General features: G+C 44.0%; 1 protein-coding gene across 1 annotated transcript; it reads left to right on the top strand.

The window, feature by feature from the left end:
• The first annotated feature begins 37584 nt into the window (after positions 1-37584).
• On the top strand, positions 37585-50321 carry LOC103654663 (uncharacterized). The gene is made up of 14 exons (XM_008681502.4): positions 37585-37968; positions 38874-38983; positions 39626-39688; positions 39779-39959; positions 40048-40152; positions 40218-40345; positions 40505-41066; positions 42984-43049; positions 43204-43280; positions 46945-47226; positions 47763-48081; positions 48173-48322; positions 49169-49702; positions 49875-50321. Exons 1-14 carry the CDS (start codon positions 37678-37680, stop codon positions 50061-50063), a joined length of 3057 nt encoding a protein of 1018 aa, XP_008679724.1. The 5' UTR covers positions 37585-37677; the 3' UTR covers positions 50064-50321.
• The last annotated feature ends 21768 nt before the right edge of the window (positions 50322-72089 follow it).

Here is a 72089-nt window from a genome sequence, read left to right as displayed (position 1 = left end):
ATCCATCTTTTGAAGCAGCTTCTCCAGAGTCTGTGGAGGCTTTCTAGCGAAATACTGAGCAGTAGGTCCTGGACGAAGCCCCTTGATCATGGCATCAATGACAATTTCATTGGGCACTGTAGGTGCTTGTGCTCTCAGACGCAAGAACCTTCGAACATATGCCTGTAGATACTCCTCATGGTCTTGCGTGCATTGAAACAGGGCCTGGGCTGTGACCGGCTTCATCTGAAAACCTTGGAAACTTGTCAGTAGCATATCCTTGAGCTTCTGCCACGAAATAATAGTCCCTGGCCGAAGAGAAGAATACCATGTCTGGGCCACATTGCGAACTTCCATGACGAAGGACTTGGCCATGACAGCTGCATTGCCTCCATATGAAGATATAGTTGCTTCATAACTCATCAAAAACTGCTTCGGATCCAAATGCCCATCATACATAGGGAGCTGAGGTGGCTTGTATGATGGAGGCCATGGGATAGCTTGCAGTTCTGCTGCCAAGGGAGAAGCAGCATCAAAGGTAAAGGTATCATGATTAAAATCATCATACCATCCATCCTCGTTGAATAGGCCTTCTTGATGAAGCTCCCTGCGCTGGGGCCTTCGATCTTGTTCATCTTGAGCAAGATGGCGTACTTCTTCAGTGGTTTCGTCGATCTGCCTTTGAAGATCAGCCAGTCGGGCCATCTTCTCCTTCTTCTTTTGTACTTGCTGATGAATTATCTCCATATTTCTGATTTCTTGATCCAACTCTTCCTCCTGGAGTGTTGGACTAGTGGCCTTCCTCTTTTGGCTTTGGGCCTCTCGGAGAGAAAGGGTCTCTTGATTTGGGTCCAGTGGCTGTAGTGCGGCAGCCCCTGGCGCTGAAGTTTTCTTCGGCGGCATGATGAAGGTCGGTGCTTGCTGAAGGTGGTCGAAAAAAGGGTTCACCGGAGGTGGGCGCCAATGTTGGGGACTTGTTCTCAAATGCTATGAGTTAAGAACAAGGCAACACAAAAAAGGTTAATGGTTAATGCCCTTCGTCCTTCGAAGCATTATTTCCCTCAGGATATAATGATTCTTCAGACGAAGGTCATGAAGGACGAACCTTCATCATCACAGTACATATTAATGAAAGGAGAAGCATATGAGACATGAGAAATAATATAAATGATCATACGCTATCATTAATATTTCTTCATTATATCATCATGAATGAACGTGAACAATATTAAATTACATTTATACCTTTCGCTTGACAGAAGGCAAAAGTCCAAGTGTGACGTACGAGCAAATGCAAGTCAACATGAACAGTACGCATCTATTTATAGGCACAGGGCGCAGCCTGTGTAAAATTACATTTATGTCCTTCACATTTACTACTGTATTATGGACAACTCATCGAGGACTGGATGGCCTTTTCCCCTTTAAGTCGGTTCCTTTTTCCGCTGTTGAGCTGAAGCTATTCCGCCCGTAGCTTCGGAGCAGCATCATCCTTCGTTCTGACCATGCTTCTTACGTCGTGTATGACTTTGATCTATATCCGAAGGTACCTGTTTACATGTTACACTTGGAAAACATTGTTAAACCACGTTTTTGAGGACCTTCGGAGGACGAAGGCCCCCAACAGATACTATTATCTGGATGTTGTAATAAAGACTATTCTACTCTCTTTGCGCTTTTATTGCATTGTCTTTTGATATACTACACTTGTGACGTCAACATATGTGTGGAAATGGATCTTGGCACACATATGCTATGCATTCGATTTTGCCCCTAGAACCGGGTGTGACACCATCTCTTCTACCCCCCCCCCCCCCCCGACATTCCCTCGGCAGCCGAAGCAGTCTCCTTTGACTGCAATAGGCTAGTCAGATCTGATCTTAGAGGACTCAGCAGTGCAAACGGGATGGGTTGAGTCATTACCTTCAGAATTTCTAAAACATCAATAGAAGAAGGCGAAGCAGTGCCTACAGCTTTATCTGGCCCATCTTATACCTTCGTCTCTATAGGAGATATCTGTTGGTCACTTGTTCTCAAATGCTATGAGTTAAGAACAAGGCAACACAAAATGTTAATGATTAAAGACCTTCATCCTTCGAAGCATTATTTCCCTTAGGATATAATGATCTTTAGACGAAGGTTATGAAGGACATACCTTCATCATCTCAGTATAAAATAATGAAAGTGGAAGCATATGAAACATGGAAAATAACATGAATAATCATATGATATTATTAGCATATTTTTTATTATATCATTATGAATAAACATGAACAATATTGAATTACATTTATACCTTCGGCTTGATAGAAGGTGAGAATCCAAGTGTGACGTGCAAATGAATACAGGACCGCGTGAACAGTACTGTTGTATTGTTCACCTATTTATAGGCACAGGACATAGCTCGGACAAAATTACATTTGTGTCCTTAACAACTAATCATACTCATGACACAAAATATCAGGGACTAGGCGGTCCTTTCCTCTTTGAGTCAGTGCTGCCCTTCGTCTCAAGCGCGTCATTGTGCCAAAGCTTCCTTAATAATAGCTTTGGCATATCGTCTTGCCGAAGGTGTTTCTACTCAGAGGACCTTCGGTGGAGAAGAAGGCCCCCAACAATATCCTAGCGAACTTTCGTTTCTCGGGAGTCGAATCTTTCGGCTCCGCTACAATTTTCTGCTTCTTGATGGCCTTCTGATCTTCCTTGACTTACTAGATGGCCTATCTGTTCAGAATACTAACAACCCTTTTTCTTTTTTCTCCTTCAGCCCCTTCGTCAAGTCTCTTGTAATCAGGGTACTCAAAATTTAGAGCATCCATCACATGATTTAACCTTCATTTTTGACAGGTGCCGAAGGCAGCTGTCATCAGCTGATCTTCTATCTTAGTATAGTTCCCAAGAATTTCATTACACATCGTTTCTATCAGCTCTAGGCATTCAGTGCACAATTTACTAAATCTCTTTTGGAACTTGAACCGGTAAGGAAGCCAAACAAGTTCATACTTTTCATTCCTCCTTTTTCTTTGGCATTCCCCAACCACCAGAAGTTAGAAATGTCCTGTTTGCCAAGTATTCTTTCACCAAGTCCCTGGTGCTAATGTGCTCAGCTACAACTCTAAACTCCACCTCAGTCAGTCGGCACGGGGACCCCAGCTGCATATAGCACACGGGTCGAGTCATGCCGAAGTTCAGTCTCAAGGGACTCATTACCATGCTCATGAGCTTCTCTCTTTTCATCTCATCGGCCTTCATGTAAAACCACTCATTCGTCCACCCGGTCGGCCATTTAGTGCGGTAGCCAATCATGGGGGCCTGGTATCCTTTCGGTATGCGAAGTTGTAGCACCCGTGCAGACCATCGGCTCTTGCCTTCGTTTGTTAATGAAGCTCGTGCACTCGACATAACCCTTCGCATTAGCACTCTTTCCTTGGCTTCGAAGAGCCCAAATGTACACGCTAAGCCTAAAAATGGCATTGGGGGTTAGTTGGTGTAGGTAAATTTTGAACTTCTTCAAAACCTCACCGGTCATCTCATAAAGGGGGGAACCAAAGTCCAGCCCTGAAGAAGCTCTTAAAGAGTACAACTTCATCCTCTCTCGGCTCTGGAATTGTCTCCTCTCCAGCGAAACGAACCAGTTCATCATCATTCTCTACAAAGTATCCTAGTTTCTTCATTAAACTAAATCCTCTGCCTTAACTGTGGATCTCCCGAATTCAATGTGGTTGGGCTTATTCGAACATAGGATGATGTCATCATCTTCATCTTTGTTTTCGCTATCAACTTCAGCCACGGTTTGTTTAGCTTCGGCATCAGCAACACCTTCGACAATAGTTTCTTCCTGCACAACCAACCTAGAACGCCTCATCACTTCTGAGATGGGAGTTGTCTCAGTGGTTCCAGCCTCATCTCCCTCATGTGTCACCCTAGCAGTCGACCTTACTCGGGCCATTTCAGCATTCAGTCTCTAGCAGACGAAGTTACAATCAAATGATGGCATGCTTATCCGAAACGTAATGCAGAAAGCTTCAGCTTCAGTGAAAATTTTTAGCAGCACGATGGTGCAATAGCAATGAATGTTGTGGTAACTTCTCACAAACTTGTCTGTTTATATAGCCCTGCAGGAGAAGAAGGCGAACCGCCAAGACACTCATACTGACTCATCAGTGGACCGATAAGCGCTGTGAATTTTATATTCGTTTTTTAATAACAAGCTCAGGGAAGGTGTTTTTTGGACCTTCGGCATTCCGAAGCCTTTGTACTTTTCGTGGATCGAGCTCGTTATGAAAAAATGATCTAGCACCGTGAAGGGGCTACTGTTGGGGGTCTTCTTCTCTGACGAAGTCCTCAAGATAAAGGTATCATTGGCAAAGTGATTTTGAGGACTCTCTCTCTCTGCTGAAGGTCCTTGAGACGAAGATACTGTCTGGAAGCTATGATGACGAATACCGAAGCCACCACCGAAGAACGATAGCTTCAGCTTAAAACAATGCCGAAGATCATTATCAAACATGGAGCCAAGCCGAAGAGGAAAAGACTAGCTAGTCCCTAGTGATTTATGTTACAATTATGAATAAGTGTTAAGGTCATAAATATACTTTTACCTGGGCTGCGTCCCATGCCTATAAATAGGTGAATAGTACCCCTGTACTTTTCACGCTGAATTGTAATCGCTCTCGCATCAGCACATTCGGTCAAGCCGAAGGTATCAATGTAATGTAAATTATATTAATGTTCATGAATACATTACGAAATACATATGTGAATGAACTAAAGGGCTACATTCACTATTTTTATGTACTTTTATCATTATGAATGATGAAGGCATGTCCTTCATGACCTTCGTCTGAAGATCATTATATCCAAGAGGAGATAATGCTTCGGAGGATGAAGGTCCTCGACCTTTAACAATTGTGTTGTCTTGTTCTTGATTTACAACATTTAAGAACAAGTGACCAACAGTCGCTGCCAAAAAACGAAAGGTTTTAAGGGAGGTTGAAGTTTCTAAGTTGGGGCCAAAATCTTCAGGCCTTAAGAAACGGAAATCTTCAGAAGCAAGCTGTGTTGAGAAGAAGATGCCTGCTCCATCGAAGCAGGTCCTTGAAACCCCTTCGACTTCTTCTATCGTCGTGACAGAGATCCTGGAGGTAATGACTGAACCTTTGCCCTTTGCTATGCTAAGTCCTCTAGGGTCAAACTTGACTAGCTTATTAGCCAAAGGAGAAAAATACTGAGAAAGACGCTGAAGGAGAAACCAAAAAAGATCCTTCGGCAACCGGGGGAAGAAAATGTTTAGAAAAAGCGACGCATGATGGCTGTCATGAGGGCCATGCACAAAACTCGCCTAGTGGGAGCAAGGAAAAAGATTGCTCCTTCCATAGCTGACGAGGCTACCGAAGCAGCCCAAGAAGCCGAGAGCAGCGGAGGCCCGCTCGGGACCACCCTATCGAATATTGATAGAATTATAGCTGATGTGGTGCCCGAGAGGGAAATTGATGAAGTGGTTGCTACTGAGACTTTGGCCTCGAAGATGAAGAATACTAAATAAGCTTCTTTGGAAAGAAAGACCTTTGATTTATGGCACCTGGGTGGCCAACAGCTTTCCAAAGAAGATATTTCTGAATTAAGAGAATTCACCATAGCGGGTGGTTACCAGCCTTGGTCCGTGCTTTTCGGTGGTGTAGATGAAGAAATACTAGGATGCATCCTTTACCGCGTCGGGCGAAGATTGTTAATATTTAACGAAAAGCATTTGATTTCCAAAGCTTAAAAAAGATCTCAGCAGCTATCGGAAACAACACATCACTGGCAGCTTAGTGTATTCGAATTTTAAGGTACAAACTTTGTTACTTTTACCTAGTTTACTAGTTTTTAAATTTTAAGGGTTAAAATCTTATGTAGCTTTGGTCTTGTGACATAGCTTTTTGCTAAGCAAGGCTTTGAAAGTGCAACAAGAAAGCGAGGATAGGAATAATGAATTTATTAACAATGATTTAGAGAAGAAGGTTAAAACATTGAAGATTTGTTGAAGGAGAAAGACTCTAGACTCGATTCCGCCGAAGCAAGCGTTGCTGAAGCTTGCCTTCGAAGTGAGAAACAAGACATCTAGATTTTAGATCAAAACAAGAAAGTCAAAGAATTGAGCAGAGAACTTGAAAAAGCAAACTCAACTTTCCAAGATAATGTAAACAGTTTTAATTGTGAAGCTGAAAATTTAAAACTGAAGGTCAAAACCGAAGCCGAGAAGAATTCCAAACTATCCGAGGCTTTAAAAAACCTTCGAGATACTGGCTTTGGTTTTGTAACACGATGCTCTTCATGGTTGTGGGATATTTTTAACTCTATTGGGGCAGCTTTAGAAGAGGCCAAACACTCTCCTAATAACATTCCCAAGGCGCTTGAATGGATTGAGAACGAAGTTAATGATTTCAACGAAGTTATGGTGGGACGTGGCGATTTCTGTGCGCTAGTAGCTGCTCGAGGGACTGCTGCTATCTTCGCCAAAGCTGGGTGCAACCACTTGAAGACTGTTAACAAGCCGACCTTCAGCATTTCCCCATCTGACCTGGGCAACATACCTAGGGAAGCCAGAAGTGTGGGTAATGGATTTGTTACCCAGATTTGGACGAAAGGTGGACGGGAAGTTGCCAGAGACGAAGTTCGGGCGCTGCTTGATGAAGTATGAAAATTTTTGTCTACTTATCTCCCACTACCTTCTTCATGTTTGTTATTGCTTAATATTGATACAATGTTGTTTTCAGGCTGATGTCAGTGAGGAATGAAGAACCGAAGTTGAAGCTTTATAACAAAATCCTGAAACATGCTCCTACAGATCTTCATTATGTAAAACATTATACTTGATGGGAAAAATGATGAAAGATGACATGTAATTTTTTTTGTAAATGTGTACAAATACCTTGTAATATTACCTTCTGTTGTTTTCATTTGCTTTGTTGTGGACGAAACCATGTTATTCTTTTTTAGCCGAAAGGCGAAAAACACCTTCTCTTCTTTTCGTTCACAACGAAACATCATAAGCTTCTCATTAGTTTCTCATGCGAAATGTGATGATGCGATGAAGATAATAGTTCTTGGACAAAGGTGATAAGAAATATACATCTTTACTTTCAATCAACCCTTTCGAAGGGTTGATAGTTTACAAGTGAAATATTATAATATAATCAATATATTTATGTTAAGTAAACAATAAGAGATCAACTCTTCCTCTATTTTATTTTTATGCTTAAACAAGATTGTAATATGTGTAACGCAAGAACAAATGATTATATTTATACCTTCGGCTCCGTGCAAAGGGAAAATACGAGAATAACCTTCAGAGAGTGATTAGTTGAGACTACACTTTCGGGTTCTCTCTAATTGCTCTCCTCAATGAACCCATGAACAGTACAAGGGCACTGTTCATCTATTTATAGGCACGGGACGCATCATAAGCTAAAGTACAATTGTGCCCTTGATATATATACATTTGTTCTACGAATAATGAGGGCAAAGCTGTCTTTCTATCTTGACTTGATTTGTTGTAAACCCTTCGGAGCCAGCTTAAGCCGAAGTTGTGATCGTGTCTTTTGCCGAAGCTCTGCTTCACTGTTCTACCTTTGGCACTTGGTCCTGCAACATGTCTGTTAGGTGAATCAAAGCAATATGAGGACCTTTGACAGAAAAGGAGACCCCCAACAAAAAACTCGTTGGGTACCCAAAACCCGCATGGGCATAGGTTTAGGCAAAACTTTATACCCATCATGGGTATGGGTTTTTTTAACATGCGTATCTTTTTCTTCGTGGTTATGAGTTTGGGCAAGTAATACCCAACGTATTTTTACTCATTGTCATCTCTATATATCCCAGGTGCTTCACAAATGCTTCCATATCCCTGGATCAACCTACAACACAACAAAGAGTTATAGGTCTTAGAGTTCTAATTATTAATACACAACTAAATGAAACACAAATAATCACCGTTCAAGGCAACATTGGCAAAATATCATCAGTGGTAATGGCAGAATCCGCAATAATGGCTCTGACTGCAACAATTGCCCGTGCTTTGAATCTTTAAGAGGCAAACTTTTTAACAGATAATCAACTCCTGGTGAACTTCATCAACAACAATAGTCACTCTTGAATTCATGGGACATGAGAAAAAACCTCTCACTAAAACTTCATAAATCTCTATATTACATGGGTGTTTGGATCCACATTATTAAATTTTAGTTCCATCACATCTGATATTTAATTAGATGATATTTAGAAGTATTAAATATAATCTAATTAAATATATGATGACTAAACGGTAATACAAACCTATTAAACCTAATTAGTACATGATTCACATAGGTGATGATACAGTAAAGTGTAAACATTTGCTAATCATGGATTAATTAGACTTAATAAATTTGTCTTATTGTTTAGTCTTTATTTGCATAATTAGACTATATTTAATATTCTTATGTGCCATTTAAATATTTGATGTGACATAAACTAAACTTTAGCCAGGAGAACTAAACACCCCTACATCACACTCTGTAGCAAAACATTCTCGTAAACTCATCTCTCAGCCCTTCCAGAAAAGTTTACACTTACTTATGTAAATTTGCATCCTTTTATAGACTACACACAATTTAGTATGCTTAATGAAATGTGGTTTGTTATATATATCAAGTGCAAACCAAATATTTAGTGCAAATCGTGCAAGCCGTCATGATAATTTTTCAAAATAACCCTCCCAGCGTGTATCAGTTTTCAAAGCAACCATTCCACCTTCCTATTATATTTTCAAATACACCCTTTCATATCCATCAACGTGTTACACAGTTTGTACCAAATGGTTAGTTTGCACCTGATATGTTTTCTCTCCCATAGCACCAGTTCCCACCGTCATCGTGAGTCAACACTCTCCAAAAATTTGGGGCTAACCACCAGACAACACATACCTTAGTGTTTAGAAATAAACAATAATTTTATTTGTAGCCTAGGCGCCGTTCCTCACGCTCCCTCGCCTCGTGACAACGCACGAACATATATCTAGTCAACATTTAAGTTCTGATTGTTGACGTTTTTGTCGGTACCCTGAAACTAGGGTACCCCTTACTGCTATATAAAAACGCAGTACCCATGCGGCTATTTTTAGTTGCGTAGCAAAAGAGCTGTATGTGGGACCAGGCCATGACTCGCCCAAGCCTCGACCGACTACTCTGGGCTAGCAACAGCACCTGACCCCACCACGTGGGCGGGTCTGGTGCCGCCACGTGTCCAGAGAAAGTGACATACTCTGAGGCATCACCAGTGAGTCCGAACCCCATGGGAAGGTGCCAGACCCATGTATATACGGTCTGGGCCTCCAAGTTTGGTCCAGAACCTCCACGTGTGTGAACCGGACCCCTAGAATGGGATCCGGACCCCCTATATGGGGTCCGGGCCGCCCACAGTGGGGTCCTAGGATTCCAGGACAGAACATACCCGGGCCTTAATCAGGACCCAGGCGGGGGTCCGGTGCCGACACGTGTCCAGACCTGATCTGGTGGGATCTCGACCTTATCACATACACTCCTGCTCCCCGCCTAGGCGGAGACCCGATGCTGCCACGTGGCCTACTACGCGCGACGTAAGCCAACGGGCGGAACCTGGCATGAAGCCTCTAGGCTACGCGTGTCTTTGCATTCATTACAGATAAGACGTGCGCCTGTCCATTCCAGTGATAGGCGGCGTGCCCAGTCCAAGCTGCGTGGGCCGTGCTGTTACTCACACGTTACCATAGCAAGGACAATGACTCACCATTACTCGCACGTTTCCAAGAAAAGGGTCACTGCCTATCAATGCTGCATGGACTGCAGTCATCATGACTCCCACTGATTACTCATGCGTTACTAAGGCGGAGGGAATCTGAACGGCTCCGCCTATACGCCTCTACGCACAACAGGCGTACCAGGCTACTCTGTATTCTACTTCAACAAACCATCACCCACCTACGTGCACGGCAAGACGTGGCAGTAGCCAGTTGGAGAAGCAACACAACGTCCAGCAAAGATCTTTGTGTGCTGTCAGCATTAATTATTCACATAATGTATTCCTTCCATTATGCTCCTGGGCCCGCATGTCGGAGCTCAGCATCCTTGTATGTACCTCCCTTAAACTATAAAAGGGAGGGGACACAGCATTACAAGGGACATGGTCAATACAACTTACGGACAGTGGATGTAGGGTATTACGCTCCAGTGGCCTGAACCACTATAAACCCTCGAGTGTTCTTGTGTTCATCCAAAATTCACCAATCAGGCAAGCGCTTAGGCCTCCTCCTCATCTTAGGATTAGGGCGGGTGCATTCCGCCACCCGGTCGGAGGATTTTCCCACCGACATTTGGTGCGCCAGGTAGGGGGTTTGGCCTTGGGTTTTTCGCCTGTTTTCTTGCTCGACATGATGGTTCAGATCGTCGAGCACCACGACTTGTCTTCCGAGGACTTCCCGATGGAGGAAGGGGCAGCATCTTCAGTGCCACGAGGCTCTAACTGCCCTGCACCTGGTGCTGCTGCTATGCACGCTGCACAGCAGCACACGCCCGTGCAGACATCCAGGACTCCGTCGAGGGCTACTCCTGGTGGGGTGTTATCTTCAGCTAGGGAGTTGCTACGTAACCCTCCAAGTTCCACGCCCTCGCCGGGGGCCATGAGGCAGTGGCGCGAAGATGTCGACCGTCTCCTTGGCATGGCCCATCCTGGCTCGGCGTGGGCTGTGCCGCACTAGTGGATCATCTCTGCGCGGCGACCCGTCGGTGGGCCTGGTATCTGGCGGAGGAGGCATGGCCTTGGGAGCAGCGGAGAAAGAAGCCCTGGCAAACAGATGATGGGTTAAGACTTGTCGGCATGATGATTAGGCACGTGGAAAAAGGGACTACACTTACTTGGGGCCCTAGACTTTCCAGTGACCTTGGAAGCGAGGCGATCGCTGCTCCTGCTGCTGTTGTTGCACTGGCTGTGGCTGCTGCTGTTGTGGCTGCTGCTGCTGAGGTCGCTGCTGTTGCCCCTCCTGTTGCTGTTGCTGCTGCTGGTGCTCCTGGGGGTGATCACCCCCAGATGGTGGTGGTGGTGGCGGGATCGAGGGACTAACGCGCCTCTGCGCGTCATGGGCCTGGGAGCTGGCCTCCTCGGTCCCATCTGCAGCCTTCTGGCGCTTCTGGGCGGGCTCCGAAATGAGCGACCCGTCAGCGCAATGCAACCTGTGTCGCCTCTCCTCCTCCGACCCCCCGGAGCTACCTGGGGCGGAGGCACTGTTTGCAGCCCCTTTGCCCTTGTCCAAGGGGCTGGGGGCCATGGCAGGATTAGCACTGGGAGCCACACCGACGGGCTGGGTGAAAGGGAAATGTGCCCTTGGGCCATTTCTAAGTATTTTGGTGATTGAGTGCCAACACAAGTGCTTAAATGTGAATCTATGCCCACGGATGAACAAAGTGCAAATCAAGAGTAAAGGTATGTTTCTAAGCCTTAGTACATTGGTTTTGTGTACTAATATACTTGTCTAAGTGTTAGAAACAGAAAGAAGAAGAAAAGAAAAAGAGGTGAAAAAGGCTTGGCTGTGTACAGCCAAGACTCAGCTCAGTCTGGCACACCGGACTGTCCGGTGGTGCACCGGACAGTGTCCGGTGCGCCAGGCTGACTCGGCGTGAAGTGGCCGCTCTCGGGAATTTGCCGACGGCGTACGGCTAAAATTCACCGGACTGTCCGGTGTGCACCGGACTGTCCGGTGAGCCAACGGTCGGCCGGGCCAACGGTCGGCCGCGCGATCTGCGCGGGACACGTGGCCGAGCCAACGGTCGGAAGGGGGCACCGGACTGTCCGGTGTGCACCGGACATGTCCGGTGCGCCAACGGCTCCCGCATCAGCAACGGTCGGCTTCGCCATTTAAGGAAGGAAATCGGGCACCGGACAGTGTCCGGTGTGCATCGGACTGTCCGATGCGCCCGACGACAGAAGGCAAGGATGGCCTTCCAGATTTGTTCTCAACGGCTCCTAGCTGCCTTGGGGCTATAAAAGGGACCCCTAGGCGCATGGAGGAGTACACCAAGCAACCTTAGAGCATTCTTGATCATCCACACTCAGTCTTTGCGCATTCGTTTGTCATTCTCAGTGATTCGAGCTCCGTTCTAGTGAGAACTTTGAGATAGTCTTTTGAGCTCGATTCTTGGTCGTGTGTGTGCGCATTTTGCTGTGGATTTGTGTGTGTTGCTTCCCTCCCTTACTCCGTATTTCTTTGTGAATCTCAAGTGTAAGGGCGAGAGGCTCCAAGTTGTGGAGATTCCTCGCAAACGGGATATTGAAAGGCAAAGCAAAACACTGTGGTATTCAAGTTGGTCTTTGGACCGCTTGAGAGGGGTTGATTGCAACCTTCATCCGTTGGGACGCCACAACGTGGAGTAGGCAAGCGTTGGTCTTGGCCGAACCACGAGATAAACCACTGTGTCATCTCTGTGTTTGATCTCTTGTGGTATTGTGTTTTGTTGAGACTCCTCTCTAGCCACTTGGCATTAACTGTGCTAACGCTTAATCAAAGTTTTTGTGGCTATAAGTTTAAGTTTCACAGGATCACCTATTCACCCCCCCTCTAGGTGCTCTCAATTGGTATCAGAGCCGTTCTCTTCACAAAGGGACTAACCGCCCGAAGAGATGGATCCTAAAGGGAAGGGAATCGTGATCAACGACAAGGAGAAGGAGTCCTTCGTCAACGAGCCAAGGGATGACAAGTCCAACGACTCTGGCTCGGGCCACAGACGAAAAGATGGGAAGAAGAAGAAGACAAGACGCATCAAGGAGATCGTCTACTACGACAGCGATGAGTCTACTTCCTCCCAAAAGGACGACGATCACAACGAATACGAGAGAAAGAAACCGGTCAATTCGAACTTTTCTTTTGATTACTCTCGTATTCCTCAAAGTACTAATGCTCATTTATTATCTATTCCACTTGGTAAACCTCCTCATTTTGATGGAGAGGACTACGGATTTTGGAGTCACAAAATGCGTAGTCACTTGTTCTCTCTCCATCCTAGCATATGGGAGATTGTAGAAAGTGGAATGCACTTTGATAGTACAGATAGTCCCATGTTTATTAATGAACAGATTCATAAAAATGCACAAGCTACTACTGTGTTGCTAGCCTCTTTGTGCAGGGACGAGTACCATAAGGTGAGCGGCTTGGACAATGCCAAGCAGATCTGGGACACCCTCAAGATCTCTCATGAGGGGAATGATGTCACCTTGCTCACCAAAATGGAGTTGGTGGAGGGCGAGCTTGGACGGTTCGCGATGATAAGGGGCGAGGAGCCGACTCAAACATACAACCGGCTCAAGACCCTTATCTACAAAATAAGGAGCTACGGAAGCACGCGATGGACGGACCACGACGTCGTCCGCCTAATGCTAAGGTCCTTTACCGTTCTTGATCCTCACTTGGTGAACAATATTCGTGAAAATCCTAGGTACACCAAGATGTCGCCCGAAGAAGTTTTAGGGAAGTTTGTAAGCGGAAGAATGATGATCAAGGAGGCGAGATACGTGGACGACGCGTTGAACGGTCCTACTCATGAGCCTCAACCCATTGCTCTCAAGGCAACGAGGAGTAAGGAGGCACTACCAAGCAAGGTGGCGCAAGTTGAGGCGGCCGGGCTCAATAATGAGGAGATGGCCCTCATCATTAAGCGCTTCAAGACGGCGCTTAAAGGTCGCAAGGGACAGCCAAGCAAGACCAAGACAAAGGAGAAGCGCTCGTGCTTCAAATGTGGTAAGATTGGTCATTTCATTGCTAACTGTCCCGATAATGAAAGTGACCAGGAAAAGGGGAACAAAAGGGAGAAGAAGAAGCATTACAAGAAGGCCAAGGGCGAGGCACATATAGGAAAGGAGTGGGATTTGGATTGCTCCTCCTCCAACTCCGACAATGAAGGACTCGCCGCCACCGCCTTCAACAAGTCATCCCTCTTCCCCAACAAGCGTCACACTTGCCTCATGGCAAGGGAGAAGAAAGTAAGCACTCATGATACTAGTACTTATGCTTCTTCAAGTGAGGATGAGTCTAGTGATGATGATGATGAGATAGATTACTCATGCTTATTCAAGGGATTAGATAGATCTAAAATTAATAAGATTAATGAGTTGATTGATGCTTTGAATGACAAGAATAGATTACTAGAAAAACAAGAGGATCTTTTATATGAGGAGCATGATAAATTTGTTAGTGCACAAAATTCTCTTGCTCTAGAAATTAAAAGGAATGAGATGCTCTCTAGTGAATTATCCACTTGTCATGAATCCATCTCTAAATTAAAAAGTGTTAATACTGATTTGAATGCTAAGTTAGAAGTAGCTAGTAAATCAACATCTTGTGTGGAAATTGTTGAAACTTGTAATAGGTGTAAAGATTTTGACATTGATGCTTGTAGTGAACACCTAGTTTCAATTTCCAAACTTAATGATGAATTGACTAGTCTTAATGCTCAACTTAAGACTAGCAAAAGTGATTTTGATAAACTAAAATTTGCTAGGGATGCCTACACGATTGGTAGACACCCCTCAATTAAGGATGGGCTTGGCTTCAAGAGGGAAGCCAAGAACTTAACAAGCCATAAGGCTCCCATCTCCGCAAAGGAGAAAGGGAAGGCCCCTATGGCAAGTAGTGCTAAAAAGAACCATGCTTTTATGTACCATGATAGGAGACAAACTAGAAAGGCTTATAGGAGTTATAATGATGATTTTGATTCTCATGCCATGTTTGCTTCTAGTTCTTCCTATATGCATGATAGAAATGTTGGTAGGAGAAATGTTGTTCGTAATATGCCTAGAAGAAAGGTTGCTAATGTTCCTAGGAAAGTTAATGAACCTTCTACAATATATCATGCTTTGAATGCTTCCTTTGCAATTTGTAGAAAGGATAGAAAGGTGATTGCTAGGAAATTAGGGGCAAAATGCAAGGGTGATAAAACTTGCATTTGGGTCCCTAAGACAATTGTGACTAACCTTGTAGGACCCAACAAGAGTTGGGTACCTAAGTCCCAAGCCTAAATTTGCCTTGCAGGTTTATGCATCCGGGGGTTCAAGCTGGATTATTGACAGCGGATGCACAAACCATATGACGGGGGAGAAGAAGATGTTCACCTCCTACGTCAAGAATAAGGATTCCCAAGATTCAATTATATTCGGTGATGGGAATCAAGGCAAGGTAAAAGGGTTAGGTAAAATTGCAATTTCTAATGAGCACTCCATCTCTAATGTGTTTTTAGTTGAGTCTCTTGGTTACAATTTGCTATCCGTTAGTCAACTATGCAATATGGGATATAATTGTCTTTTTACAAATGTAGATGTGTCTGTCTTTAGAAGAAGTGATGGTTCACTAGCTTTTAAGGGTGTATTAGACGGCAAACTTTATTTAGTTGATTTTGCAAAAGAGGAGGCCGGTCTAGATGCATGCTTAATAGCTAAGACTAGCATGGGCTGGCTGTGGCATCGCCGCTTAGCACATGTAGGGATGAAGAACCTTCACAAGCTTCTAAAAGGAGAACATGTGGTAGGTTTGTCTAACGTGCAATTCGAAAAAGATAGACCTTGTGCAGCTTGTCAAGCAGGGAAACAGGTAGGAGGCTCTCATCACACCAAAAATGTGATGACAACATCAAGACCCCTAGAGCTGCTACATATGGACCTCTTCGGACCCGTCGCCTATCTAAGCATAGGAGGAAGTAAGTATGGTTTAGTTATTGTCGATGACTTTTCCCGCTTCACTTGGGTGTTCTTTTTGCAGGATAAGTCTGAAACCCAAGGAACCCTCAAGCGCTTCCTCAGGAGAGCTCAAAATGAGTTTGAGCTCAAGGTGAAGAAGATAAGGAGCGACAACGGGTCCGAGTTCAAGAACCTTCAAGTGGAGGAGTTCCTTGAGGAGGAAGGGATCAAGCACGAGTTCTCCGCTCCCTACACACCACAGCAAAATGGTGTGGTAGAGAGGAAGAACAGGACACTAATCGATATGGCGAGGACGATGCTTGGAGAATTCAAGACCCCCGAGTGTTTTTGGTCGGAAGCCGTGAACACGGCTTGCCACGCCATCAACAGGGTTTATCTTCATCGCCTCCTCAAGAAGACTTTGTATGAGCTACTAACCGGTAACAAACCCAATGTATCTTACTTTCGTGTATTTGGGAGCAGGTGCTACATTCTAGTGAAGAAGGGTAGAAATTCTAAATTTGCTCCCAAAGCTGTAGAAGGGTTTTTGTTAGGTTATGACTCAAATACAAAGGCGTATAGAGTCTTCAACAAAACATCAGGTTTGGTTGAAGTCTCTAGCGATGTTGTATTTGATGAGACTAATGGCTCTCCAAAAGAGCAAGTTGTTGATTGTGATGATGTAGATGAAGAAGATGTTCCGACGGCCGCTATACGAACCATGGCGATTGGAGAAGTGCGGCCACAGGAACAAGATGTACGAGATCAACCTTCTTCCTCAACAACGGTGCTTCCCCCACCTCAAGATGGTGAACAGGTTCATCAAAAGGAGGCGTGTGATCAAGGGGGAGCACAAGATGATCACGTGATGGAGGAAGAAGCGCAACCGGCACCTCCAACCCAAGTTCGAGCGATGATTCAAAGGGATCATCCCATCGACCAAATTTTGGGTGACATTAGCAAGGGAGTAACTACTCGATCTCGATTAGTTAATTTTTGTGAGCATTACTCCTTTGTCTCTTCTATTGAGCCTTTCAGGGTAGAGGAGGCCTTGCTAGATCCAGACTGGGTGTTGGCCATGCAAGAGGAGCTCAACAACTTCAAGAGGAATGAAGTTTGGACACTGGTGCCTCGTCCTAAGCAAAATGTTGTGGGAACCAAGTGGGTGTTCCGCAACAAACAGGACGAGCACGGGGTGGTGACAAGGAACAAGGCTCGACTTGTGGCAAAAGGTTATGCCCAAGTCGCAGGTTTGGACTTTGAGGAAACGTTTGCTCCTGTGGCGAGGCTAGAATCAATTCGTATCTTGCTAGCATATGCCGCTCACCATTCTTTCAGGTTGTACCAAATGGACGTGAAGAGCGCTTTCCTCAATGGGCCGATTAAGGAGGAGGTGTACGTGGAGCAACCCCCTGGCTTCGAGGATGAACGGTACCCCGACCATGTGTGTAAGCTCTCTAAGGCGCTCTATGGACTTAAGCAAGCCCCAAGAGCATGGTATGAATGCCTTAGAGACTTTCTAATTGTTAATGCTTTCAAGGTTGGGAAAGCCGATCCAACTCTTTTTACAAAGACATGTGATGGTGATTTATTTGTGTGCCAAATTTATGTCGATGACATAATATTTGGTTCTACTAACCAAAAGTCTTGTGAAGAGTTTAGCAGGGTGATGACGCAGAAATTCGAGATGTCAATGATGGGCGAGTTGAACTACTTCCTTGGGTTCCAAGTGAAGCAACTCAAAGATGGCACCTTCATCTCCCAAACGAAGTACACGCAAGATCTGCTAAAGCGGTTTGGGATGAAGGACGCCAAGCCCGCAAAGACTCCGATGGGGACCGACGGACACACCGACCTCAACAAAGGAGGTAAGTCCTTTGATCAAAAAGCATACCGGTCAATGATAGGGTCTTTACTTTATTTATGTGCTAGTAGACCGGATATTATGCTTAGCGTATGCATGTGTGCTAGATTTCAATCCGATCCTAAGGAGTGTCACTTAGTGGCGGTGAAGCGAATTCTTAGATATTTGGTTGCTACGCCCTGCTTCGGGCTCTGGTATCCAAAGGGGTCTACCTTTGACTTGGTTGGATACTCAGATTTCGACTATGCTGGATGTAAGGTCGATAGGAAGAGTACATCGGGGACGTGCCAATTCTTAGGAAGGTCCCTGGTGTCATGGAACTCTAAGAAACAAACCTCTGTTGCCCTATCCACCGCTGAGGCCGAGTACGTTGCCGCAGGACAGTGTTGCGCGCAACTACTTTGGATGAGGCAAACCCTCAGGGACTTTGGCTACAATCTGAGCAAAGTCCCACTCCTATGTGACAATGAGAGTGCTATCCGCATGGCGGAAAATCCTGTTGAACACAGCCGCACAAAGCACATAGACATCTGGCATCACTTTTTGAGAGACCACCAACAAAAGGGAGATATCGAAGTGTTTCATGTTAGCACCGAGAACCAGCTAGCCGATATCTTCACTAAGCCTCTAGATGAGAAGACCTTTTGCAGGTTGCGTAGTGAGCTAAATGTCTTAGATTCGCGGAACCTGGATTGATTTATAGCATACATGTGTTTATGCCTTTGATCATGTTCCTTTTTGCATTTTGTTGTTTAGTATGGTGCTCAAGTTGTACAAACACTCCCTGGACCTCACAAGTCCGTTGCAAAGTGATGCACAGTTTTAGGGGGAGATGTGTTACAACTTGACCCTTTGAGACTAACCATATGCTTGAGTTTGATTGTTTTAGTCTCAAAGAAGGTTTGAAAGGGAAAGGTGGACTTGAACCGTGAAAGACTTCCACTGCACTCCGATGAGAGGGTAACTTATTCCAAGTTCATCTTTAAACTCTCATTGCCTATTTGCTCTTAATTGAAGATTTTGGTGAGGCAATGGGGTTAAAGGGCCAAGATTGATCCCGTTTTGGTGCTTGATGCCAAAGGGGGAGAAAATAAAGGCCAAAGCGATAAATGGATCAGCTACCACTTGAGAGATTTTGAAAACAGTAGAATAGAGCTTTTTGTTTTGACAAAACTCTTTTATTGTCTCTCTTGTCAAAAGTTGGCTTCTTATGGGGAGAAGTGATGATTATGGGAAAAAGGGGGAGTTTTTGGAATCTTGAATCAAATTTCTTTGGAAAACCTCTCTTTATGTCTCTACAAGTGGATTTGACTTAGAGATAGGATTTTGAGTTTGATTTGCAAAAACAAACCAAGTGGTGGCAAAGGATGATCCATATATGCCAAATTGAATCAAAATAAATTTGAGTTTTATTTGAAGTGATATTGCACTTGTTCTAGTTGCTTTATGTTGTGTTGGCATAAATCACCAAAAAGGGGGAGATTGAAAGGGAAATGTGCCCTTGGGCCATTTCTAAGTATTTTGGTGATTGAGTGCCAACACAAGTGCTTAAATGTGAATCTATGCCCATGGATGAACAAAGTGCAAATCAAGAGTAAAGGTATGTTTCTAAGCCTTAGTACATTGGTTTTGTGTACTAATATACTTGTCTAAGTGTTAGAAACAGAAAGAAGAAGAAAAGAAAAAGAGGTGAAAAAGGCTTGGCTGTGTACAGCCAAGACTCAGCTCAGTCTGGCACACCGGACTGTCCGGTGGTGCACCGGACAGTGTCCGGTGCGCCAGGCTGACTCGGCGTGAAGTGGCCGCTCTCGGGAATTTGCCGACGGCGTACGGCTAAAATTCACCAGACTGTCCGGTGTGCACCGGACTGTCCGGTGAGCCAATGGTCGGCCGGGCCAACGGTCGGCCGCGCGATCTGCGCGGGACACGTGGCCGAGCCAACAGTCGGAAGGGGGCACCGGACATGTCCAGTGCGCCAACGGCTCCCGCATCTGCAACGGTCGGCTTCGCCATTTAAGGAAGGATATCGGGCACCGGACAGTGTCCGGTGTGCACCGGACTGTCCGGTGCGCCCGACGACAGAAGGCAAGGATGGCCTTCCAGATTTGTTCTCAACGGCTCCTAGCTGCCTTGGGGCTATAAAAGGGACCCCTAGGCGCATGGAGGAGTACACCAAGCAACCTTAGAGCATTCTTGATCATCCACACTCAGTCTTTGCGCATTCGTTTGTCATTCTCAGTGATTCGAGCTCCGTTCTAGTGAGAACTTTGAGATAGTCTTTTGAGCTCGATTCTTGGTCGTGTGTGTGCGCATTTTGCTGTGGATTTGTGTGTGTTGCTTCCCTCCCTTACTCCGTATTTCTTTGTGAATCTCAAGTGTAAGGGCGAGAGGCTCCAAGTTGTGGAAATTCCTCGCAAACGGGATATTGAAAGGCAAAGCAAAACACCGTGGTATTCAAGTTGGTCTTTGGACCGCTTGAGAGGGGTTGATTGCAACCCTCGTCCGTTGGGACGCCACAACGTGGAGTAGGCAAGCGTTGGTCTTGGCCGAACCACGGGATAAACCACTGTGTCATCTCTGTGTTTGATCTCTTGTGGTATTGTGTTTTGTTGAGACTCCTCTCTAGCCACTTGGCATTAACTGTGCTAACGCTTAATCAATGTTTTTGTGGCTATAAGTTTAAGTTTCACAGGATCACCTATTCACCCCCCCCCCCTCTAGGTGCTCTCACTGGGGACCCCCAGCCGGTGCACCAGAGATCTGGATCCCTGGCCGTCGGTCTGGTGAACCGCCACGCCGCTGTCATCGAGGGTCGGCAACTTGGCCAGGATCGCCGTCCTCAGGCCTGGGTCATCACAGAGCGTCGTGATGTCCTAGGGGAGTATCGGGGATTCAGGGACAAAAGTCTCCCAGTAATCCCCCCACAAGGAGTTCCAACTCATCGCAGGACAGATCGATACCTGGCCTGCGCTGGATCCTACAGATGTTGTTCGGGCCACCGGTAGGACAGGCGTGGCCTCTTCTGTAGTGGCGTGATCCAGCGCTTCAGGAGATCGCCGACCACGTGTATTGATGTCAGGTCGCCCATGGCCAAGACCTTGATCCTGTCCAATACGGGTAGGAACTCTGGCGAGAGGGATGGCTTGGTCCTCCATTGCTTGCGGTCGAGTGCTGGCCCATTGGTCGGTAGGATGAGGCGGTCGTTGGCCTCAGTGCTGGCGATCACCCAGTCGCTGCGCCAGTTTTCCCACCTCGCGCCACCAAAGGTGGGGATGTAGACTATGGCTGGATCTGGCCTCGTCTGAAAGTAGCAGGCACCGATGTGGTCCCTAGCCTTCCCGGACCTGACCAGCACGAAAAAATAGCAGAAGAGGGAAGTGCAGGGGGCCACACCTACAAACATCTCGTAGAGGTGGGCGAGGATCGCTGCCTGGAGGATGGAGTGGGGCGTGAGGTGTTGAAGCTGAAGCCCGAACTCCTCCAGCAGTAGCAAGAAGAAGGGCGAAATCGGCAGCGCCAACCCGCAAGAAATGTATGAGGTGAACAACACAAACTCCCCGACGGCGAGATCGCCAAGGGGGACAGCGCCGGCACGAATCCTTCCGGCGAGCCCTGACGCGCTCCACCCAAGCAGGTCACGCACCAGATTGAGCTCTTCCTAAGCCTGAAAGCGATCAGGATGACTGAGCGAAGCCATGGCGTGTGCAGCGGCGCGGGCGTGGAACAGAGGAGCACGAAGGCAAAGGGGCGCAGCCGATTGGGAGAGAACGCGAAAAGGTAACTGCTGCACGTGGGGTGAATCCTTTTCCAGGGAAACTCTCCCGCGCGCCCCTGAAACGCCGCAAGAAATCCCATTCGACGGGCACCTAGGACCCAGGCAGCCCAGTTTGTGACACGGGGGCCCGGGTCCACAAGTCATACAGTTTGTGTGCTGGATTTTGGGTGCGGAAAGAGCGGGGTGTGAACCGCCACACGCGATAGCGCGCCTCCTTGGGGCCGCTGCAGAAGACAAAAGGTTATTTTTAAAACCAATGCAGCGGCAACGAGGCGCCCCGCGCGTGGCCCGACGAAACCATCAGGCGTGGGGAGCCGTGGGTCAGTCAGCCGCGGGGATAGATATGGCAGTTGACGTGACCGAAGGTGGATTGACAGTGGGCGCGTTAGCAGACGTACTAAAACAGCGCGCCAATCACCGATTAGGCCATGTTGAGGCAAAGTACAAGCTTTGGCCCCACCTGCAGGCTCGCATCCTCCCCTGAGGTGGGCCCGGGGGCCACTGTCGGTACCCTGAAACTAGGGTACCCCTTACTGCTGTATAAAAACGTAGTACCCACGCGACTATTTTTAGTCGCGTGGTAAAAGAGCTATATGTGGGACCAGGCCATGACTCGCCCAAGCCTCGGGCGACTACTCTGGGCCAGCAACAGCACCTGACCCCACCACATGGGCGGGTCCGGTGCCGCCACGTGTCCAGATAAAGTGACATACTCTGAGGCATCACCAGTGAGTCCAGACCCCATGGGAAGGTGTCGGACCCCTGTATATACGGTCTGGGCCTCCAAGTTTGGTCCAGGACCTCCACGTGTGCGAACCGGACCCCTGGAATGGGATCCGGACCCCTGTATGGGGTCCGGGCCGCCCACAGTGGGGTCCCAGGGTTCTAGGACAGAACATACCCGGGCCTTAATCAGGACCCAAGCGGGGGTCCGGTGCCGACACATGTCTAGACCTGATCTGGTGGGATCCGGACCTTATCACATACACTCCTGCTCCCCGCCTAGGCGAAGACCCGATGCTGCCACGTGGTCTACTGCGCGCGGCGTAAGCCAACGGGTGGAACCTGGCATGAAGCCTCTAGGCTACGCGCGTCTTTGCATTCATTACGGATAAGACGTGCGCCTGTCCATTCCAGTGACAGGCGGCGTGCCCAGTCCACGCTGCGTGGGCCGTGCTGTTACTCACACGTTACCATAGCAAGGACAATGACTCACCATTACTCGTAGGTTTCCAAGAAAAGGGTCACTGCCTATCAATGCTGCATGGACTGCAGTCATCAGGACTCCCGCTGATTACTCATGCGTTACTAAGGCGGAGGGAATCTGAACAGCTCCGCCTATACGCCTCTACGCACAACAGGCGTACCAAGCTACTCCGTATTCTACTGCAACAAGCCATCACCCACCCGCGGGCACGACAAGACGTGGCAGTAGCCAGTCGGAGAAGCAACACAACGTCCAGCAAAGATCTTTGTGTGTTGTCAGCATTAATTATTCACATAATGTATTCCTGCATTATGCTCATGGGCCCACATGTCGGAGCTCAGCATCCTTGGATGTACCTCCCTTAAACTCTAAAAGGGAGGGGACACAACGTTACAAGGGACATGGTCAATACAACTTACGAACAGTGGATGTAGGGTATTACGCTCCAGCGACCTGAACCACTATAAACCTTCGAGTGTTCTTGTGTTCATCCAAAATTCACCAATCAGGCAAGCGCTTAGGCCCCCTTCTCATTTAGGATTAGGGCGGGTGCATTCCGCCACCCGGCCGGAGGATTTTCCCACCGACAGTTTTATTCAAAAGCCTCAGACTCATATATATATATATATATATATATATATATATATATATATATATATATATATATATATATATATATATATATATATATATATATATACCTGGGCTTCCAATAGTTAAAGGAAGCCCAGACCGAACACCTGTGTAACCTGGTTCAACCCAGCGCGCCGACTCAACCAGGTTGTCGAGTGCGCCACCCGCCTCACGTCTGTGCGCGCAAAAAAAGAATGCATACATGAGTAAAACACGTTCCCTTGCATGCGCGTAAATTTAGAAAAGATATGTGTGATGATTTCTAATTTTAAATAATTTATTTCCTCCATAAATTTAGAATCGCTGCAACAGCCATGCAGCTAGACTCGTAAGGACCATTTTATGGTATATACTGATACTAAATACGCTACACTGTGTAGATAATTATGCAATTTGGTATATGGCGTAAAAATCTGTTACCAGCTGCATGTGCATGAATTTATGATGGAAAGAATGTGTAATGAAAGGAAATAAATTAGCATGCATAGAAACAAAAAATCGTATTTAATGTTTTATTTCCTTCATAAATATAGGATCCCTCCAACAGTCATGTAGCTAAACACGTTAGAACTAATTTACGATATATACTGATACTAATTATACTACACAATGTATTTATTTATGCAATTCGGTACACTGCGTAAAAATTTGTTTCCTGCTGCATGCGCATAAATTTAGGATGGCAAGATTTGCGATGAAAGTAAATTGATTGGCATGCATGAAAACAAAAAATTATTTAAATGTTTTATTTCCTCTATAAATATAGTATCACTCCAACAGCCATGCAACTAGCCTCGTTAGATCAGTTTATGTTATATACTTATACAAATTATGCTACACGGTGTAAGTATTTATACAATGCGGTACACTGCGTAAAAAATCTAGCATGTTGTTTACTATGCATCTCCAGATTTGAGCATAAAAACCTTAAGTTTTGAGCATAAAACCTCTCAGTTATAAGCGTAAATACCGATCCAATGCGAGAGGTTGATAACTCTAGTAGGTTATTATTACGATCATATTTTTATGGCAGATCTGAAAACATGACAGTCGTATGCATGCGTTTTTATTTATATACAGATCCAAAAATTATGACAAATCGTGGGAGTTTCCATTGCATGCGCACAAATTTTGGATTATATTTTCCTTTCCAGTTCACGCGCGCAAAAAATTGGATGACATGAGTTACATAGAGTATAAATTCTTATACAACGTCGCACAAATACTTACACCGTTTAGCATAATTGATAAAAAAACCTAATATCGGTCCAACTAAGAACGCCATCGAAAATTAGGGACAATTTTATGGCAGTCGTAAAAATCTAGCATTTACGAACATAAGTGATTTGATTTTTTATGATAATTACGAACATGCGGGAATTAGGGATAGTTTTATGGCAGACGTACAAATCTGAGATTTACGAACGTAAATGATTTGATTTTTTATGGTAATTACGAACAACATAGATCAAGGAATTGCCTTTCCAATGTGCATGCAAAAAATATACATACAGTAAACTGATATACGAACTTCGTGTTCAAGCATAAAATCGTACAATTTTTAGCGTAAATAATATATGTGGTAGGCATAAAACACAATAATCGAAAAGAAAACACGAATCGAGGAGGTAGTCGCCGGAGGACGTCGTCGACGACACAAGCACATATGTAGGTCGTCATTCGGGCCGCCCGAACTGCGCCGGATCGGAGGATGTCATGCGCGACCGTCGCTGCGCACACCTCGTACCTTCCGTGACGCCGCTTGAACCTCGCTCCTCGTGTGTCGCCATCGCTACTCGCACATTGAGGGGCGCCGCTTGCTCGCCGGCCTTAGAAGTGCCGCCGCCTCGGGGCCCAGAGACGCCACCGCTTGCCCGCACAAGGACACTGTCGTCGCTCGCTCTCTGGATCGGGGAGCCGCCGCCACCGACCTGGGAACCGCCGCCTCTACTCCGGATCGAGGAACTGCCGCCACGGCACATCGAGGTCGGGGAGCCGCGGCCACTGCAGCCACTGGCCGGGGGTCCACCACCGCGCGCGCTCTCGGGCAACCGCCGTCATCGCACGTGCCGTCGCTAATGAATCGGGATGGGGCGTGTGAGAGCACCTAGAGGGGGGGTGAATAGGTGATCCTGTGAAACTTAAACTTATAGCCACAAAAACTTGTTAAGTGTTAGCACAATAATCGCCAAGTGGCTAGAGAGAAGGTCTTGCACAATACGATAATCACAAAGAATTCAACACAGAGAAGACACAGTGATTTATCCCGTGGTTCGGCCAAGTACAAAACTTGCCTACTCCACGTTGTGGCGTCCCAACGGACGATGCACTCAACTCCTCTCAAGTGATCCAATGATCAACTTGAATACCACAGTGTTATGCTTTTCTTTTCTTATCCCGTTCGCGAGGAATCTCCACAACTTGGAGCCTCTCGCCCTTACACTTTTGATGTTCACAAAGAATCACGGAGTAAGGAAGGGAGCAACACACACAAATCCACAGCAAAATGCGCACACACACGGCCAAGAATCGAGCTCAAAAGACTATCTCAAAGTTCTCACTAGAACGGAGCTCGAATCACTGAGAATGACAAACGAATGCGCAAAGACTGAGTGTGGATGATCAAGAATGCTCTAAGGTTGCTTGGTGTGTTCCTCCATGCGCCTAGGGGTCCCTTTTATAGCCCCAAGGCAGCTAGGAGCCGTTGAGAGCAATTCTGGAAGGCTGATCTTGCCTTCTGTCATCGGGCGCACCGGACAGTCCGGTGCACACCGGACACTGTCCGGTGCCCGATCTCCTTCCTAAAATGGTGCAGCCGACCGTTGCAGATCTGGAGCCGTTGGCGCACCGGACATGTCCGGTGCACACCGGACAGTCCGGTGCCCCCTTCCGACCGTTGGCCCGGCCACGTGTCGCGCGCAGATTCCGCGGCCGACCGTTGGCCCGGCCGACCGTTGGCTCACCGGACAGTCCGGTGAATTTTAGCCGTACGTCGTCGGCGAATTCCCGAGAGCGGCCACTTCGCTCGAGCCAGCCTGGCGCACCGGACACTGTCCGGTGCACCAGACCGAAACAGCCTCTTGGCTGTACACAACCAACTCTTCTCTTTTCTTCTTCTTTCTGTTTCTGATACTTAGACAAGTATATTAGTACACAAAACCAATGTACTAAGACTTAGAAACATACCTTTGCTCTTGATTTGCACTTTGTCCATCCATGGGCATAGATTCACATTTAAGCACTTGTGTTGGCACTCAATTACCAAAATACTTAGAAATGGCCCATGGGCACATTTCCCTTTCAATCTCCCCATTTTTGGTGATTTATGCCAACACAACATAAAGCAACTAGAACAAGTGCAATATTACTTCAAATAAAAACTCAAGTTTATTTTGATTCAATTTGGCATATATGGATCATCCTTTGCCACCACTTGGTTTGTTTTTGCAAATCAAACACAAAATCCTATCTCTAAGTCAAATCCACTTGTAGAGACATAAAGAGAGGTTTTCCAAAGAAAATTGATTCAAGATTCCAAAAACTCCCCCTTTTCCCATAATCAACACTTCTCCCCACAAGAGGCCAACTTTTGACAAAAGAGACAATGCAGGAGTTTTGACAAACCAAAAGCTCTATCCTACTATTTTCAAAGTTTCTTAAGTGGTAGCTGATCCATTTATTGCTTTGGCCTTTATTTTCTCCCCCTTTGGCATCAAGCACCAAAACGGGATCAACCTTGGCCCTTTGACCCCATTGCCTCACCAAAATCTTCAATTAAGAGCAAAATAGGCAATAAGAGTTTAAAGATGAACTTGGAATAAGTTACCCTCTCATCGGAGTGCAGTGGAAGTCTTTCACGGTCCAAGTCCACCTTTCCCTTTCAAACCTTCTTTGAGACTAAAACAATCAAACTCAAACAAACGGTTAGTCTCAAAGGGTCAAGTTGTAACACATCTCCCCCTAAATATGTGCATTACTGGCACAAGGACTTGTGAGGTCCGGGGAGTGCTTGTACAACTTGAGCACCATAATAAGCAACACAATGCAGAATGAACATGATTAAAGGCATAAACACATGTATGCTATAAATCAATCCAGGTTCCGCGAATCTAAGACATTTAGCTCACTACGCAACCTGCAAAAGGTCTTCTCATCTAGAGGCTTAGTGAAGATATCGGCTAGCTGGTTCTCGGTGCTAACATGAAACACTTCGATATCTCCCTTTTGCTGGTGGTCTCTCAAAAAGTGATGCCGGATGTCAATGTGCTTTGTGCGGCTGTGTTCAACAGGATTTTCCGCCAAGCGGATAGCACTCTCATTGTCACATAGGAGTGGGACTTTGCTCAGATTGTAGCCAAAGTCCCTGAGGGTTTGCCTCATCCAAAGTAGTTGCGCGCAACACTGTCCTGCGGCAACGTACTCGGCCTCAGCGGTGGATAGGGCAACGGAGGTTTGTTTCTTAGAGTTCCACGACACCAGGGACCTTCCTAAGAATTGGCACGTCCCTGATGTACTCTTCCTATCGACCTTACATCCAGCATAGTCGGAATCTGAGTATCCAACCAAGTCAAAGGTAGACCCCTTTGGATACCAGAGCCCGAAGCAAGGCGTAGCAACCAAATATCTAAGAATTCGCTTCACCGCCACTAAGTGACACTCCTTAGGATCGGATTGAAATCTAGCACACATGCATACGCTAAGCATAATATCCGGTCTACTAGCACATAAATAAAGTAAAGACCCTATCATTGACCGGTATGCTTTTTGATCAACGGACTTACCTCCTTTGTTGAGGTCGGTGTGTCCGTCGGTCCCCATCGGAGTCTTTGCGGGCTTGGCGTCCTTCATCCCAAACCGCTTTAGCAGATCTTGCGTGTACTTCGTTTGGGAGATGAAGGTGCCATCTTTGAGTTGCTTCACTTGGAACCCAAGGAAGTAGTTCAACTCGCCCATCATCGACATCTCGAATTTCTGCGTCATCACCCTGCTAAACTCTTCACAAGACTTTTGGTTAGTAGAACCAAATATTATGTCATCGACATAAATTTGGCACACAAACAAATCACCATCGCATGTCTTAGTAAAAAGAGTTGGATCGGCTTTCCCAACCTTGAAAGCATTAACAATTAGAAAGTCTCTAAGGCATTCATACCATGCTCTTGGGGCTTGCTTAAGTCCATAGAGCGCCTTAGAGAGCTTACACACGTGGTTGGGGTACCGTTCATCCTCGAAGCCAGGGGGTTGCTCCACGTACACCTCCTCCTTGATTGGCCCGTTGAGGAAAGCGCTCTTCACATCCATTTGGAACAACCTGAAAGAATGGTGAGCGGCATATGCTAGCAAGATACGAATTGATTCTAGCCTAGCCACAGGAGCAAACGTCTCCTCAAAGTCCAAACCAGCGACTTGGGCATAACCTTTTGCCACAAGTCGAGCCTTGTTCCTCGTCACCACCCCGTGCTTGTCCTGTTTGTTGCGGAATACCCACTTGGTTCCCACAACGTTTTGCTTGGGGCGGGGCACCAGTGTCCAAACTTCATTGCGCTTGAAGTTGTTGAGTTCCTCCTGCATGGCTAACACCCAGTCCGGATCTAGCAAGGCTTCTTCTACCCTGAAAGGCTCAATAGAAGAGACAAAGGAGTAATGCTCACAAAAATTAACTAATCGAGATCGAGTAGTTACTCCCTTGCTAATATCACCCAGAATTTGGTCGACGGGATGATCCCTTTGAATCATCGCTCAAACTTGGGTTGGAGGTGCCGGTTGTGCTTCTTCCTCCATCACATGATCATCTTGTGCTCTCCCTTGATCACACTCCTCTTGATGAACCTGTTCATCGTTTTGAGTTGGGGGATGCACCATTGTTGAGGAAGAAGGTTGATCTCGTTCATCTTGTTCCTGTGGCCGCACTTCTCCAATCGCCATGGTTCGTATAGCGGCTGTCGGAACATCTTCTTCATCTACATCATCACAATCAACAACTTGCTCTCTTGGAGAGCCATTAATCTCATCAAATACAACGTCGCTAGAGACTTCAACCAAACCCGATGATTTGTTGAAGACTCTATACGCCTTTGTATTTGAGTCATAACCTAACAAAAACCCTTCTACAGCTTTGGGAGCAAACTTAGAATTTCTACCCTTCTTTACTAGAATGTAGCACTTGCTCCCAAATACACGAAAGTAAGATACATTGGGTTTGTTACCGGTTAGTAGCTCATACGAAGTCTTCCTGAGGAGGCGATGAAGGTAGACCCTGTTGATGGCGTGGCAAGCCGTGTTCACGGCTTCCGACCAGAAACACTCGGGGGTCTTGAATTCTCCAAGCATCGTCCTCGCCATATCGATTAGTGTCCTGTTCTTCCTCTCTACCACACCATTTTGTTGTGGTGTGTAGGGAGCGGAGAACTCGTGCTTGATCCCTTCCTCCTCAAGGAACTCCTCCACTTGAAGGTTCTTGAATTCGGACCCGTTGTCGCTCCTTATCTTCTTCACCTTGAGCTCAAACTCATTTTGAGCTCTCCTGAGGAAGCGCTTGAGGGTCCCTTGGGTTTCAGACTTATCCTGCAAAAAGAACACCCAAGTGAAGCGGGAAAAGTCATCAACGATAACTAGACCATACTTACTTCCTCCTATGCTCAGATAGGCGACGGGTCCGAAGAGGTCCATATGTAGCAGCTCCAGGGGTCTTGATGTTGTCATCACATTTTTGGTGTGATGAGAGCCTCCCACCTGTTTCCCTGCTTGACAAGCTGCACAAGGTCTATCTTTTTCGAAATGAACATTGGTTAGACCTATCACGTGTTCTCCCTTTAGAAGCTTGTGGAGGTTCTTCATCCCCACATGCGCTAAGCGGCGATGCCACAGCCAGCCCATGCAAGTCTTAGCCATTAAGCATGCATCTAGACCGGCCTCTTCTTTTGCAAAATCAACTAAGTAAAGCTTGCCGTCTAGAATACCCTTAAAAGCTAGTGAACCATCACATCTTCTAAAGACAGACACATCTACATTTGTAAACAAACAGTTATATCCCATATTGCATAATTGACTAACAGATAGCAAATTATATCCAAGAGACTCTACTAAAAACACATTAGAGATAGAATGCTCATTTGAGATTGCAATTTTACCTAACCCTTTTACCTTGCCTTGATTCCCATCACCGAATATTATTGAATCTTGGGAATCCTTATTCTTGACGTAGGAGGTGAACATCTTCTTCTCCCCCGTCATATGGTTTGTGCATCCGCTGTCAATAATCCAGCTTGAACCCCCGGATGCATAAACCTGCAAGGCAAATTTAGGCTTGGGACTTAGGTACCCAACTCTTGTTGGGTCCTACAAGGTTAGTCACAATTTCCTTAGGGATCCAAATGCAAGGTTTATCACCCTTGCATTTTGCCCCTAACTTTCTAGCAATCACCTTTCTATCCTTTCTACAAATTGCAAAGGAAGCATTCAAAGCATGATATATTGTAGAAGGTTCATTGACTTTCCTAGGAACATTAACAACATTTCTCCTAGGCATATTATGAACAACATTTCTCCTACCAACATTCCTACCATGCACATAGAAAGAACTAGAAGCAAACATGTCATGAGAATCATAAACATATGAATCAAAAACATTATAACTTCTATTTGCATTTCTACTATGTCTCCTATCATGATACATAAAAGCATGGTTCTTTTTAGCACTACCAGCCATAGGGGCCTTCCCTTTCTCCTTGGCGGGAATGGGAGCCTTATGGCTTGTTAAGTTCTTGGCTTCCCTCTTGAAGCCAAGTCCATCCTTAATTGAGGGATGTCTACGAATCGTATAGGCATCCCTTGCAAATTTTAATTTATCAAATTCGCTTTTGCTAGTCTTAAGTTGGGCATTAAGACTAGCCACTTCATCATTCAATTTAGAAATTGAAACTAGGTGTTCACTACAAGTATCAACATTAAAATCTTTACACCTAGTGCAAACATGTTCTACACAAGAGTTAGATTTACTAGCCACTTCTAGTTTAGCATTTAAATCATTATTAACACCTTTTAAAGTAGCAATGGTTTCATGACAAGAATATAATTCACTAGAAAGCACTTCATTTCTTTTAACTTCTAAAGCATAAGATTTTTGTGCCTCTACAAATTTGTCATGTTCTTCATATAAAAGATCCTCTTGTTTTTCTAAGAGTCTATCCTTTTCATTCAAGGCATCAATCAATTCATTAATCTTATCTACTTTAGTTCTATCCAATCCCTTGAACAAACTAGAGTAATCTATTTCTTCATCACTAGACTCATCATCACTAGAAGAATCATAAGTGACATTGTTTTGATTACTTACCTTCTTCTCCCTTGCCATAAGGCATGTGTGACGCTCGTTGGGGAAGAGGGATGATTTGTTGAAGGCGGTGGCGGCGAGTCCTTCATTGTCAGAGTCGGAGGAGGAGCAATCTGAATCCCACTCCTTTCCGATATGTGCCTCGCCCTTGGCCTTCTTGTAATGCTTCTTCTTCTCCCTTTTGTTCCCCTTTTCCTGGTCACTTTCATTATCGGGACAGTTAGCAATGAAATGACCAATCTTACCACATTTGAAGCACGAGCGCTTCTCCTTTGTCTTGGTCTTGCTTGGCTGTCCCTTGCGACCTTTAAGCGCCGTCTTGAAGCGCTTAATGATGAGGGCCATCTCCTCATTATTTAGCCCGGCCGCCTCAACTTGCGCCACCTTGCTCGGTAGCGCCTCCTTGCTCCTCGTTGCCTTGAGAGCAATGGGTTGAGGCTCATGAATAGGACCGTTCAACGCGTCGTCCACATATCTTGCCTCCTTGATCATCATTCGCCCGCTTACGAACTTCCCCAGAACTTCTTCGGGCGACATCTTGGTGTACCTAGGATTTTCACGAATATTGTTCACCAAATGAGGATCAAGAACGGTAAAAGACCTTAGCATTAGGCGGACGACGTCGTGATCCGTCCATCGCGTGCTTCCGTAGCTCCTTATTTTGTTGATAAGGGTCTTGAGCCGGTTGTATGTTTGAGTTGGCTCCTCGCCCCTTATCATTGCGAACCGTCCAAGCTCGCCCTCCACCAACTCCATCTTGGTGAGTAAGGTGACATCGTTCCCCTCATGAGAGATCTTGAGGGTGTCCCAGATATGCTTGGCATTGTCCAAGCCGCTCACCTTATGGTACTCGTCCCTGCACAAAGAGGCTAGCAACACAGTAGTAGCTTGTGCATTTTTATGAATCTGTTCATTAATAAACATGGGATTATCCATACTATCAAAGTGCATTCCACTTTCTACAATCTCCCATATGCTAGGATGGAGAGAGAACAAGTGACTATGCATTTTGTGACTCCAAAATCTGTAGTCCTCTCCATCAAAATGAGGAGGTTTACCAAGTGGAATAGATAATAAATGAGCATTAGTACTTTGAGGAATACGAGAGTAATCAAAAGAAAAGTTCGAATTGACCGGTTTCTTTCTCTCGTATTCGTTGTGGTCGTCGTCCTTTTGGGAGGAAGTAGACTCATCGCTGTCGTAGTAGACGATCTCCTTGATGCATCTTGTCTTCTTCTTCTTCCCATCTTTGCGTCTGTGGCCCGAGCCCGAGTCGTTGGACTTGTCATCCCTTGGCTCGTTGACGAAGGCCCTCCTTCTCCTTGTCGTTGATCACGATTCCCTTCCCTTTAGGATCCATCTCTTCGGGCGGTTAGTCCCTTTGTGAAGAGAACAGCTCCGATACCAATTGAGAGCACCTAGAGGGGGGGGGTGAATAGGTGATCCTGTGAAACTTAAACTTATAGCCACAAAAACTTGTTAAGTGTTAGCACAATAATCGCCAAGTGGCTAGAGAGAAGGTCTTGCACAATACGATAATCACAAAGAATTCAACACAGAGAAGACACAGTGATTTATCCCGTGGTTCGGCCAAGTACAAAACTTGCCTACTCCACGTTGTGGCGTCCCAACGGACGAGAGTTGCACTCAACTCCTCTCAAGTGATCCAATGATCAACTTGAATACCACAGTGTTATGCTTTTCTTTTCTTATCCCGTTCGCGAGGAATCTCCACAACTTGGAGCCTCTCGCCCTTACACTTTTGATGTTCACAAAGAATCACGGAGTAAGGAAGGGAGCAACACACACAAATCCACAGCAAAATGCGCACACACACGGCCAAGAATCGAGCTCAAAAGACTATCTCAAAGTTCTCACTAGAACGGAGCTCGAATCACTGAGAATGACAAACGAATGCGCAAAGACTGAGTGTGGATGATCAAGAATGCTCTAAGGTTGCTTGGTGTGTTCCTCCATGCGCCTAGGGGTCCCTTTTATAGCCCCAAGGCAGCTAGGAGCCGTTGAGAGCAATTCTGGAAGGCTGATCTTGCCTTCTGTCATCGGGCGCACTGGACAGTCCGGTGCACATCGGACATTGTCCGGTGCCTGATCTCCTTCCTAAAATGGCGCAGCCGACCGTTGCAGATCTGGAGCCGTTGGCGCACTGGACATGTCCGGTGCACACCAGACAGTCCGGTGCCCCCTTCCGACCGTTGGCCCGGCCACGTGTCGCGCGCAGATTCCGCGGCCGACCGTTGGCCCGGCCGACCGTTGGCTCACCGGACAGTCCGGTGAATTTTAGCCGTACGTCGTCGGCGAATTCTCGAGAGCGGCCACTTCGCTCGAGCCAGCCTGGCGCACCGGACACTGTCCGGTGCACCACCGGACAGTCCGGTGCCCCAGACCGAAACAGCCTCTTGGCTGTACACAACCAACTCTTCTCTTTTCTTCTTCTTTCTGTTTCTGATACTTAGACAAGTATATTAGTACACAAAACCAATGTACTAAGACTTAGAAACATACTTTTGCTCTTGATTTGCACTTTGTCTATCCATGGGCATAGATTCACATTTAAGCACTTGTGTTGGCACTCAATTACCAAAATACTTAGAAATGACCCATGGGCACATTTCCCTTTCAGCGTGAAAAACTGAACCCTAACAACAACAACAACAACAACAACAAAGCCTTTTTGTCCCAAGCACGTTGGGGTAGGCTAGAGATGAAACCCCGTATGAAAACCTCAGAGCTCAACCCCCAAAGAACAGAAAAGGGAAACAAAGGCAAAGGAGAACCGAAAACAACGAAACGGGGAAACACATAAAAGAGATAAAACCCACAAGGACCAGCAAGATCTAAAATGGACACAAGAAAAAGGTCAAACGATTAAGGAGGAAAAGCGAAACTATCAATCAGGGTTCTGGCACGTGAATTGCACACTTCCACCCCTTCCTATCTGCGGCGAGCTCTTTGTCAATATTCCACTCCTTCAGGTCTCTCTTCACAGCCTCTGTCCACGTCAAAGTTGGTCGACCTCTACCTCTCTTCACATTTTCGGGACGCCTAATTATTCCGATATGCACTGGTGCCTCTTCAGGTCTTCGTTGGATATGTCCAAACCATCTCAAGCGATGTTGCATAAGCTTCTCCTCAATTGGCGCCACTCCTACTCTCTCTCGTATATCATCATTCCGGACTCGATCTCTCCTTGTGTGGCCACATATCCAGCGCAACATACGCATCTCTGCCACACTTAGTTGTTGGACATGTCGTCTTTTAGTGGGCCAACATTCTGCTCCATACAACATAGCCGGCCGGATTGCTGTCCTGTAGAATTTGCCTTTTAGTTTGCGTGGCACCCGGTGGTCGCATAAGACACCCGCAGCTTGTCGCCACTTCAACCATCCGGCTTTAATTCTATGACTGACATCCTCATCGATGTCTCCCTCCTTTTGAAGCATTGATCCTAAGTAACGAAAAGTGTCTTTCTTGGGTACCACTTGCCCATCAAGACTAACATCGCCATCCTCATACCCCATGGCACTGAAATCACACTTCATATACTCTGTTTTAGACCTACTAAGCCTAAAACCTTTTGCTTCCAGCGTCTGCCTCTACAATTCCAACTTTTGAGAAACACCACTCCTACTCTCCTCAATAAGTACCACATCATCGGCAAAAAGCATACACCACGGTAAAACTCCTTGTATGTCCCTTGTGACCTCATCTATCACCAAAGCGAAAAGATAAGGGCTCAAAGCCGACCCTTGATGTAGTCCTATGTTAATTGGAAAGTCATCGGTGTCTCCATCACTTGTTCGGACACTTGTCACAACATTAGTGTACATATCTTTAATAAGATTAATGTACTTTGTTGCTACTTTGTGTTTTTCCAAGGCCCACCACATTACACTCCTAGGTACTTTGTCATAAGCCTTCTCCAAGTCTATGAAGACCATATGCAGGTCTTTCTTTTGTTCTCTGAATCTCTCCATAAGTTGTCTTAGTAAGAAAATGGCCTCCATAGTTGATCTCCCGGGCATGAAACCAAACTGATTTTGGGTCACGCTCGTCATCTTTCGCAGGCGGTGTTCAATGACTCTCTCCCATAGCTTCATTGTATGGCTCATGAGCTTAATTCCACGGTAATTAGTACAACTTTGGACATCTCCTTTGTTCTTGAAGATTGGTACTAATGTACTCCGCCGCCACTCGTCGGGCATTCTGTTTGCCCGAAAGATGGTGTTGAAAAGCTTAGTCAGCCATACTATCGCTATGTCTCCAAGACATCTCCATACCTCGATAGGGATACCATCAGGGCCCATCGCCTTTCCTACCTTCATCCTTTTTAGCGCCTCCTTAACTTCATATTCTTGTATCCTTCGTACAAAACCCCTGTTGTTGTCATCGAATGGTTCGTACTGAACCCTAACACTCCATATTTTTTTTATAGACGTCTGGACCTGGTCCGGCTCGACCGGATTGTACTGTCTGGTCTGGGCTTCCTCTAGTTATTGGAAGCACAGGACTTATATATATATATATATATATATATATATATATATATATATATATATATATATATATATATATATATATATATATATATATATATATAAAGTAACTCGCTGATGTGACGATGCTTGGATTTTATCAATGGCAATTCCTAGTTTGCTGGGGTGGTGGGTTGGCTTTGCTTGGTTGGGGGAGGCAAATGGAAGGAAAGCTGGGAATAGAGCTTAGCAGGTGAGGCGAGTTGGGCTTGCTGGAAAGATGGATAAGGGAGTCGTGGAGATATTGTCGCTGTCGTAACGCACGAGTATTGTACTAGTGCGTATATATATATATTATTCGTCACTTTAGATAAAGCTTCACCAGAGTATAATTACTAAAGATTGCTCAATCAATCACTATAATAACTGAACGATCTTTGTCTATTACTGTGAACTAAGCGATCTTCACTAAGGCCATTTTCAGTGGCAATTTCATCAGAGTGTCATTCTTATTAAATAACATACTATACGAACAAATAGGATACATGACATGTAATTTAATGGGGAAATATAGGAGAGTTTCATGGAGATGAAAAATCGTTTCTTATACAAATGTTGACATGATAATCTTGAAAAAAGTGCCATGAAATTATGATTAAGGCATTCTCGGTTGGAGTTTCGTTCTCATTAAATGACATGTCACCTAAACAAACAAATGACATATCACCTAAACAAACAGGATGACATGATATACAATTTAATGAGAGATACGAGAGAGTTTTATGGGAGATTAGAGAGTTTCATGAGGATAAAACTCTAGATAAGCTGTTTTCTAGATAAATATTAACATAATAGTCTTGTAAACAGTGCGATAAAATTACCCATGGAGAATCTCTACTATATTAAATCATCAATTATTTTTGGTTCCACGGTTTCACCGTCGTCACTTTTTAAAAAGCTCCTTATCTTTTTTGTAATCAATTCGCCGTCCCCTGACTCAGAAGAATCCACATTTAAACATTTAATTGGTAAAAATATAAAATTATATACAAATAGAAATTCTCTAAAATCACATTATCACCTATCTAGCCCACAAAATATATATACCTTTGTGTTTTGTACTTTATACAATATTTAAGTATAAATAGAAATCGTAGTAACGTACGATTACTTTGCTAGTGACCTAATTAGGCCCTGTTTAGAAATAAAGTATTTAAAAACTTTAGTTTTGAAATACTACAATTTTAAAATGCCAAGACATATCCACAATTTTTTTACCATAATATTGAAAATTTTGGTCTAAAGCTAACTTTCCAAAACTGTGAAAAAATACAGCATAGCGAAAACTGCAATTTTGAAAACAGAAATTTTGAAGAGTCTACCAAACACTGTACTAGAAAAAAATAACACAATATCTCAAATACTACATTATTCTACAAAACTAAGAAAATAATTCACTTCCAAACATATCCTTATATATTATATGTGAGTGAAGCTTTCCTAGATTGCGTACCAAACCGACATGTCTCCAATTAACATTAACACTCGGACTTCGGATCTACTTGAGCCGCAAAATATACCGGGCATATCCCACACGCTTCCCCTCCGTCCTCCGTCCCCTCCGTCCCCTCTTGCCGCAACAGATCGCCAACCCCGACCTCACGTCCTCACCCCACGCCAATGGCGGCCGCTCTGGCGAGCCGCGTGGAGAGTTGGGTGCGGGACCAGGCGGCGCGGCTGCAGCCCTGGGCGGCGGCGCTGCCGCAGGCGCCGCGGTGGCCCTGGCCCCCGCCGCGGCCCGCCTGGCCGTGGCCCGGGGACCGCAGACGCCAGCGGGAACGCATGTTCCGGGAGGAGTACGAACGTCGTAGCAGACAGCTCCGCGAGCTCTGCCGCGCTGTCCGCGTCGACACCGTAGCCGAGCTCCAGGAGTTGCTCTGCGCCATGGTACTCGCCGAGTGCGTCTACAAGGTCCGTGCGTTGGCATCTCCTAAATTTCGTTGCCCGGCTCGTCCTGTACCTTACCGATCACGATTGACGGATCGCTAGATAGATCTGTGCAGCCATTTTCGGCTGGAGATTTGTCCGAATGGTGCATGCGGTAAAAGTAAGCATTAGCTGTTATGGTTATGTTGTACGAAAGTTTTTTTTTGGAAACTAGAATGTTTATTAGTTGCTGGACATAGAGTTTCCTGCCTCTTCTGGTGGGGGAAGCATAATGAAATCTGCATGTTTGTGTATTTTGTAATGATATGTAGTGTGCCATCCACCAAATGTAGGCACACCATCTTGGGACACTTCTGAGCAAAAACCATCTTGGTATAGTTGCATGTCTGATACTATTAATGTGACATTTCATGCTTTTACCATGAAGAAACATCACCTTATCTTCTGATGTCCTCGCTTGATCTAATTGATCTGGGTCTCAGCTTAATATAACAGTCACAAACCATATAGATTTTCCAGATACGTTGTTTTTATATTTTGTTTCAAGAATTTCTAGTGTCTATTTTCCGACTAGCCTACCTGATCAATATCCTAGGACTCACTATGCTGCCCAACTAGTTCCTTGCAAATGGATTGCATGAAATGCTTGAATGCCTATACTGGGCCTAGCTTCCCATTGTACTGACACATTGCATTATTTCGCTCATTCGTCCTCATTTACAAATGTCTGATCATCATCTCTCCCATGATGCAATTTCCTGAATGTTCTGACATATATGATTTGGTACTTATAACTTGCCACTGTATGGTTACAAAGTGACATCCGTTGTCAATCAGAAGAAAAAAAATATTTGCTAGGATAGTGACAACTAAAGCCTTTCCCAACTGGACAAGGCTTTGTTTTTGTTAATAGTTGTATGCTTTTGCAGAGACCTGTTTCTGAGATGATGAGATATATCAACAAGTTTAAGTCTGATTTTGGTGGAAATGTTGTGTCCCTGGAGCGTGTTCAACCATCCTTGGATCATGTACCACATCGGTAACCAAAAAGCTAAAGCCCACTTAGAGGTTCAATATTTGTTGTGGCCGTTCTTTGCAAAAAGTTTGTAATCAAGGACTACAATCAAATACAATTGAGCTATTTTTTATGCAACTCTAATCTCAAGTAGGTCAAGTAACCATGTACAATCCTTGCTTTATCTAAGCTCCCTTAGATAAAGACACAGAAGGGCAGACTTGGTGCAGTGGTGAGAGCTGTCTCACCGAGTCACCAGGTAGTGGTTTGAAGCAACCCCTCTGCATTTGCAGGGGAAAGGCTTCCCTCAGTTTATCCCTTTTCTAGATACCAGCCATGTGGGAGCTTCTGCCACTCGGTTTGCCTGCTCTTAGATAAAGACACAAAAAATAGTCCTTTCTGTAATTACTGTGAGTATGGGGCAAATTATGTTATGGGATGTCCTAAATGCGTGATCTTTGCTGGAAAGCAAATAGTCAATCTAAAAAATTACTTCTGCTCCTGGACAATCCTGTAGGTTGGATCTTTACACAATATCTATATATTTATGCTGATTATCCAATATCCATTCCATTCCTTATTTTAAGTAGTCCAAATAATGACAATCTGCACATGATTCTGCTGTATTTTTTTTATATAAATCCAATCACTGGTGAAATTATGTAGGTATCTGTTAGCAGAGGCTGGTGACACCCTATTTGCTACATTTATTGGCACAAAGCAGTACAAGTAAGAGTTTGATGGAACTTCAGACTCTCAAATGTCCATTATGTTTGCAGTAATACAATTGCATCAACTATTCGTTTTTTCCTCATACAGAGATATTATTGCTGATGTGAACATATTCCAAGGGACCTTATTTCATGAAGATACTGCTCATGATTTAGCTCCTGATGTTGACCCTGAACAAAATGATACCCAAAAGGGTGAGGAAAGCCATGGGAAATCTTACCGAGAAACATCAAAGAAGCTAAGAAAACCAAAACCTGCAGTGCACCGAGTATGCATCTTCATCCTGAATCAGTTCATCTTGTGTATACCATTGTGGTTAGGTTTTGGTGATTTGCCTAACTTAATATACCATACAGGGTTTCTTGGCTCGTGCTAATGGAATTCCAGCACTGGACCTATACAATCTTGCACAGAAAAGAAACAGGAAACTTGTTCTTTGTGGACACTCACTTGGTGGGGCGGTAGGTACCCGTAGATAATATACATTATCTCATTATTTGCTCATACATCTTCAATACAACTGCAGGTTGCTGCATTGGCTACTCTTGCAATTTTGAGAGTTATTGCTACCACTTCATCTGAAGAGGATAACAGGCTTCATGTGAAGTGCATCACCTTCTCTCAGCCACCTGTTGGGAATGCTGCTTTAAGAGAGTAAGTTTCTTTAGATGTAGCTAGAATGCTGAACTTGATTGAGCATACGACTATTAGAAAATACTATTAGCTAACGCTGCTTATCTGGAGAAAGGTAAGTGTAACAGGTTTGATGCTATCGAAATTGCTCCTTTATTCATTTGTTTTCCTTTTTGTTAGTTATGTTCACAAAAGAGGATGGCAGGACTACTTCAAATCCTATTGTATTCCAGAAGACTTGGTACCACGCATTCTATCTCCAGCTTATTTTCACCACTACAATGCCCAGACACCTGAAGCATCTTTTACAAATAAAACTGATGTGAAATCTGAAGAAGTTATGGAGGCAAGTGGGGAAAGGCCCAGAGGAAACAACAGGGAACACCTCGTTCTCGGTGTTGGTCCAGTGCAAAAGTCATTTTGGAGGCTTTCAAAACTTGTTCCCTTGGAAGGGGTGCGGAAAAGCTTAAGTGCAATTCAAAAACAAACAAATGTTTTTGGGAAGGCACCATCACAATTGGATAGCTATTTGCAATCAAAGGTTGATGAATCAGAAGAACCACCTCAATCTCTTGAGATTCAAGAAAGTTCACAAGGAATTGCTCTTACCCCTTTATCGGATAAAGATGGAGGGAACACTGAAGATAATAATAGGACTGAGAAAATAAATGCATCTGAAGCAGGGGGGTCTAAACGCTGGAGCAGGGTACCTTCTTTGCCTTCATATGTGCCATTTGGTGAGGTTAGTAACATATACTTTCATTACATATGGACTCACCCACCTTTTTTTGGGGAGGGGGTCTTGTTTGTAGCCCCCTTCTTTCGAACACAATAGAACTGTGTATCTTTGTATTAAAGAAGAGGAAAGGGTACAATCCCTGAGTAGTGGTTACATACCCACACCCTTAATTTTTAGGTTGTGTTTGGTTTGATGGATATCCGTGGATGGGAGATGATAGTCCATGGACCAGCGGTGTTTGGATGACAGTCGAGTTGAATATGGATATCCCAAACAGGAGAATATTCTCCAAGATGCTGGATATTCCTGCCACCAAAAAAATTCTCATCCATGTTTTCTAATCTTTGTCATTAGCAAATAATTAAGGATGTTAGTATGTTATATTATTGTTTAGTAATTATGATGGCAAGATTAATTTTAGTAAGTGCTAATATTTTGATTAGTGCATGTTTTGTGTGCCAATTAGGATAATAGTGGTGTTAGTTAATATATTTTATCTGTAATTAGTGATTATTATGACAAAATTAGTGTTAGTGCATATTTATTAGTGTATAATTAGTTTTATTTTTAAAACAATATAAAAAAATTATTCAAGTATTCTCATCTCATCTACTCTCATCTATCTAACCAAACAAAAAAGTGGCTCTCCTCATCTATCCAACCAAATAGACATCATAGAGATCCATACCCCAAGTTCATGGATGGCCATATCCCATATCCCATCCATCCTTGTCCTGATACTAAACACACCCTTAGTGTACATGTGTTCCTGTGATGAAACTAAAATCGACCACAACAAAGCTTAATCACTAAGTGCTAGAGCAAGAGGGAGAGCCCTTGACCCCCAACCATACCCCAGAGCTGTGTCTCTTCTTCTGCAAGCAGTAAGACATGCCATATTTCGGGCAGTGCCATCAAAGTCACAGCGATCCTGATGCTTCCAAAGAGTGAGTCCACTATCCAAGCCCCAAGACTTTTTTCTCGAAAATGCAGGAGAGCTGCGCTTTTTTGTATTAAGAAGAAGAGAGCAAGGTCCAAAATAGACCAAAGTCATACAACAAACACCTCATGGTGGTCAGCACCTTACATACATGAACTTATCCATCTAAACATGAACTACCAAAGGACACCTAAGGGAGGGGGCAGGGCCTGAAGATACAAGAGTTGAGGCCTTGTTGCAGCAGGCCATTTGTTGCCTCACTAGCTCTGCAACACCAGCCATCAAAGGACAAATCTCCAAGTGAAGGAGGCAAAACTTGAGGCCAACATGCTGCATGAGACTAAACCAAAATTGTTTCTCAAAGACAGTTTTCAGCTCCTATTTAACATGATATTCACTGCCCCTTTGTTGCAGTTTGGAATCCTCAATTTGGTAGGGGAGATTTACATATTTGCACATACCTTAACATGAAGCACAACTTCGCATGTAAACAAATCTGTTGGAACATAAAAATTTCCAGCCACAAGATGGAAGATCATACATGGCTTAGCACAAAAGAGCTACAATTTTATTGTAAAAATATTACCTGTGCCATTTATACATTTTCTCTAATTTGACTCATTATGTCACAATGCTCTGTCTCAAGATATTTGTTATTGGCTTGTTTGAGCTTTGAAAATGTGACAAGTCTGAAACTTGCTTGTTCCTAAGATTAGGTAATGGAAGTTTGACACATATATGTTATTTATTTATATAATCTTACTGTGCCATGCCTATTGATGCGCTTATTTTATGTTTGCTTATTGTCAAACTCTAGAAATTATCATACTTCGAAAAAAATAATGCAGCAAAAGATTAGTTTTGCTATGTGCTACCCATACACTCTTGTAAGGGGCCTAACTAATTACTCATGGTACATCTATATCTTCAATGTCTTTGAGCTTTAACTTCTGTCATGAAAATATTATTATTGTTTTCAGCTTTACCTATTGGGAGATTCATCAGTCAATACACTTTCAGATTCAGAATACTCCAAGATGACGTCGGTATGAGCTTCTTATTTTGGTGCTCATTCCGCTTATTCTAGAAAGCTAAAACATAGGGAGCATGCTTTATTTTTTCTTTGATTTTTGGTTTTGAGTTTATTACTATATTGGGTCCACTCATTTTCATGCTATATTTTGGCAAAGGCATGTGCAGGTGCAGTCTGTTATATCGGAGTTAAGAGAGCGTTTGCAGTCGCACTCAATGAAGTCCTATAGGGCTAGATTTCAAAAGTAAGACCCATTATCAGGTTATCTTGAACTACATTAGCTCTTTGCCAAAACCTTCATCTTCCATCTCACTGGGCCTTGTTATTCTGAAACTTTCATCTTCATACCAGACTTGACCCTGAAGTTATTATGTTCTCCAATCTCAAACTTTGCATGGATTCTTCATAAACAGCTACATCATGATAGAGAATAAAAGGAAAATTGTATTCTTTGTAATACTAACTCTTTCCTATTATTTGCTATGAAAGTTAGATAAGGTATCCTAAATGCTGCACTTAACGTGGGGAAAATGTGATTATCTTGTGTTAGTGTGACTCAATACCTGATTTCTTATATTAATCGCAAGGAAGCCTACGTTAACTCATAATTTTTGGAAAATAGCCGCAACTGGCTCTTTTTAAAAGTGCTAAATCTGATCCTTTCCTAGTTTGGCAGAGTTAAATACACTGGCGGTCCTTAAACTTGTGTCTCTATGCCACTTAGTCTCATGAACTTTCAAAACTGAAACCTAACCCCCTAGACTTGTTAAGTCGTGTATGCAGGTCCGTACCCCTTCAGGTGGTTACTGACTAGGATAAAACTTTATAAAAAGCACCCTGCTATAGTCACCTTCTGCCCAGAAGAGCGGTAAGATCAAAATGGTGGTGGTGGACTAGCTCGCCGAGGTGGAAAATTTGGTGAAGCAGGTGATGTGTTCGACACTAGTGAGATATTGGCATGTCTCACCTCCTCTCAGCTGTCCATGCTGCTGTGACATCATTGCTCTCTCTGCCTTCTACTTCAAAGAGGCTCTACGCCTAAAGCTCGATGCCTACAAGGCCATCTTCGAGGTCTGCCTCACACTCCAATTCGCGCACTTCACCTGCATCTAGGCCATGCTCGATGAGCTTGGTGGTGCCGCCTACATCTACATGCTCGACTTCAACATCGGCGTCGGCGAGTAATGAGCGCCACCGTTACTCATGCAGGAGCTGGCCCAACACAGACTGTGCATGGTGCTCAAGGTCACACCACATGGTGCCCAACACAGACTATGCATTGGTGTCGATGGCATCACACCACTTGCTTGAGTTGCATCTCGTCCACGAGAATCTATCCAACTTTGTGGCCAAGACCCCATGTCCCATTCCAGTTTGCCTTCAACCTTGACGCTATGGACCCCGCAGAGATCCTCACTATTGCTGCTGGTGACATGATCGTGTTCCACCTCCCACCTGGCTTAGTGCACGTCCACGCGGTGCCATCCATCCTTCACCTTGTCTAGCGCCTTGGTGCCAAACTTGTCTCTGTGGACCGCAAGGAGCTGCTCTTCGCCATGCATATGTTCCAGGCGTTGTAGTATTGTGTGTTCCTACTGGAATCTCTGGACGCCGTTTGTGCGCGAGCATGGCCACAAGTGCGTTGGACAATGTCAAGTTAGGATGCTGGAGGAGCGATGCAGTGAAGGAAGTAGATGGGATCGAATAGGGACTTGGGACTACGACGACACAACCATAGGTGCACAGACTCGGAGTGGAACTTGGCTCAGGCACACTAGAGGCTTTAGACCGACATTGTAGTCCTGTATTGGGCCTAGGCCCACCTACCACTATTATTAATACATCACCCAACCTTGGTTTAGGGTTAGGGTTTCACTTCCAATACGTCGGGGAGGGGAGTGGCTGCATCGCCGGGGAGGGAACGGGCGATGTTCGTGTCGCCAGGGAGAAGGGGAGGCGCGCTGCCAACCTCCGCGCTGCCAGGGTGAAGAGGGGCCATGGCCATGCCGCGCCTATGGATGACAATGTGCTCTAAATTTTACACTATAAGATTTAAGGATCAGATTGGATAAGGATCGAGACCTATTTCTATTCATTTTGAACTATCATTTATTTAGAGCCCTACCATTTTGTAAAGAAGCATTTGGATCGCGATCCATTACCACCCCTAGCCGCGCCAGGGGCACCAGCGTTAGTAGAGGGGACCAAGGATGCTGGCCGCACACACCGCTGGTAGATGTGGGTGGGATGGGAAGACGATTGAGGAGGTAGGTGGCCGTGTTCAGGGCCTCAACCTAGTAGCGGGCGGGAAGAGAAGCCTGAAAGAGGAGGCAACACAACATGTTGGTGGTGGTGTGAATCATGCGCTCGGCACGACCATTCTGAGGGGAGGTGTGATAATGGACGGGAATTTTATAACTCCACGTCTCACATCTTTTTTCTCTCTCACAGCATGCAACTGCGGTCTGCGGATGTCGTGCCCTCACAAACTTGCCCCTTGCTCTTCTCCTTGTATTTTCCTCGGGTACTCCCCTGATCACAAGGGATACCGGTGCCTCGATCTTCTCACCCACCGCATCATCATCTCTCGTCATGTTGTCTTTGATTGCTAACTCCTCCCCACCTTGCGACCTTGATTCCCTCTTCGATGACGCTTGCGTCGATGTTCCTCTTCCACTGCCCTCTTTCACGCCACATGCGGACACGTCAACTGTGCCCCACGCGACCGCGCCACGTTTGCCTGTGCCACACGTGGCCCCATCGCCATCACCTGCCCCACACGCGTCCTCGTCATCTCTGTCCGCGCCAGCGTGGCCCCGTCGACTCCGCCTGCGCCATGCGCCGCCCCATCACCCTCGTCTGTGCCTGGCGTGGCCCCATCGCCTACGCCCCTCGCGGCATGCTACACTGATCCCACCAGCTATTGGAGTCAGGCCGGGGCATTGCAGTATCTCGTTTTCACCCGGACTGACATCGCCTACACCGTCCAGCAAGTGTGCATCCATTTGCATGCCCCGCGGGAGCCACATCTCACCACTATGAAGCGGATCCTGCGGTACCTCCAGGGCATTACCGACTTTGGCCTCCTTTGACGACCTGTGACCACCGACCTCGTTGTCTACACCGACGCCGACTGGGCTGGTTGTCCTGACACGCGCCAGTCCACCTCCGGTTTCGCCGTGTTCCTTGGAGACAGTCTCCTGGTCCTCGAAGCGGCAGCCAGTCGTCTCCCGCTCCAGCGTCGAGGCTGAGTACCACGTTGTGGCTAACGATGCCGCCGAGGCGACGTGGCTACGTCAGCTGTTTCAGGAGCTGCACAATCCGCTGACGCGGAACACACTTGTCTGTTGTGAGTTTGTGACAACGCCAGTACCATGTACCTCTCCACCAACCCTATCCAACACCAGCGCACGAAGCATGTCGAGCTTGACATCCACTTTGTCTGCGAGCGTGTCGCCGTTGGGATGTGCGTGTACTTCATGTCCTGACTGCTTCTCAGTTCGCCGGCATCTTCACCAAGGGCCTCTCTATGTCGGTGTTTGAGGAATTTCGGTCTAGTCTTAACATCTGCCGTGGCTAGAGTTTCGACTGCGGGGGGTGTTAGTTGTGCTGTGTGCATACTGATGTGTGTTTGTCCTTGTATTGGGCCTAAGCCCACCTACCACTATTATTAATGCATCACCCAACCTTGGTTTAGGGTTAGGGTTTTACTTATGTCTCTCATGTACTATATATCCCTTAAGGCTATCTCCAGCAGCTTACTTATCCGCATCTCCTATTTCAAACTCCACCCTGTAAAGCCTAAGCGGTGGTTGACTTTTGCATTTAAGCATTTTTTAATTGTGTTATATCGTTCAGTCAGTCTCATTAAATAAATGGACTACAACTAATGTTGTTTCTTTTTGCAGAATATATGATTCATGCATGTGTGCAAATGCTCCCATTTTTACTGGCATTGAGCAATTGCCACAATTTTCACATCTACAAGAATTAATTGGTCTAACAGCTACTGATTCTGTTGAACTTGGAGATATCGTGGACCCTCCTGTTATCCGAACTGCTACTTCTATCCTTCCTCTTGGATGGACTGGACTCCCTGGTGGTAAAAATGCTGAGCCACTGAAAGTTGATATAATTGGGCATGACCTACAAATGTGCACTCTTTTCCAGGCACAAATAAATGGAAACTGGTATGAATTTAGATTGTGAAGTATTTTACAAATTTTGGGGAAAAAGTCCCAACAGAGTATTTTTTAATTAACAATGTAAATGGGTATTCACTATAAGTTTTTGGTAACATTTTAAAGAAAAATTGTTGCCTTCTATCTTGCGATACTCCAGTCTTTAGATCGTCTAGAACATTGAGGTCATGATGCTCAAGATCTAACTTTTTAAAAACTGTCATTCAAAAACAATTCTGTGTAGGCTAGTGCAATGCATATGAAGTTTGAAACTGCTTGTGGTGCAATGCATATGAAGTTTGAAACCATCAGTGAACTACATGCTTTGTGGACTTTGAAATCATTTATATTGAACATATAAATGGATCATATAATTGGTTATTTCATAATTAAGGCTGGTGTCAGTGTGGCTAGCAGTAGTATTACTGTAAAATACTTTTTATGTTTACTTATTGCATTTGATTGATTGGTTACTGTGTACAAGATTTACTCGAGTGTTATATCTGTAAGTATTCCACATTTTAATTAGTAGCCTTTGTATACAGGTATTCCACAGTAATAGAGACTCTACCATCAGCTACTTCATACTCACCAAATGGAGAACTGCAACCCACATTACAGAAAATGCGGATTCTTGTTGGACAACCACTAAAGCAGCCTCCAAATTACATTAGTGGGGATTTCATGATTCCTGTGATGGCAGGTGCTGATTCAACACCCGACTTTGGATTTGAATCATTTTTTGAAGATAAAGATTGCTGCAAGGGTTTGAGTGGATTTCTAATATATGGGACAAGTGATTTTGTAACTGTACGTAAAGAGGTCCACGTTAGGACTCGGAGAGTGCGATTGCTTGGATTAGAGGTATCTCCATGTATTTAGGTATTGTTATAATATGTCCCTTTACTTATGTTCTATGGAAATGCTACATATAGTATATATTTGTCTGATGCAGGGGGCTGGCAAAACATCCCTGCTTAAAGCAATGTTAGGACAAGTTAAAGAAAGAAATAGCACTGTTCTTGAATGCATACATGTCGATTTGCATGGCAAGGGAATATCAAATGGATTGTGCTACATAGATTCGACAACGGTAAACTTGCAGGTACTGTTGCTACCTTTTTTTTCTCGAAAGCGCAGGAGAGCTGCGCATCATTATATTAAGAAAGGAAAGGTCCAAAGTGGACCGAATTACAACACCAAGACCAAACCCTCAAGTCTCCCCCACAAGGGGGGAAGCCTGACGGGCCCTACGAGACCCTATTTAAAGCGACAATAATTCCCAAACTGTCTAAATGCTTCGCTCCCGCCTTACTCCAACTAATCAACCAACTGTTGCTACCTTTTGTTCTCTTAATCTGTTCTGTCAAGAATCTACCATTGGCTTTTGGTGCAGTATAAACCATTTTAAAATGGTGGCACTTGTTTTCAAGTTTCACAGTGGAGTTATGTGCTTTTGGTGCAGTATAAACCATTTTAAAATGGTGGCACTTCTTTTCAAGTTTCACAGTGGAGTTATGTACTGAAACAACTGAAACTGTATTATCCTCTAGATTTTACACAACTGCACTGTGCTTGCCTGCACCATTCAGGAGTGTTGTATGGAAAGTATACTAGAGTTGTGTGACATGAAATTATAGATGTGTGGATTCGAAAATCATCTGAAAATCAAAACTATGCTTTGCTCCATTTTTACCACTCAATGCCTATTTTTCCCCCTTACATCACTGATGGAGTCTTTTTATCTAGAATGCCTTCCATTACCTTTGAAATGTGTAATTGATCATTATTATTACTGGTTTTTATGGTTCATAGAAGAGCAGAGCAGCTACATGGTGAATAATTTGTTCCCGGTTCTTGTCCGGTGATTTACTTTATGGTCACTGAAGTTTTTTTTTTTGCTCTACCCTGAATAACCACTAATAGCTATTATGGACTTGTCTTCTATCAGGAGCTACCTTTGGAGGTTGGGCGGTTCAAAGAAGAACTGTTGTTAGGACTCCATGATATCAGCAGGAAGACTGACCTTGTTATTGCGGTGCATAACCTAGCACACCGAATTCCACAGTATCAACGGTCCAATACTTCTCAGCCTCAGCCTGCTCTTTCACTTCTCTTGGATGAAGCTAAGGCGCTAAGCATTCCTTGGATTCTTGCAATAACCAACAAATTCTCTGTTAGTGCGCATGAGCAGAACAGATTGATCAGCTCAGCTATGGAAGCATATCAAGTTTCTCCTGAGATGACAAAAGTTGTTAACTCTTCCCCATTTCTGATGCCAAGTGCTAGAAACAGTTTGCAGCAGATCAGATCAGCTACTGGGAAGTTGAAGAAGGATCCAGCAAATAGATCTGGTTATCTTCCTGTAAACTTTGGATTGTCATCATTTCAGAGGAAGGACATTGTTATGCATGTGGAGGGTGTTAGTTCCCTTCGTCAACTTGTACATCAAGTAGTCCTCAACAATGAAGAAACAGCATTTGAGGTACATTTTTTTTGTATTCATTATGTTTGTTTCGAGTGGAGCACAGGGAAAAAAAATCATAACTTCACATATGTGATATGATTGCAAGCGTCTTAGAAACTTTCACGCTTGACACTAACCCTGAACACATATGAAGGCTTTACACTAACCCTGAATACGGCATGATGAACAGGAACTTGCTCGTGAGAGATTGTTGAAGGAGCTAGCGTCAGAGAAAGCAGCGTCCCTGCAAGTGAAGCAGAAGCCCCGGAAAAGAGATGGCTCTGTTACAGCTGCTGCTGTAGGTGCATCTCTGGGCGCGGGCCTGGGAATTGTAATGGCTGTGATAATGGGGGCAGCATCAGCCCTTCGAAAGCCGTGATTCATGTATTCTTTTGATCCATTATTTACTTCTTGATTTAAGGATGTCTGAACAAAAGCACTAGTGTAGGCATGAAAAATGAAATTTTAGGGCAGAATAGTTAGCTGATACCGTAGTGCCACATTTTGGCTGTGTATAGAATGTAGGTTGAGCCTTTTTTTTGCTGATCTGAATTTTGTTGTGTTACTGGAGTATGGCTTGGATATGTTCTACATCATGTTTTAATTTAGTTATAAATCTGTATCATGTCTATGACCACTAGCCAATTTACTATCTTTTTTTATTATTTTATTCTTTTCTAACTTGGCTAAAAATTATATTAAAATTACAAAGCAGGTTTCTGAAGAATGCGTCTATATTGAGGGCAATAGAGGATAATGAGTTGAGGCGAGAGGCAAGACGATCAGGGTAGTAGGGGACAACGGTGATCGCGTCGCTGCTCCCCGGAGATTTTGGCAATTCCCATTTCGTCCCTTCCTGACGGCCCTTTTAACGCAAACACTATCTTCTTGATTCGGAGAGAGCTCGTAACAGAATAGAGTTACCCTGCTGGAGTAATTCCCACTCCATTCCTAATTTTCTAATTGCAATTATAAGAAGTTTTGCCTTTTCTAAAATTAATATATCTAGAAAAATTAAAACGTCTTACAATTTGAAAGAAAACGTCTTAGAATTTAAAAGAGAGAATATTTACATATAGTATAAAGTACCTTCTACTATCCGTACTCTCACGATAAAGACTTAGCTCATTTTCAACAAGAAGACCCCACGGTGAGATTGTGATGAGATCGATGGACCAATGTAGGAGTTCCGTTTGGCAGCCGTATGGACCTCACCATCATTTGCACCAGTGACCATCGCCATCTTGTTTCTACACCATCAACAACTAGCACCACTTTAAAGAAAATAGACCAAGGCACATTTAATAATAGATTTTGGTGTTCTGATCAATAAAACTAGTTGGACCAACATTATTTGCCAGTGTTTTAGTTAAAGTTTAAAGGCTGCAACATAGACTTGGATGAAGGCAAAGTGGTGGTCAAGATGATAAACACCACAAGGTCGATATTAAAAGACACATAGAAGATCTACAACAACATGCAAGACTACAAGACATGAGATGAAACTCAGCTGGACGCAAAAAAAAAAACAAAGAAAAGAAGGCATCACAGGGTGTCGGACCCTGGAGTCAAGGCGTCATACCATATTGTAGCACTATTCTTCTCACATAAGCATCAAACCTTGAACTGTTCACCAGAGAGCATATGACTGTAAGATAGATCCAACCAGCTGAGGACATAGTTTCAGACGTGACTGTCAGACCAGACGAACACTATGCACTAGAGGGCACACTGGTTAGTGTGAAAGAGGTGTTGAATCCTAGACTATTGTACGATGGTGGTTATCAGACCGGCCTGAAGGTGTTTGGTAGCTCTCGAGGAGCTGATTGAAGGGCGTCAAACCGTGTGACTATAGTCCAAGGATCATTGAACTAGAGAGTGATGGAGCGAATACAAAATAGTCATTATGTTGTACTGGACAGAATCAAATGGCTACTACATGTAGTACAGGTAGAGAGTGTCAAACCATGAGGAATGGTCCGATGATAGGACTATTAGACCGTTCGATAGTGCACAAATGGCTGAGTTGTTTTTCAAAGGCTAGTTCACTCCTTTGGGCTATTCTAAGGAAAATGGATAGAGGTCCATTTGATTATAGAGTTTTGGTGTTTGATGATCAACATAACCAATTGAATTAATATTATTTAATAGTGTTTATGAATATAGTTCAAAGGATGCAAAATGGACTTGGACGGAGGCAAAATGGTGATAAAGAAGATCAACACCTGAAGCAAGATATTAGAAGACTTAATGAAGATCTACAATGATCATGCAAGGGTCCAAGATACAAATGGATAAAGCCCGAACAAAAAACACAAATAAATAGGTGAAAAACACTCTAGTCAACAATATCAAACATGTTTGAAAAACTGTCTAAAGAGGATTAGGGGGAAGCTTGCAAACTTCTCCATACCTCAGTAAAAATATTGGCATATCAACAAGAATTTGTATCTCTATCGTACTTAAGCTTTCATATTTATATTTGTTAAGGATTTTAAGGAAGTGAATTTGTATGGGGGTAATCACGAGATCGATAACTGAAAGTAAAGGCACAAGGACGCAAGAATTTAGACTAGTCTGGGTATGTTGTGGCTATTGCTTATGATCTATTCTGCTCTGCCCTCCTTTTATAATCCAAGGATGGGGGCAGTTACAAGGAAGGAAAACCCACGACGTACCAAATAGGGACTCAAATCTAAGAGTCCTGGTCTATCTGGATTACAATGATTCCTATACTTATATCTACAAGGGAATCCCTCATAAATAGAGCCTTATTGTTATTATGAATATACAATCTGAATCTGCTATAAATCCTATAATCTGCCTTATTTATTCAGGCATGTAGACTTTAATCTGACATGTGGGCCAGGTTCCCCTGAGACCGACTCTAAGTTAGGCCTACAAGTTAGTATCTTCAGAATTGGTGTGTCTCAAGTACCTTGTATATATCCTTTACAGTATCCCTCGAGTCTGACATAGTAGGGTTACCAACTCAGCTAGTGTTGGGGGCCTCTATTGGCAAGGTCCTTAAGTGTCACATTGTACGATGAAACATGTTTGAGGTAGTACTCAAAAGTTGATGAAGCTAACCTTCGTCTATGCCGGAGGCGAAGCAGAGAAGCTTAACCTTCGAAGGGATCACTGGCAAATGAAGTCAGATACAAAGGTTTTGGCTTCATATCATCAGCATACGAAGTAGGCAATAGAGAAGAGGTTCCAAAAGCCTAGCTGGTACGACGGATGCAAGAAAAGATAGCTCTGCCCTCTCGACTGTTGTAGATCATGTAAATAGGGGTCAAGGGCATACTTATAATTTCATAAGAAGTTGTACCTCTCCACTATAAATAGAGAAACAATGTCATGCATTAGACACGTTGATAAGCAGGGTGCCATGAAATTGCTCCACCTTCGAAGGTGTTTTTCAACATATCCGAACCCTCCTTTATAAAGTTCGATGGTATCTTTGTAATCACTTATAAGAGAGAAGGAGAAGTTGAACTCATTTCCTTTTAATGCTTATTATATCATCTTCATACTTTGATTCATTGTATAATTGTTATATACATAGATGAAAACATAAATTTATCTCTTATACATAAATATTTCAACCACACCCTACCTTCTTTCATTAATTAACTCTCTTTGAAGATGAGATTTAATTAAGGGGAGAAGTCATGATCTTCTCATTTGTGTTGCCTTGTTTTTGGTTTCCCCTTAGGAGCCTAAAACAAGTGACCAACAGCTAGGTTGGACTCTATTGTTTTCCCTATGCCAGATGATGTAATCACCATAAGAATCTTTGAAATCTCTATCTAGATTCTTAGAAATCATGAACATGCACCTCTAATGCATCTGATAGATGTAGCCCCCGAGTCTTCCTTGGAAAAGTTACTAGCTTAGGTACGTTAGACTCTGCCAATTAAGAATCACTTGCCAGTTCCTCAGTGTATTGCTCCTGAATCATTATTTCTGGTAGTCGAGTTATCCGAGATAAAGTTTAGCTCTCAAGTCCTAGGACTCGGCTGTTTACTGTTCATAACTCAGAAAACACTAAACTAGAGCCTAAAAGGTGCATACCGCTTCAGCTCCTACGATGCCTCATACTTGCACTCAGGGTTATAAGTACCAGAACCTACACTTTCTAGGGTTATGCAAATCCTAGCCTTTAGCTCTTGCCTCCTTACTACCACCGTGATCTAAAAGCACTTGTTGGGGACTTGTTCTCAAATGCTATGAATTAAGAACAAGGCAACATAAAATGTTAAATAACAATGCCCTTCGTCCGCTGAAGCATTATCTCCCCAAGGATTTAATGAACTTCGGACGAAGGCCACAGACATAATATCACGAAGATCACACCTTCGTGATCAGACATAAAATAATGCGAAATAAAATATAAAGTATTAAACATTAGGGAAAGATCTATTAAAAACAAATGACATTATTCATATATTACATATATGAACTTAAATATTAAGATATTTAAATATTACATAATATTCAGGTACATTTATACCTTCGCCTTGGCAGAAAATAATTCCAGCGTAATGCGTTAGCGATTACAGGATTGCGTGAACAATGCAGGGGTACTGTTCACCTATTTATAGGCACAGGGCGCAGCCTGTGTAAAATTACATTTATGCCCTTTACAATCGACTACAATAATGACACAAAATATCATGGGTCTTTAAGTCAAACCATCTTTAAGTCGGTTCGCCCCTTCATCCTGAGATCTGTCACTATGCCGAAGCTCTATAGGTAATACCTTCGGCGCTGCTCCTGAGAGGATCTGCCGAAGGTATTCTCTTTCTTTAGGATCTTCGGCTACGAAGCATACCCCCAACAGTAGCCCCTTCATGGTGCTAGATCGTTTTTCGTAACGAGCTTGATCCGTGAAAAAGTCTTTTAGGCTTCGGGATGCCGAAGATCCGAAAAACACCTTCCCTGAGCTCGTTGGCGAGAAACGATTAAAATAATCCGCGTGCGCTGTGGCCCCATCTTGCAGCAGTTACGTGTGCCCCAACGATTCACCTTCTCGGACCCTGTGGCCCACCGTTCAACGAGTGCGGGTGACTATTTGTTCGGTGCGGGAGACCTTGACGATTCATCTTCCCACCTGCGGCACTATATAAACAGACGGGTAGATGTGAAGTTACCACAGCATTCATTGCTATTGCACTGTTTTGCTGCCAAAATTTTAGCCATAGCGGAAGTTTAATCGTCGTGCTCAAACGAAGCGTCGCTTTTGATTCTGCTTCGTCACAAGAGGAAGAGCTTCGGGAAAATCAAAAAAGTCAACAACAAAAATTTCAAGAAAGTCATAATCAAATGGCCAGAGTTCGCTCCATTGCCAGGGTTGATCGTGAGGGAGATGAGACCGAAGCTACTAAGTCTGTTCCGATTTCCGAAGCGATGAAGTGGTCTGGGCTGATAACATCGGAGGATGTCCCTATCGCTGAAGCAGAGCAAGCTGATGTTGAGAAGACCGAGTCTGAAGATGATTATAGCAGCACGGTGCCGAGCAAACCCAGCCATCTGGATTTCGGAAAATCCACCATCTCCGAAGATGACTTACCTAAGATGTTGAAGTTGGGCTATTTAATTGAAGAAAAGAAAGAGTTGGTTCGTTTTGGTGGGGAAGAAACTACTCCAAAGCCAGGAAAAGATGAAGTAGTGATCTTTAAAAGTTTCTTTAAAGCTGGTTTAAGATTCCCTTTGAATAAGATGATTGCTGATGTGCTGAAGAAGTTTGGGATCTACCTTCATCAGCTAACTCCTAACGCTATCGTTAGGCTTAGCGTTTACATTTGGGCTCTCCGAAGCCAAGGGGTGGAACCATTTGCCGAAGGTTTCTGCCGAGTGCATGATCTGCATTATCAGACCAAGGCTAGAGGAGATGGGCTACATGAAAACTTCGGCTGCTACAATTTTGCCTACCGCAAGACTACAAAATTTCCAGTGATTAGTTACCGAAGCAAGTGGCCAGCTGGTTGGAAATCTGAATGGTTCTACGTCAAAGTTGACGATGATAAGGAGAAGCTGGTCCAGAGTCCGTTAGAGTTGATCTTCGGAGAGACCAGACCCCGTGCAATATGACACCAGAGGGTCCAACCTAAATTGCGCTGACTGAATTTAGAGTTATCGCGGAGCACATTGGCACTAGGGACTTAGTGTAGGAATTCTTAGCTTTCAAAGTGTTTCCAACTATGAAAGAGTGGGCCATGCCGAAGCTTGAAGGAAAAAAGAAGGAAGGAGAACTTATCTGGTTGCCTTACCATTACAAATTCAAAAGACATTTCAAAGTGCCTTGCCAAGAATGGCTGGACACAATCGAAGTGATGTGCAATGAAATACTCGGGAATTATTCTAAAAAAAGACTAATTGATGACTGCGGCCTTCGGCACCCGTCCGAAGCGAAGGCTAAACCGAGTGATGGATGCCCTGGGTTTTGAATATCCTGATTATGAGCGGCTAGACAAGGGTGCCGAAGGCCAAAAGAGGAAAAGAGTAGCCAGTGCCTTGAATAAAGACGATGAAGATCAACCAAAGAAGAAAAAACTAGAGTTTGAGCCAAAAACAGGTGTTTCAAAGAAGAGAAAAACTTCAACTCCGAAGCAAAAAACAACTGACGAAGAAGAAGGAACTCCTACAACACCCTCTGCTACCGAAGTGGAGGAAATCTTAAAGGTAATGACTGAATCTTTGCCTGTCAAACTAAGTCCACTAGGGCCACATCTGACGAAGCTTTTTCAGAAGGAAAAGGAGCCCGCAAAAACGAAGGCATCTAGGCCAAAAAGGCAAAGAATCATTACTGTGACAGAAGTCATCGAAGCAACACCACCAGGAGCTTCAGCTCCGAAGGTGCCGACTATTGAAAGCATGACAGCTACTGAAGTTGCACCTTCGGAAGCTGCTGTAGAAGAGGCCAGAGCCGAAGATATTAATTTAGAAAGCATGGTTGCTGATATAGATAAAATATTACTGAACATGGCCGCGGAAGAAGCTGCCGCAGAAGAGGCTGCCGCAGCCACCGAAGAGACTACGGCCGCAAAGCCCGAGAAGAAAGAAATGACCGAAGACACTTCGGAAGACGAAGCTTTTAACTTTCAAAACTTAGTTGGTCAAGAGCTGACAAAAGCTGAAAAAGAAGAGCTAAAAGAATATGCTATATCTTGCGGGTATCGGCCGAGAGCACTTTTCTTCGGAGGCATTGATGACGAAAGATTGGGCTGCGTGCGTGACCAGACCGGCGTGAAGGTTATCGGTACTCTATCAAAGAGTATCGGTTTCCCGAAGCTCGAGACAGATATCAGCCGCTACCGACGACAACACATTGTCGGTAGTTTATTTTATTCCAATTTTAAGGTAAACAACTTTTCTCTAAATTTTATTGTTTTTAATAACATAGATGTTTTTAATGAAGGTTATTTGTTTGTAGAGTATGCTGCTGAGCAAAGCTTTAAAAATGCAGCAGGACTTGGAAGATAAAAAGCACGAGGTTATAATTGAAAATTTAGAGGGCAAAATAAAAGAGCAATCAGCTGCTATTAAAAAGAAAGGCTTTGAGCTTCAGACAACCGAAGGCTTACTAGCGGAAGCTGAAGCAAAAATAGCAGAATTGAATACGAAGCTTCTCTCTCAATCGAAAAACTTTGATCAAGAAAAGCAGAAGCTTAGTGCAAAACTTGAAGCCGAAATCCAAAACAGTTCAGACTTGAAAAAATCATTGACAAGCCTTCAGAATAAATGTCTAGAATTCAGCAATCGATGCGTTCAACGGCTGAAGCAGGTCTTCTATTCAGTTGGAGCCAGCAGCGAAAAATTTACTCCTTCGGCTGAAGACCTGCCGGGTGCCTTCGAACATATCGAAGGTGAAATTGATGATCTTGACGAAGTTATAGCTGGACATGGTGACTTCTGTGCCCTGGTAGCTTCTCGGGGCACAGCTGTTGCCTTCCTGAAGTCTGGCTGCGAACACGGAAAGGTCATCAATAGACCCAATTTCAGCTTATCACCAGCAGACTTGGATAACATTCCCAACCTTGCCCGAAGTATTGCAAATAGATTTATAAAATTAGTATGGACAAAGGGTGGACGAAGCAAAGCTGGTGACGAAGCTCGAAGCCATCTTAAGCCGGCAACAAAATCATACCTTATGCTTACCTTTTCCTTTGAATTTGAATTTTGCTCATAATACTTACATACAGGATGACGAAGCCGAAGCTGAAGCTACGGAGTAAAAAGATGAAGCTCCATGAATACTGACGAAGCTCGAGTAGTCTGTAGAAATAGCTCAAAAAACTCCTGTAATAACTTGTATAAAGAATGATGTAATTAAATTTCTCTTCGTGGACTTTATCCATACCTTGTAATATATTCTTACCTTTCCATCAATGTATAAAGTGCTTTGGTGTGGACAAATTTGAGCCGAAGGCGAAAAACACCTTCCCTTCTTTTCATACACAGCGAAGCATAAAATTTGTTTCTTTTTTCCGAAGCCTTCTCTTTAGAGCCGAAACATCTGTCTATGCTATGATGATGATGATCCTATGTATGTCTAAATGAATGTTTATGAATGCAAATGTATGATGTAATGTATCGTGTAAATGAATGTCCAAACCCACACATACGAAGCCACAACCAAAACCTTCGTCCCTTAGGAACAACCAAAGTTTCTGCCGTTTATTTTTCGGTGTATCAGCACTGACTTTTCGCTATAAGTTCTGCATTACCTTAGGAACGTCTTTTGAACTTCTTCGCCTTTTACTTTGGCGGTATCGCGTTGACTTTTCGCGCTTCGCCTTATACTTCGGCGGAATCAGCGTTGACTTTTCGCTGTAAGCTCTGCATTCCCTTTGGAACGACTTTTGAGCAGAAAACTTACGCTGCGCTCCCTTAGGAACGACTTTTTTGTAGCTTCGTCATGCTCCGCATCCCCTTAGGGACGTCTTTCAAGCTTCTCCCTGTTTTTTCTTTTCTCTTTGCACTCGATGGTGCATGCTCATCTTTTACATTTACATTTTTGGGGGATATTGCTCTTGTAGAGCTGAAATAAGAAAAAGAGAAATTACATGTTATGGCCCCATTAAAAACCTTTCTCCCCCTTTGGAAAGGAAAAGGGTGCCATAGGAAAAAAAGAATAAAAATGATTACATCAAACTACACATGATATCGCCGAAGCTCATCCGCATTCCAAGATCTAGGAATGTCGTTGCCGTCTATATCCTTCAATCTGTAGAACCGGGTCTTGACGAAGATATTACCAGAAAAGGTCCTTCCCACTTTAACTGCAACTTGCCTACTGTATCTGGGTTAGCAACTCTCCGAAGTACCAAGTGCCCTGGCTTGATATTTTTTAGCCGAACTTTTCTGTCACACCATTTAATTGTTTCAGCTTGATATTTATTGATGTTTTCCACAGCCTGAAGCCTGATCCCTTCTATAGCATCTTTTTCCACAGAATAGTCAGCTTCGTCCTCCGCTAAAGCCACTGTTCTTATTGACCCAGCTTTGGCTTCTTCTGGGGTTATTGCTTCGTCACCAAACAACAATTTGAATGGTGTAAAGCCTGTTGACCTTGACATAGTTGTATTGTGGCTCCACACCACTTTGATTAATTCATCTGGCCACTTTCCCCTGGGCTGGTTGAAGATTAACTTCATTATTCCTGTCATTATAATGCCATTGGCTCTTTCGACAAGTCCATTTGACTCCGAATGTCTAACCGATGCAAAATGAATCTTCGTGCCAATTTGTTCACAAAAATCTTTGAAAGCTTCGGCATCGAACTGTGTTTCGTTGTCCACAGTAATAGCTTTCGGCACTCCGAAGCGACAAACAATATTTTGCTAGAAGAATTTCTGAACGGTGACCGAAGTTATTGTGGCTAAAGGCTTCGCCTCGATCCACTTAGAAAAATATTCTACTGCCACCACAACATATTTTAAATTTCCTTGTGCTGGTGGAAGCAGGCCTAGCAAATCGAGGCCCTATCTTTGCAACGGCCATGTGGGCTGTATTAACTGAGTCAAAGACGAAGGCTGTTTTTGATCTCTTGCACATTTTTGACAGCCTTCGCATTTTTGGACTAGTTCTGCTGCATCCGAAGCTGCCTTCGGCCAATAAAATCCTTGTCGAAAAACTTTTCCCAGCAAGGGTCTAGATCCAATGTGAGATCCGCACAGGCCTGCATGTATTTCCTTCATCAATTCTATACCTTCAGCTCTGGATAAACATTTGAGTAATGGAGAACAGACTCCATGTTTGTATAATTCCCCCTCTATTATTACATATGGTCGGGCTCTTGCCTCTATTCTCTTATTATAAGCTTCGTCATCTGAAAGGAAATTGCCCTGGAGAAAAGACATGATCTCAGTTCTCCAATCTTCACTATAAACAGAAGATATATTGAGCACTGCTCTTTCAAGAAGTTCCGCCGAAGGTGCTTTTATTGTTTCAAAGAATACTTCCGAAGGCAAGGGCAGCCCCTGTGCCGCTGACTTGGCTAGCAGATCAGCGTGCTCATTTTCTCCTCGTGGAATATTCTTGACATAAAACCCTTCGAAGGAAGCTTCAAGCCTTCGAACTGTATCCAAATATTTCTCAAGTTTCGGATCTCTTGCTTTGCAACTCTTGTCAACATGACCAGAAATAACTTGGGAATCAGTTTTGAGAACCGCCCTTCTTATCCCCATTGCCTTCAACTTCCGAAGCCCCAAAAGCAAAGCTTCGTATTCAGCAATATTATTTGTGCAACTAAAATCAAGTTTCACTGCATAGCATGTTCTAACTTTGGAAGGTGCAATTAAAACAGCAGCTGCACCTGCCCCAAAGGTTCCCCAGGAACCATCGCAGAACACTGTCCAAGCTTCGGCATCTTTACTTGCTTCTTCCTCCTGAGCCCCTGGCGTCCAGTCAGCGATGAAGTCTGCTAGCGCATGGGACTGAATCAAAGATCTATGCAAATAATCAATGCTGAACTTGTTGAGTTCCGCAGCCCACTTTCCAATCCTTCCAGTAGCTTCTCTGTTTCTCATAATATCCTTCAAAGGCTGTGATGAAGGAACAATTATATGGTATGCTTGAAAATAATGTCGAAGCTTCCTGGAGGCCATTAAGACAGCATACAACACCTTCTCCAATTCTGTATAGTTTTTCTTTGATAAACTGAGAACTTCGGAGATGAAGTACACTGGAGCTTGCTTTTTCAATTGTCCTTCAAGCTTCTCCTGGACAAGCGCCACACTTACTGCAGAGTGCGAAGCTGCCACATACAGCAGCAGAGGAGCCCCTAGCGCAGGTGGAGTTAGGGTTGTTAAATCTATCAGATACTGCTTTAGCTCTTCGATGGCTTTTTGCTGAGCTGATCCCCATTGAAAGACTTCGGCCGACTTCAGCACTTCAAAGAATGGTAAATTTCTCTCTGCTGATCTAGATATAAATTGATTCAAAGATGCCAATCTTCCTGTCAGCCGCTGAGCCCCCTTTTTTGTGCTCGGTGGTTCCATCCGAAGAATGGCTTCAATTTTGTTTGGATTAGCTTCAATCCCTTTTGTTGAAACTAGACAACCAAGGAATTTGCCTTTCTTTACTCCGAAGACACATTTTTCTAGATTCAACTTCAAGCCAGATTGCGTAAAGTTAGCAAATGTTTCCTGTAGATCGACAATGTGATTTTCTTGCTTCGTGCTTTTTACTATGATACCATCGACATATGTTAGCACATTTCTGCCTATCTGAGAGTGAAGGACTTTCGCTGTCATTCTGCTGAAGCTTCCTCCAGCATTCTTGAGCCCCTCAGGCATCCGAAGGTAACAATATGTACCACTGGGGGTGATGAAGCTGGTTTTGGCTCATCTTCCTTCTTCATCCAAATTTGATGATAGCCTGAATAACAATCTAGTAGACTCATGAGCTCTGACGAAGCTGCTGCATCTACCAAAGAATTTATCCTTGGTAATGGAAATTCATCCTTCGGACAAGCCTTGTTGAGATCAGTAAAATCAATGCACATTCTCCATTTACCATTGACCTTCTTCACCATAACAGTGTTAGCTAGCCATTCTGGGTATTTTACTTCTCTGATGACTCAAGCGCTGAGAAGTCTTTTCACTTCATTCCGAGCACCTTCGGCTTGTCATCAGACATCTTCCAAAGCCTCTGCTTTCTGGGTCTGAAGGATGGATCAACATTGAGCGAGTGTTCAATAACATCCCTGTTGACACCATAGAGATCATTAGCTGACCATGCAAAGACATCCTTGTTGTTGAACAGAAACCTTATTAGGGTTTTCTCCTGCTCCTCAGACAATTGAGATCCCAGTAGCACCTTCTGTTCTGCTATATCTTCACATAAGAGCATGGGCTTCGACTGATCAACCGAAGCAGCCTTCTCCCTTCTGTACTTGTATTGCTCACAAGCTTCAATTCCATCTATATTATGGATTGCTTTTGAATCTGTCCAGTTTCCTTCGGCCTTTCTGGCAGCTTCCTGACTTCCATGAATAGCAATAGGCCCTTGGTCCGAAGGTATCTTCATGCAAAGATATGTTGGATGAAGAATTGCTTCAAAAGCATTGAGTGTCCCACGACCAATGATTGCATTGTAAGGGTATTCCATGTCGACAATATCAAACACAACTTGCTCAGTCCTTGTATTGTTGACAAATCCGAAGGTCACTGGCATCGTGATCTTGCCGAGCGCTACAATCTGCCTTCCTTCGAAGCCACAAAGAGGGTGCGTAGCATCATGAATCTTATCCTCTGGCTCTTGCATTTGTCTAAAGGCCTTGGCAAATATAATATCCGCTGCACTGCCTGTATCAACCAGAACATTGTGGACCAGAAATCCTTTGATAACACAAGAAATAACCATAGCATCATTGTGAGGGTAATCCTTGAGTTGAAGGTCCTCTTAGGAGAAGGTAATTGGGATGTGGGACCATCTTGACTTGATGAAGGGTCCTTGCACCCCAACATGCTGTACCCTTCTCTGTGCCTCCTTCTTCTGCTTCTTGTTGGCTGGCTCTGAGCATGAACCGCCTGTTATCGGGAGTATCAGCTTTGGAGCCGAAGCAGCTCTAGCTTGGTTGTTGAACGAAGCCATCAGCTCGAAAAAATGGAAGTGAGTTCACCGGAGGTGGGCGCCAATGTTGGGGACTTATTCTCAAATGCTATGAATTAAGAACAAGGCAACATAAAATGTTAAATAAAAATGCCCTTCGTCCGCTGAAGCATTATCTCCCCAAGGATTTAATGAACTTCGGACGAAGGCCACAGACATAATATCACGAAGATCACACCTTCGTGATCAGACATAAAACAATGCGAAATAAAATATAAAGTATTAAACATTAGGGAAAGATCTATTAAAAACATATGACATTATTCATATATTACATATATGAACTTAAATATTAAGATATTTAAATATTACATAATATTCAGGTACATTTATACCTTCTCCTTGGTAGAAAATAATTCCAGCGTAATGCGTTAGCGATTACAGGATTGCGTGAACAGTGCAGGGGTACTGTTCACCTATTTATAGGCACATGGCGCAGCCTGTGTAAAATTACATTTATGCCCTTTACAATCGACTATAATAATGACACAAAATATCATGGGTCTTTAAGTCAAACCATCTTTAAGTCGGTTCGCCCCTTTGTCATGAGATCTGTCACTATGCCGAAGCTCTATAGGTAATAGCTTTGGCGCTGCTCCTGAGAGGATCTGCCGAAGGTGTTCTCTTTCTTTAGGATCTTCGGCTACGAAGCATACCCCCAACAGTACTACTCCCACATCTGTTGCAAACCCCTCATCCAGGTGCAATCACACAACTATGGTTGCCTTCCATCCGCATGAGTTCAAAAATTCAACCATCGAGGTGAAGAATTTGACACTTCTTATGCCTATGAAACTTTTACCAGAGAAATACATCATCTAATGAAAGCTTTTAGGCAACAATGAATCATTTCCTATGTTTAATGTTGATCAGATAGTAGTTTTATATCAACACTTTCTCCATGGATTGGGGATCCTACCATCTGACTTCTTAAGGAAACTCTTAGAGTATTATAAGATAGAGCTGATTCATCTGAACCTCAATTCCATATTCCACATCGTGATATTTTCCTATCTATTTGAGACCTTGTTGGGAATTCTCGCATTGTTTCCCTTATTCCATTATTTGTTCTTTCTCTGTCCCCGTCCTAACAAAGAAAAACCAGTTGTGGTAGGTGGCGTTGGTGTTCAATTGAGAGCCACTTGCCTGTACCTCGATTGCCCCTTCAAAACCTCATGGAAAACATGGCACATGAAATGGTTCTACATTGATAACCACACCCCAAACTCCTAGAGTTCCTTGGTTAGCATCCTCCCCATTATATTGAGTGGATGAGTGATCCAACATCTAAATTTATTGATGTTGTGGTTGTTGCCTCAAAAAGAATTGTTGAGATGAATGATTTGGGACTTTCGAGTGTCCATGTGGCAGCTGATTGGATTTGATGTCAAGTCCCCCCTTTGAAGTAAAAAAAGCAAATTACATCTAGGAATACGATGGACCAACTGACCCTTCTCGGTCATCTACGGTAGATATCTCAAAAGTCGATGTGAAGGGCTACTTGAAACAAATCTTCTTGAACATTGGTGAGTATCTAGAAGGATGTTTCGTGTAATCTTACCTTCTCACAGTTCCTTGCCCATTGGTACATACAATCTCCTAGTTATTGAATGTTTTTTTCTGAATTATCCAACTCTATAGCTTGTTGGACTCCAATATAGATGTTGGAATATAATTGGCCAACATAGGAACTAGAATGGGCCCCAAAGAACTATGATGAATCAAGACCCAACCACTTCCCTAAGTAGTAGGGTGAGAGAGCTTCCACGGGCCCCCTGCATCCAACCAAGCTAAAGCTTCAAGGGCATCCAAGAAGAGGAAGAAATTAGAATCCACTAGGAAAGCCCATGAAAAAGCCCTAAGCCCTAGTAATTATTGAAGTCAAAGATTCTCCTGCTCATCGATCAAGGAGTGTAAGAGGTCTAAAACCTCTGAGCTACCAAGAAGACAACTGGGAAAAGGAGGAGGACAAAACCACTGAACCCTCAAATCGTCCAATGACTCCTCACTCGGCCCTAGAGGCTAAAGTCCATGAGGAAACATCCCTTGCACCTAAGAAAAGAACAAAGATATCTACAAGGTACAATTCTTTCATAGCCATTATTATGAATAAAGGAATGTATACAAAAGAAAATAATGTAAATGTTACTGTGTTAGGGCATTGACAACTCTGCCCAAAGAACATGTGGCTCCACCACCACCGATGGCTCAAGCATCTAAACAAATTTCCATCAAAACGACTCCTTCAGTCGGTGAGGGAGAGTCATCGGCAAAGGTCCCACCAATGAGAGAGCCCGCCGATCCCCCAACCAAAGAGCCCACGAGGGCTGAATCCTCAAGTGCCCCAGAGAGCACCCCTTCCAACACACCAATGTCAACCCTAGCTCCAAGGACGTCTCTAACTGAGGCAGATTGAGGAGCTAAGGGTCACGGATCAAACTCATCCCAAAGAGCCCTCGAGTTTATCAACTGAGGCCCCTGCAGGTCCGAGAACTATCCTAGCCCTTGATACACCATGAGGTAAACTAATGGGATCTTGTCTTAGTTAACTTAGAGCCCTTCTAGTTCCACACTTGTCATAATTTTGATATTCCATACACTATCATTGAGGAAGTTGCCTGTGATTGGCGTAACCTAGTGCCTGATGAAGACTACCAAGTTATTGCTATTTCCTGTGAGTAGTATTTGATTGATGGTATTCACATTAGGAAGGATCGCCACAATCTTGATAAGCCTAGGGCCCAAGCAGAAGAGTTTTATAAGCACTACAAGGTACTTTTTTCCATCTTGTCCATCTAAGTTTTCAGACACATGCTAACGCTTTGATTACTAGGCAATCATAGACGAGTCAGCAGAGAAGCCTCTTCTTCTCATATTGACTCATTAGAAATGTCAAATAGCAAGGTCCCTGGAGCAGGACATGGCTAGGGAAAACAAACAACCATCGAGCTGGCCGAGTTAGTGCAGAAGCTCAAGATCAACCTTGATTTGAGCAGTCATGATCTTGAAGTTATGACTTCCTTCTTAGCTAATTTTAATTTTTATATCACCGTTCATTGCTCTAGCAACTTCTACATAGCTTACAAATCCCTTGGCCTTTCTCCTGAAGTGGGTAAGGATTCAACCGAGAGGTTAAGCTCAACTATCAAGGCCTAGTACTCGACTATCCAGGCCAAGGATTTGACCTTGGCCAAGAATAACGAATTGATCAAGTATAATGAAGATCTAAAAAGAACCTGGTCGAATTTAAAATGACCTTGAGATGGAGAGGGACACCAATTCGGTGATGTCAGAGAAATTGAATTTAGCTAGAAAGGACAAGGACATGGCTGAGGAAGAGTTGTCTAGTAAGTACATCTTTAGTCCTTGTTTCGATAATTCAGAACACCAATTATAACTCTGTAATCCTTGTAGACACTAAGGAAAGTTTTCCCTTAGTAAAATCTTATCAATTTGTGCTGGTAGACCAGCTATACAAGTCGGAGTCTAGGGCCAAAAATTGGTCCGTTCCACAAAAGTTGGTTGGGCTCCTAGAGCGGATAAAGATATTCACTCAAGTTAGCATGGAGAAGGCTAGTGCTTTAACCTTGGCCCTCACCAGGTCACATTATCCAACAATAGATATCACTCGAGTTCAAGAAGCGGTTGCCACAGACTTCTCGGATGAGAGACTGGAGGATTTTTTTCAACGAGAGCAATTCAGTCGTGACCGAAATCATAGAAGACATTGAGCTTTCCATTTAATAGTAGGAATTTTACAAACACTATTTGGAAGGACCATGTAATATATACTCGGCTTGATGATATTTATTTGTCGTTCGTCTTCTTGTATTTCTTTATATATCCCTTTGTTTGTGAATTGTCCATATAAAGGACCCTATTGAATGACCAAGTCCTTGGAATCGATATCATTGTGCATAGGGATATCGCGACTTTAGCAATTGCGATGATATCATCAATGCAGTGCCCGAGTGAGTGTCACACCTTGTTTTAGCAAATACAAACCACGTATGTGCACAATGATATCATCAATGCAGTGCCCGAGTGAGTGTCACACCTTTGTCACACCTTGTTTTAGCAAATACAAACCACATATGTGCCAGGATCAAAATCAGATACACAATGATTACATATATGTCACATCAGTGCATAATGCTCGAATAATAATAAAGAGTATGCAATATTAATACATGTCATACTCATTGACATCACAATGTTCAAAAGTGCTCAAGCGAAATGTAAACTAAAATAAAGGGAAGACGAGGAGTACCACAAACCAAACTTTGGAGTGAAACATAGGTACCTCATAATCTGCTTGATAGCCTGCATGTGGAAAGTGTGTGGCAAAGCCTAGAAGCGAGCGCACAGACACACGACAAAATGTATGTTCGACCTCGTCGGTGTTAGGTACTCAGGTACATGAGCGAGCCGATCATGATCTTGTACTCCTTCTGGTCCATGGGCTCGCTGTCCTCATCGGCATCAAGCTCTGTTGTGGTGGACATGGGCGTCGAAAGAGGCTTGGCCACGCCCATGTCAAACTTATTCTAGACATCCTTTGTGTATTTGTCTTGGTGCACAAAAGTCCCATCTTTGGTCTGCTTGATTTGCAGCTCGAGGAAGAAGTTGAGTTCTCCCATTATGCTCATCTCGAACTCCCTGCTCGTAGTATTTGAAAACTTGGAAACAAGAGTATGAAAAGAACCACCAAAGATGGTATCATCCACATATATCTAAACTAAAAGGGTATCATTTCCATGCTTGAGGAGAAAAAATATTTTTATTCACAATGCCCATTTTAAAACCCTTTGCAAGCAAGATAAATTTCAAACACTCATACCAGGCTCTAGGGGCTTGTTTCAAACCATACAGAGCATTTTGGAGTTTAAAAACATGGTTTGGAAACTTGGAACTCTCAAAACCAGGGGGCTACCTCACATAAACCTCTTCCTCTATATATCCATTCAGAAAAGCACTTTTGACATTCATTTGAAAAAGTTTAAAAACCTTTAAAGCAGCAAAAGCAAGAAGGATCCTAATGGCTTCTAAACGGGCAACAAGGGCAAATGTTTCCTCATAACCAATACCCTCTTTCTAGCAAAACCTTTGGGCAACCAACCTTGCCTTGTTTGTCACTACCAATCCATTCTCACTTTGCTTGTTTTTGAAAACCCATTTTGTACTGATGGGATGGCAGTTCAAGGAGGTGGCACCAAAACCCAAACCTAGTTTCTTTCAAAATTTTCAAGCTCCTAATGTATAACATTGACCCAGTTAGGATCAGACAAAGCATGTCCAACATCCTAGGGCTCAAAAGAAGCAACAAAAGCTGAGTGAGCAAAGTGGGACATCTCATGATACCTGGAGCGAGTGACTCGCTCATGAAGCTCACCAATCATCTACTAATGAGGTTTATCACGTTGGTATGGTGTGGACCCTATCTCATAGAGGTAGCCTCCCCCTCAGTAGTAGACTGAACTCCTCTAGGCTCAGTACCCTCTAGCTCGAGCTAACCACAAATGGTGGAAGTAGACATGTTGGGTCTGTCGTTTGAGGTCGTGGACGCAGGTTCAACTTGGGAAGCCTGTGGAGTCGGCTTGGGATCACCCCAGTTAGCATCGCCATGCTCCTCCTCCACAAATATGGTCTTCCCCATCTGATTTGGACCTACAGGCTCAAAGATAGAGGATGGAGTAGGCCGTAGGCGAAGTCTCATCAAAGGTCATTGTAAGGAAAATGGACCCTGACCCATTTGATTAAGGGATTTTGGTGTTTGATGAACAACATAACTAGTAAACTAATGATTTCTAGAAATTTGTGTTTTGAAGTTCGCAAGATGAGAAGTGGATTGGACTTAGGCACTAAGGATGCAACACCTCAAAAGAAGACCTAAAAGACTCTAAGAACTATAAATATTCAGCATAAGTCCAAGACACAAGACCAAAAGAGCCCAAGTGAAAAGACTGAAGAAATCCAAGAAAGGGCTGTCAACTGGCGCACCGGTGGCTCACCGAACTGGTCTAGTGTGCACCAGACCGGTTATGCAGAGAGCTCTACAAATGGCTCTCGAGATGCTAGCGCACCGGACCAGTCCGGTGGTGCACTAGACTGTCCTAAAGATTTGCAGCAATGTTAAAGATGAAATTTTGAGGATAACTGATGAACATTTGTTATAAATAGAAACTTTGTAAATGCATTTGTGTAATTTGTTCATTTGTATAATATGAAAGATCTGTGGGTTCATTAAGATATACTTTGTGATGCGTGAAACCAAATGAGTGATTTTTGAGCCGAAGGCAAAAAACACCTTCCCTTCTTTTCATGCATAACAAAGTGATAAACTTGTTGTGTTCTTGGCCATAAACTGAAAGTAAAAATACTTTAATAATAAGGAGAAACCCTTTTAGCCCTTGATCATACACGATAGTAAAAATAAGAAATTTGCTTTTATATGATCAAAATGAGACCTATAACAAATGTTTTATACACATTCATCATTACTGACTTCAGAAATAGTTTGGCAATCTTACTAAATAACTGGCCTTGTTTGTTATGCAATTCAGAGATAAAAAGGGGTACCTTCCCTTCTTTTGCAAATTGAACCCACAAGCATGAAGGATGTTATGCATGATGGCATGATGAAATGATTCATGATGCAGGACATATGATGTTGACAGTGTAATGACGAAGATACATCAAAATTAAAGAATAAATGATCCTGCCTTGATCCGAAGGTCTTCGGGATCTGACTCTATAATGCATTGGAACAATTTTGGAGTGTTGTCACCTTTACTAGGTGTTTTTTGTCTGGCTTTGCCTTCCACTTGAAGGACTTTGGAGTATTTTTCACCTTCACTAGGTTTTTTTGACTTTGCCTTCAACTTGAAGGACTTTAGAGCCTTTTCACCTTCACTAGGTGTTTTTCTTTTTGACTCTGCCTTCCACTTGAAGGACTTTGGAGTCTTTTCACCTTCACTAGGTGTTTTATCCTTCCTTCATCCGTAGGTCTTCTGGATATTTTTTTCTTTCTATTACACTCAAAGGTGTAACCTCAGAGTTACATTTACAAATTTACAAAGGGTACTAGCATTTATGGTTCATTGCAACAAAGGTAGTTTAGAAACAAATATGAAAACAACAAAATATAAGAGATTTCTGTCTTCCTTGCATAGCTATGGTTCCTTAGGTTAGCCCCTCAAGCCCTAGTAAATGTGCTAGACTCGGGGACCACACTGTTCACCGTGCGAGCTTCGAAGGGCTCCCTTTTGTCCTAATGAAGCATATCCTATACTAGAAACTGAGGGTGGCTTGCAGGAACTTTCTCATATGGTGGGGGTCCTGGGATGAATGGTAGTGGAATTGCCCGATGACTAGGTGAGGGACTAGTTGAAGCAATGGAACCCAAAGGTTGTGGCTTCGGCTCTTGTTGAATTTGTTGTGGGATGCATGTGGAATAGTATGAAGATGTATGAAAAACTTCCTCCGGTTGACATGCTTGTGTAGCGGCAAGCTCTTTCTACTTCTGTATGGTTATTTGGCAAGTCTTCATAGTGTGGCCTTTGTTTTCTCCACAAAAGACACATTATAGTTTTGTTGGTTGAGTATTATTGTTGAACCTTCCATCGAAGCTTTGGACCCCTCTCCCTCCTCTTGGGACCGGTGGGTGAAAGTTGCCATGCGAAGATTGTTGTTGTGCTCCTGGTGCTTGAGATGGATCTTATTGATGGTTTTGTTGTCCATGAGATTGTCCATATTTATCTTCAATTTGGCCTAGGTTCTGATACTTCGGACATGCCTAGAGTGAAATCTCCCTCCTAAGCCCCTAGCGGTCTCTGCATACCTCTTTGCTTCTTCCCTTCTTTAACGAAAATTGTTGTTCGCCCTAATGTACTAATCTATTTTTTATAATAGCTTCTCTAGAGAATGGCGGAGGTTTCCTGGTAAAGTATTGGGCTGCTAGACCTGAATGAATCCCTTTGATCAATGCTTCAATGGAGATATCATTTGGTACTCTTAATTGGTGCTTGAGCCTACAGTCGAAGAAACCTTCGGACATAAGTCTGAAGATATTCATCGTGCTCTTATGTACACTGGATCAGGGCTTGCACCATAATGGGCTTCATCTGAAAACCCTAAAAGGTTGTAGGAGCATTTCTTTAAGCTTCTGCCAAAATGTGACACTACTTGGCTAAAGAGAAGACCAAGTTTGGTACACACTTATGACTGCCATGACAAAAGACTTTGCCATCACCGCTGAATTGTTGCCATACAATGATATTGTGGCTTCATAGCTCAACAAGAACTGCTTTGGGTCTGATAGACCATCATACATTGGCAGTTGAGGTGGCCTATACAATGGTGGCCATGGCATAGCTTGCAACTATGGTGCTAAAGGGGAAGTAGAAATGTAGCATCATAGAGGTAATCACTGTACTTTGTTCTCTTCACGATGGAGGTTTCTCTAGTGATCTAGCTCTTCAAGTTGCTTAGCTCGTTGTGTTATGTGACACAGTTGCTTTAATGTTTCATCGATTTGCTTTTGAAGCTAAGAGACTCAAGACATTTTCTTATTGCGCTTCTCGACCTGTTGGTGGATAGCTTTGAGATCTCGGATCTCTTGGTGAAGATCGTCTTATGTTTGGGGTCCATGACCTTGCTATAATGCCCTGAATTTGGGGGTATAAATTTTTGTCTCCGATATTCACCAAATTCAGGTGTTACTCCCTTTTCTCTTCCCGTTTTGCTCCTTCTTCCCATTTTTTCAAAGCAGTATAGAGACTGGTGTCCGTATCGCGTGTAAACAAAAACCTAAGTTGACATGGTTGTTGCATCATGCCGAAGCATATTTATTTTGTCTGATGTGGTGTCTAATCACGCGTTCGTCTCATTTTGGTTTTCAATTCACAATTTAATTTTGATTAGAGGTAGGCGAGAGTGAGCAATGGGCTGTTGGCCCGGCCTGTGGCCTAGCCCGGCCCATAGCGTGGCTCACCCCGACCTGGCCCGGCCTAGGCGCGCCCCTGGCGCACCTCCCCCATGCACGCCCCCACCCCCTCTCCCTCTCATTTTTCCTTTCCCGCACAACAACTTCCCTCTCCCTCTCTTCCACTTCTCTCCACCTCCCCTTGCCCTAGGTGGGATTCTGGTGAGCGGTTGCCGCCGATCGTCGAGCCTCGAGGTGAGCTTCCCCTCTTTTGCCCTCTCCTCTCCTCTCCCTCCTCCCTCCCTCACCCGCGCGTGCCCCTGCCCAGCCTCCCCCCGTGCGCCCCTACCCCACTCGGCG

The sequence above is a fragment of the Zea mays genome, chromosome 4 (genome assembly GCF_902167145.1).
Source record: "Zea mays cultivar B73 chromosome 4, Zm-B73-REFERENCE-NAM-5.0, whole genome shotgun sequence".
NCBI classification, from domain to species: Eukaryota; Viridiplantae; Streptophyta; class Magnoliopsida; order Poales; family Poaceae; genus Zea; species Zea mays.
The sequence above is the reverse complement of the archived record's forward strand: the minus strand, read 5'-3'. Positions and strand labels throughout refer to the sequence as shown.

Excerpts from the sequence above, each read along its gene's own strand:
- LOC103654663 (XM_008681502.4), top strand. The coding sequence starts at position 37,678 with ATGGCGGCCGCTCTGGCGAGCCGCGTGGAGAGTTGGGTGCGGGACCAG. Across the intron at positions 39,689-39,778 it reads ATTGGCACAAAGCAGTACAA|AGATATTATTGCTGATGTGA; the intron begins GTAAGAGTTTGA and ends TTCCTCATACAG. Across the intron at positions 49,703-49,874 it reads ATGAAGAAACAGCATTTGAG|GAACTTGCTCGTGAGAGATT; the intron begins GTACATTTTTTT and ends CATGATGAACAG.